The 52,631-nt window shown below is 53.6% G+C and overlaps 2 protein-coding genes across 4 annotated transcripts; one reads left to right on the top strand and one right to left on the bottom strand.

The window, feature by feature from the left end:
- Positions 1 to 614: 614 nt before the first annotated feature.
- MAP3K14 (mitogen-activated protein kinase kinase kinase 14) lies at positions 615 to 26,690 on the top strand. 3 transcript variants are annotated; one of them, XR_014619110.1, is made up of 17 exons: positions 615 to 692; positions 7,288 to 7,560; positions 8,131 to 8,200; positions 10,075 to 10,285; positions 10,408 to 11,016; positions 12,030 to 12,167; positions 14,561 to 14,690; positions 15,397 to 15,528; positions 15,945 to 16,049; positions 16,766 to 16,929; positions 17,318 to 17,468; positions 18,145 to 18,495; positions 19,627 to 19,733; positions 21,100 to 21,244; positions 21,835 to 21,935; positions 22,958 to 23,197; positions 23,416 to 23,540. XR_014619110.1 is itself a non-coding variant. In XM_084301379.1 (16 exons), the coding sequence occupies exons 2-16, from the start codon at positions 7,308 to 7,310 to the stop codon at positions 23,578 to 23,580; spliced, it is 2,832 nt and encodes a 943-aa protein (XP_084157505.1). In that variant the 5' UTR covers positions 615 to 692; positions 7,288 to 7,307; the 3' UTR covers positions 23,581 to 26,690. The 3 variants fall into 3 exon arrangements, 1 of the variants encoding a protein (XP_084157505.1); XR_014619111.1 differs by having other exon boundaries at positions 22,815 to 23,197; XM_084301379.1 differs by lacking the exon at positions 22,958 to 23,197 and having other exon boundaries at positions 23,416 to 26,690.
- Positions 26,691 to 29,648: 2,958 nt separating this feature from the next.
- On the bottom strand, positions 29,649 to 48,741 carry FMNL1 (formin like 1). The gene is made up of 26 exons (XM_084300936.1): positions 48,397 to 48,741; positions 40,540 to 40,623; positions 40,134 to 40,217; positions 39,977 to 40,050; positions 39,474 to 39,557; positions 39,074 to 39,214; positions 37,478 to 37,586; positions 37,114 to 37,190; positions 36,945 to 37,038; positions 36,532 to 36,606; positions 36,083 to 36,193; positions 35,817 to 35,966; positions 35,605 to 35,706; positions 35,264 to 35,483; positions 34,728 to 35,051; positions 34,480 to 34,601; positions 33,693 to 33,895; positions 33,331 to 33,565; positions 33,159 to 33,227; positions 32,907 to 32,987; positions 32,306 to 32,435; positions 32,031 to 32,194; positions 31,666 to 31,767; positions 31,265 to 31,363; positions 30,921 to 31,044; positions 29,649 to 29,869 (listed from the first exon to the last, which is right to left on the bottom strand). The coding sequence occupies exons 1-26, from the start codon at positions 48,565 to 48,567 to the stop codon at positions 29,766 to 29,768; spliced, it is 3,333 nt and encodes a 1,110-aa protein (XP_084157062.1). The 5' UTR covers positions 48,568 to 48,741; the 3' UTR covers positions 29,649 to 29,765.
- Between the last annotated feature and the right edge of the window lie 3,890 nt (positions 48,742 to 52,631).

Below are 52,631 nucleotides of genomic sequence, written 5' to 3'. Positions count from 1 at the left end.
GACAGCCAGCCCACCTTAGGGCAGCCCCGACCTCCGCACCCCACAGCCGCACCCAGAGCTGGGACCGGGGCAAGAGAACACCACTTACTGAGGTCCGTTAAACAAAAATAGCAATAATAAAAAACGACAGCCAGCGGCAACCCCTCTCCAAAGCCAAAGGGCACAAGGAGAAGCCGCTGCCAGCAGCCCCTCCCCGAGCGGCAGAGCGACCCCCTCAGCGCCCACCCGCCCCCTCCGCGGCCCGGGGCCGTTTAACGGTCACTGGGCGCACGCGCACCCTCCTCTCCCTCCCCACCCCCCGCCCCATTCCCATGGCGCATGCGCACCGCGCATCTTCCCCCCCCTCCCCGTGTAGCCCGCCCCCCCCAAGCCCCGCGCACGCGCAGCGCTGCACCGGCCCGAGGAAGCTGTGGGCGGGGCCGCTTTGCAGGAAGCCCCGCCCACTTCTGGGAAACCCGAGCCGCCCCCGGCCTCCCCGCCAAGCCGGGCTGGGGGCGTGGCCGGCGGGAGGCGGCGGGCGGTGGTTGGGCGCGGGAGGGCGGGGGCGGGAGCGGGGGCGCCGTCACGCGGGCGAGGGGAGCGCCGATTGGTTGGCGCCGCGGGGGGGGTGGAGCCGCAAGCCGGCCGCGCCTGTCAGTGTGCGGGAGCCGCCGACGGGGACGGAGGGACTACGGCGGGCCCCGCGCTCCGCGGTAGGTTGCCGGGGGAGGGAGCGGGGTGGCGCTGGGCACTGCTCGGGGCCGGCTGGTGGCGGGGGCAGCGACCCTGGAAGCAGCCCCGGCAGGGCGGGGGGCACCGAGTCCGGAGCTCCCCGGTGCCCCCTGTTCTGCCGGGGCTGCTCCCGGTTCGGCAAAATGAGGCCCGGTCCCTTAAACCCCGGGGCTGGATAAAAAGGGAATTACCCGCCCCTTGGCCCTTCTTTGGGGCAGGAGGTTCTGGTGCTGCTCTGCTGATGAATCGGTCGCCGCTGTGGTTGAGCTCGGTGCTTCCTGTCTGCCTGCTGGGGACGCGCGGGGGGCAGCACCCAGCAGCCCCCGAATTTCTTTCACGAGGTGTTTATTCGTGCTCCTTCACGGGCAAGAGCTTGCACCTTCTGGGCCGTGACAGTAGCGATAAGAGCAACCGGGCCGGACTTTGAAATGCGTGTCTGTAGCGCGCCGCTTTATTGCCTTTTAACCACGTTAAAATCTGTTATTGGCACCGCCACCAGATTCCTCTGCAATGAGTCATTTGCTATTAACTATTAAATTTTAACTGTTAAAAGAGAGACCGAACCTTCGCACAGCATGCTGTGAAGAAGCGATATAACAAGGGAGCCTGTGGCAAACAAAAAACCTGAAGGATTTGCAGGGCCTGACCCGGCATCGCTGGGCTTAGCGAGCTCTGCCGCTGTCCTGAATCTTGTTTCAGCGCTCACAGCGGTAACAGGCAGAGCTGAGCCCTTGCTGTGGCAGTGATGTGGTCCCTAATTATCCCTCTGGCTGCTAACGGGAAGGAGCCAAGCGTGACCATGCTGTCCCTGTAACTCGCCTCCTGCAACTTTTGAGGTCGGTGGCAAGCACCAGGCAAACCTGGGAGAGCGGCAGGCTCCGAGGAAAAGGGACGTCGGTCTGCAGAGGGTCTGGAGGTGCTGGGGAAGAGGGGGTGTGAGGGAACCACGCCGTCAGGAGGGTGTGTGGGGGACCAGACGGAGGCCTCGGCACGTGGGGCTTGGAGCTGTAGGAAGCCGGGCTTTGCTCGTCACGTTTCAGCAGCATCGGAGCACAGGGCACTGAAGAGGACAGAGCACGTCTTGTCGGAAAGGTGCTTCTTGCATGCTGTAGTTAAGATGGAGTTTTGCTCAGGATGGGCAATTAGAATTTGCTGTGGTCAGTTCCTACTTCTACTTTATCATATGATAATAGTTAAATTCACAGGACTGATTGTAAATTAGGATTGCATAGAAATGCTTCTATGCTAAATTTGACAAAGCTTTGGGTTTTTGTTTTTTTGCTTAACATTTCGTCAATGGTGCCTTACATAGCACTACAATTATAGCCTTACATGACGTTTTTATAAATGTGCATTGAAAATTTCAAGCCACAAAACAATTATAATTGTAATAACTAGTAAAAACCTGGACCTGCTGACTCGGGCAGAATTGATTTTAATATATGTCTGTGGTTAGTGCTGGAGGTTGTCCATCTAGGTGCTTCGTATACCTTCTTGCTGTAATTTAGGAAATAGCTTCACTCCACAAGTGGGTCTTCAAAACCAGGCTGTTGTTAAACGGTGTCCTGAGTCTGCCAGGCCAGAGTTCGTTCGGATGCTTTCTGTAAGACTTGTTTGCAAAGCAGCTTGGAAAAATTGGGCACCTTGAATGAATGAGAATGCAGTGATGTTTATAAACTCTGGGTAAATGGTGTTATTCTTATCTTTGTTTAAGAGCATGGAAAGAATTGTTAAGGGGTGAGCTGTTCTCAAGCTTGTACTCGAGGAAATGAAGATAGATGTGTTTAGATACTTACAGAAATTCTGCTGATGGTTAAACCCAGTCAAATATTTTTCCTGCAGACTTTGGAACCAAACTATTGCAATATACTACTGTCTGGCAACTAAAAAGAAGTCGAGGCTCATTATCGTGCTGTTTACAGTAAGCAATATAAATGGCTGAAACGGGATTTTGAAATATTTACTATCCAACCACTTTAAAGAATATGTTGACATATTTATTATCGTTTGTAACATAACTTAAACATAACGCTGATAGTGAAATCCTTCAGACCGAGAGTTCTGCGGTGGTTTGGCTTTACCTGGTGGCCTTCAGGTGCAGGTGTATGCTGCAGCACCTGGCAGCACGTGGGACACCGAGAGGAACCAGGCAGGTTGTCTGGAAGCCTGCTGGACAGGCAAAAAGATAACGCTGTGTAGAGCAGGAGGAGGGAAAGGCTGTGAGCATCCTGGAATAGTAACTGCTGCTCTGACTCACCAGCAGTTTAATCAGCCAGACGCTCTATTTATTTTTACTTTGGAACTCTTAAATACTTGAAGTAAGTCTTTTCCTCTTAAACATATTACCTTACAGTGGCGTTAAGTGTGTTTTAAGATAGGGGTGTGTGTTGATTACTACAACTTTTTTCTTTTAGTCCCTTCTGAGACAAATTGAAACCTCTCCCTTGCTGACAGCACTGAGCTTGTTTAAATAACAACCCCAGGCCCATGCTACAATAATATGCCTTAAACTGACACAGCCAAAAACGGAACTGTCTTAATTTCAGTTCCATCTGAAACGTGGCAGGCAAGGAAGCTCATCTGCAGCATCCGAGAAGAGACAGACAGCAGCAAGGAGGCAAGAACGAATGGAAGTGGTACCTCGGGTGCAAGAGTGTTGTGTGTGTTTCCATTCCTTAGGTCCCAAACCAGATCTTTAGCGTGATTCGTTTTATTAACAAGCGTCATCTATTCTTCTTTTTTCCCCAGTGAAAACTGTTTTTTGGTAAGGCGTGATGTCTTTGACTGATGATTTTGTAGCTAATACTCCAGACGGATCTTTTTGGTTGCAGACTTGGCTCGCTCTTGACTAACCATAGCTCCACCAGCAGGTATTGGGACTTGCAGGTCCCCGTGTGGTGCATGCTTTTTCTTTTCAGTTGCTCTTCCCTGCTCTAGTGATACATGAATTCCTTGCTCTACCTTGCTGTTGCTTTGTGGTAGTGGTCAGCAATGCAACGTGATTTAAAATGCTAGTTGTGTTGTTTTAATAAACCAATAGCAACTGCAAAAGAGAGGATTAGCCTAAGTTAATATATTGTTCATCAAACTCTTCTCAGTAAGGAAGTGGGAAACCTCACTGAGACAACTTGATTTTTTTTTAAAACTAAATGTCAATGTGAAACTGCTGCTGAACGTTCACACTCAGACTAGGAGAAGAAATCTACGTACTTAGAAGCTGACCTATGAGGTCTAATGCATATTTTAAAGCTCTTTCCCAAGTTCTTCTTAAAACTATAACAAAATGTTAACCGAAATTCTCCAAAAAGCTGTTGGCAAGGAAGATTTGACTGATGCAGACCAAGCAGGATTGCATATTAATGGTGTGCTGCAGGGTGCTTTAGAGCTGAAGAGGTATTTGTGTTATTTTTTTTTCACCTGTGAGTCTTTCTATGTAGAGCGTAACTTCATGAAACACAGAAATGTACTTTTAAGGTCCCTGCTACAAACAGCTTCCAGCAGAAAGGCCAGTGTTGAGATGGAGGAGCCAAAGAGGGTGAATGGGGACTTGGTTTTGGACAGGCAGGGGAGGGAGGAGACTTTAAAGGAGCAGAAAATGTATGGTTCTCTCGTGCATTAATATTGCTGAGTGTCTCCTTCGTTCTGAGTCCGTATAGGCCTTGGGTGGCCTTAGCCAGGACACCAGTTTCTCACAGGCAGTGCTGGAGGGAGGAGTTGCCGCTGCCATCGGGCTGGTGCCTCCACAACACAACTGATACCGTGTTTGGCTTTCATTCTGTAAAAATGCACTTTCTTTTTTACAGCAGTGAGAACTGACATTAGTTAATGAGATGCGAGCTTAAATCTTAGTGAAGTTAAGGAGCAAGGGGCCTATCAGACAGCTAGCAAAAGCCCTTTGTGGGCTGGGGGCGTAGCATGCACGTTTATCTGCTGTATCATTACCTGACTTCTCCTTTCTTTTCTCCTTGAAAATAACGAGCCCGTACACATGTCTACATAAGGAAGGAAGTTGGGGATATTGAAAACAAAAGTCACAGTTGAGTCTCAGTGACTTGGATGAGTGAGACGAGGCCTTGAAAACCAGAGAGGCAATTCTGGGGCATGAGGCAGCGGCGACCCCCCAGCCCGGCAGCGAGGCTCCCGGTGCTGCACATCTGTAGCCCGTACAGGAAACCCTGCTCATCCTGGGTGGTGGCGAGTTCACAGGCAGCCGAAACCACAGCTCCAGCGTGTCTCTTGTTGGGCAAATCCCGTTCTTAATGGTCTTGCCGAGGAACCTCGGTACCCGCTCGCTGCATTGAAAGCTCCTGCCTGGAGCTGCACTGCGCAGAGCTACACCTGTGGGGCTGGGCGCGGGGACCGAGTGCCCATGTCCAAATTGTTGGGGCTTATCTCTGCGGCTTGCACAGCGATGAGTCTCGCCTGTTCGGTTCTGAATATGTAGCTCCGAGAGAAGTTATGCTTCAATAATTATTTAAAAGTTCTGGTTTGGTTTTCATCCCAACTTCTGCCAAGCGTGCTGTGCTGTACGTACCATCAGAACAGTTGGGTTTTTGGTCCTTGCAGGGTCCTGCAGACTGTATGGCAATGGTTAAACTGGGCTGGGCGTGCAGCTTCTGTGCCTACACAGGCTTGCAGACCTGAGTCACACATTAAACTGTCTGAGCACCGGCTGTTGCTTACACTAGCTACCTCCTATTTTTTTTTAGTCGTTGGGTGAGCTATGTACTTTGTTGACTTTAATCTCAGTGAAGTTTCCTTGTTATTCTTTTCCATTTCAGAGGGTGGCAAGGACTTACAATTTTGTTTCTCCCCTCCCTCTGCTGTCTTTTAACTAAGCTGAGGAGTGATTTGGAGGATTACAGGTTTTCAGAGATGGGGATGGGTTTGCACTGCGATCTTTGAAGGTCCTTGAAGGTGAGGGGAGGTTAAGGAGGGACAGAGTTAATGCAAATCAGGAGAGAGTGAGTGTAAAAATAGCTCTGAACTTGTCAGTTTGCTCACTGGTGGCTTGGTTAGTCATCTGGCAGGCTGGCTTTCTGCTGCTCCAAGGGATTATTTTACAGCACTGAGATTTGACATAATTTCTGTAGAGAAGAGGGAGAGGGATGGGTGTAATGAGTGGGATACTGTCATCAGCACTTCTTTTGCACAGCAGCTGTTCTCTGTTTAGCCGCTGAATGTGGTCATTGTTGACTTTCCTTGTATACCTGCCAGGTTGTTAGGTGACTCATTTACAAATCACACCAAGGTTTGTGCACTTGGCTCCCAGGCCATTCCCTTCCCCTTCCCTCGGTGGCCCTGTAGGCACTGAGCTCCCGCTGGTGCTGCATTTGTCACCGTCCAGTGACAAAGAGCTTGTCTGGGTGAATGTCTTGTTGCCCCAGGCAGCTATTCAGGGGAAAAAGGGGAAAGAAAAAAAAAAAAAAAAGACAAGAAACTCTGTGGTGTAGATTTAAACTGAGGAGCCTCAAAGACCTGCTCCTGTAATAGTTCTGTGATCTTGTTTTGGTTGGCCTTTGTTCAAAAGTCCCTGCTTCTCATCTCATATTGGGTTTGTGGTAGTTAACACCTGTTAAGGTTTCTGAATTTCCATGGGTTGTTTAATGATGGAAATAGTCATTTTAAGATTTTACACTTGAACCGTGGGAGAACAGAAGAAGGAAGCAACCTGGGTGGTTAAGGGGTGATCAAGCATGCTCTGGTTTCTGGGTTAAACTCTGGTTTCTGGGTTAAAAGAAAGCTGCTATGGCTTAGCTTTTCCAGAATCCAGCTTGGGGGTAGCGGGGGCCAAACCAAAGCTGTGTTTGTGCTCCCTGCTCAGCCCCCTCCCTGCCGTGCTGCTCAGCTATGGAGCTGCTCCCTGCCAGCATCTTCTCCAGCACCGACTCACGTTGGTCCAACAGGCTGCAAGAGCCTTTCTTTTCTCAGACTCGTTTGTGGTTGACCAAGGATTTCAGAAGTTATTGGCAATTAAGGGGAAGGAAGGTGGAGAGGGAGGAGTTGTGTATGGGCAGGCTCGTTGCCTAACCTTTTTCATTGGAAGGAAAAATGGGAAATGGATTCCAGGGCAACTGAGTACAAGGAGGAAAGCAATTAACAGCATTTTATGACCATTTTGTGTGCTGCTAGGGCTTATTGTAATTTCTCCTAGTACACTCTAGGAGAAAATCTCCCATGTCTTTGCTTCTTTTTTTTTTTTTTTTTAATGTATATTCTTCCTGTTTAGTGATACAAGAGTTCCCTCTACTATATGGTTTCATAGTTTGCATTTAAGCTGAGGGAATATACCAAAAAATAAACTTCCCTTTGAAGCTTGTATAGCCTCAAGTACTGAAAATAACATCGACTCTTCAGATCTTCAGTGGTACAAGTCAGGGATGGAGCACTGGCAGTCTTGGGTTCATTTTCGGTTCTGTGCTCAGAGGTTGGACAGGACCTTGGTTTGGTCTGCATTGTGTGTTAATTCGATACCTGCAGCAGGCTCCTGTTTCTCTTGAACCTGAAGCTGCTTCTGCCTGTGAAGTTAATAATTTTGACAAGTGTTTTGCTTTGTTTCTTTTTGTTCTCTACCAGTGACTCTCTGAACCTGTGAAATGGCAGTGATGGGAATTACGTGCCAAGGAGCTCCTGATCCAACTGTCAAGCATAAGAAGGAGCTCACAGCTACAAAGGGACTGAACAAGACAGTGAGTGAAAAGCAAAGTAGTGTTTGCAAAGTAGAAGATTCGAAGAAGGGCATCTTTCATAGTCAGTGGAAAATCCTGAATGATGTAATCACCAAAGGAACAGCAAAAGAAGAAACAGAAGGAGGCTGTGCATCAATTTCTATTATTGCCCAAGCAGAATGTAAGTAGCAGGGAGGTTTGCTGTTCATTGAGAAAAAGGAATGTGTAACGCGGTGTGAGATTTCACTCGCTTTGCACTCCTGGAGAGTTGAGCTGAAATCTATTTGTAATCCCATATGGGGTGGAGTTGATGACACATCCCAGTCTCTATTTAGGAAGCTCATGAAATCTCTTAATAATGTAGCAGCATCCACTGAATAAAGCAGAAAGACCAGCATGTGGCCATTGCACCTAGCTTTGTTGACTAGAAATCTATGTCCTTCATTTGTTCTTGGCTGACTTCTGAAGGGTGTTCTTAAAAAAATAATAATAATAAAATAAATAAATAATTAATAATAAAGGCTTTTGGGTGGGAAATAGCTGGGGGTCAGGAGATCACAATGCTGGGGAGCTATATCATTCCAGGGAAGAAGGGATGTACTGCAGGCAATGTGGCACGCCTGTGTGATGATTTGTCTAGATCACTGTTTGGTTTAGCAAGTTGGGAAAGGTGTTTCTTAGTTCGGTAGTTAACAGAAGAGGGCTTGCGTGATACTGAAGATGTGTGATGATCCTGTTTTCTTTCACACAGGTGAAAACAGTCAGGAATTCAGCCCCACTTTATCAGAGAGATCTTTTATTGCTCATACTAAACGTTACAGGTGAGAGATCTCTTAACGTGAACACCCACCTTCACTGTTGTGTGTGTTACCTTGTCCAAATCACACTGGCTCTGTGTGCTTTCATTTATGTTTCTAAAAGAGACCCTATCTGGATTGGCTTTAGTGTCTGAGGCTTGGGAGGAGCATGTCTTTCCTGAAGCGTCTTCCTCAAAGCCTTTCTTTATATATTTGAAGAAAATATAAGTTTAAGCACAAACTACTCAAAAAGCCTTGCAGTGTCTCATTGTCAATGCCAGCTGGTTTACTGGCCTTTGTAGTTTTCTGCCACTTTATCCAGGTTCTCAAATTTGTTTTGAAATCATGGAGTGTTTTTTGAGGTTCATGGGCTTGAAGTAGAAGGATTCAAGGGACAGTTTTGGTCTTTTTTTAACTGAACAGCACTGATGCTTTTGAAACTTCGTTACACCATCCTCTTTAAAAAGTTGTGGGAAGATTAGACTACTGCTGGGAGTTTTCATAAGAAAAAGGAACTGCTGCTTTTCTGGGGAGGATAAACAAAAGAGGATGAGAGAAGAGCTTTTGCTTAGTAACAGCATCAGCAACGGAGTTTTGAAGAGAAGCTGAAACAGATAAAAGGGGAGTAACCATTGCAAGAGAAAAATGGAGGTCTCTGGGACTTGCTTGTCTGAAGTCATCTGGGCATGAGCTGCCTTTTCTTCCATATGTGCCTATTAGGGCACAAGCTGTAGCTTTATTAAGCCCCAGCGCTCTCTTAAGTGGGTAACTGGGATATAGAATTAGGTTCTGCCTGTTCTCTGGAAGTTTTCAGACGCTGAATCTGACCTTGTGGGTTACATGGTTTGACACAGCACACTGACTTTGACGTTGTCCCACGAACCATCTGAAAAAATGCAGTGTGAACCATTTCTTAGGGGTTTGATGTGGAATGCACATCATGAGTATGTTCAGGTTCAAGGCAATGTGGTAATATCAGCACCCAGGCCTCTGGTTATGGGATCTGTTACCATTCAGTGGTGCGCTGAGACAACAGAAAAGATGGAGAGAGCAATGGCGACTGTGAGCTGCATCGCTGTTTAATAAAAACAAATGAATATACCACATGGATTAAAAGAACAATAATAATTTCTTCATTTGGAGATCAAATATCCTGTTTTCTCTTACAATTCAATTAAAAAAAAATCCAACTACCATGATTGCTATTGAATAACTGTGGGCATATTTTCCTTCTGAGAACTGCATCTGTTTGTATAAGCCCTCAGCTGTTATTCTGACCAGTGCTGTTTTATACACACACGTGCACACACACTGCTAGAAATGTTATTGTAGTATTATAATAATTAAGCTTTACATGCTAGAGTTTTCTAGCTTTTTGTAGCTGTTCCATTTTAGTGCCCTTCATCACCCTTTTTCTCTGCTGCAAAACCTATTTTTCTTTCAAATAGAGAAGATACTTATATTATGAGCACTTTTGTTCATTTTAACAAATATTTAAATATTACGTTTATACTTAATCTCTGTGTTCACTATAAAACATACACATAAACTGTCTCAGAGCAACCTGGAGACATTCGGTGCTTTTTGCTGTCTACTTTGCCCCTTAGTCTTGCTGTTCCTTGCAGAATTTGCAAAAACTGTGAGCCTTAATGCTTTGTTTCTGTCCCCACTCCCCGTATTTCTTCCTTGCAATGCCAGATATACTACAGTGCCTTGATTCTGAAGTTACAATTGCTACATATTAGAAGGCAAGAAGCTATGTTACAGTTCTCTATTCTTGACATCTCAGGAGGCAGAATTGCTATTTCTTGTTCTTGTTCCATCGGTCGTAATTGTTAACTGAGGGTGTGCTTTCACCATCAGATCTAAGAGACTTCATGCATTTTGGTTTCCAATAGCCGCTCAGACAGTCTTGATCAAATCCCCAACAATGTGGCCCACGCAACAGAGGGGAAAATGGCACCTACCTGTTGGAGAGGGAGGCATCGTGGTAAAACAAGAAAGAAACGTCACAAGAAACGATCCAAGCTGAAAATACAAACAGTGGCTGCTGGCAGGCGAGGTCCCAGAACTCCAGAACAAGAGAGCTGCACCCCAATTCCAGTCCAGGTGAGAATCCTTAGACCTTCCTCTTGCAGGGGTGGGACCCCTGCGAGCTCTTAACAATTCTTCTTTGAATTTTGGGTAGCTATAATGAGTTTACTCCTCAGCTGTTCTGGTTTGTTTTCTAGGAGGATGAAACACACCAAAGTACTCTTCTCAGAAACAATTTTTGGTTGTCAGAACTTAACAAGGATTTGATTTATGATCCGCTGCCATTTGAGAAACCTGAGAAAGTTCTGTCCACAGGCAAACTCCATTTACCAAAGAGCCAATACAAAACAGAACTGCACAAGCTGATAAGCCCTGTTCAGTGCCTTAATCACGTGTGGAAACTGCACTATCAAAGGGACAGTGTTCCACAGCCTGAAACTCTCCATCCCCTTCCATACAACATAATACCCCCTCATTTCCCACATCTGGACAGTCCTCTCCATCACATGAAACTGAATGCTCTGGAGACATATTTCCATGGCAATCTCAACTATCAAGACAGTGAGCATCGTTTATCTGGGCTAAACTTGGAATATAGTTTCCCCAACTGCGTCAACCAGTCCATGCAAAACAGTTCGGACAAGATTTCTGTGGAAGAATACTTGGTAGACGCCTTGAAGGGGAGTGTGAGTCTCGGTGAACCACAAAATTTAGCCAGCCTAGCCAAGACGTGGAGAGGAGGCGGTCTGGACCTGAAGGAACAATTTCAAAGAGCAGATGAAAACGAAGGCGTGCTACTTACTGAGGTGATCTTCTGATCCTACATACTAGTGTTGTGGTAGGCAGAGTTTCTCTTGGGCTTCAGAAGAGAGAGAACCTATATCCATGTATTGACTTCTGTAACATGACCGTGTTTTCTGTGTGGGTATTGATACGGTTGAACACTGTCAGTTAGAGGTAGATGCAACCTTGTTATTTGAAGGACATAAAGCCCTGTCTTATATTGGTGTCTCTGATTTGTTTTCTCATTCACAAAATATGCATGCTTATTTATGAGAAGTATTTCTGTGCATAGTCAGTCTTCAAAAACATCTTCTCTGTCTGTGAAAGAATCCAGTCCACTGAGGTGAACAGACAGCAATATTTTATTGGCTATAGTTCACCTGGATTGTGACACAGACAGAAAAATGTACCAGGGACCTATAGATTGCCAAAAGCATGTCTGCTGCCTGTGGTGGTAAACCAGTGAGTTACCCACTATCCCTTGCCAAACGCAGGACATGAGCACTACAAATGCATGAAAATCTTACAGACATGATTTATCTCTTACAAGTTCAGATCTTAGCCAGCTCCTTAAACTCCTATTAGAGCACTCTTCACTGGAATCAGTGATGACCCTATCAGTACAGTCAATGGAGTTCAGGGTGTTACTTACCTACCTGAAAATGTTTACGTTGAGATGTAAAGCACAATCTCAGTCAAGTGAGTATAAAAAAGGTGTAGCTCACACATAGATGCCTCAATTTAGTCAGATTAACCTTGTTTTGTTTGTAGAATTTATCTTCATCTTCACAGTCTTGCAGGTGAAGGGAATAGTTTGGAGCTCCAAAACTATCCAAACACGGGTGGTCTTTCTTTATGACAAAGGTGAATAGTCATTTAGGTGAAGTAGGGCACACACAAAAATCTGTCAGGTCCTCCCATATTGTGTCATCTCAAGCCAGTGGCAGAAGTAATTTTATTCACGGATTTTTAAAGAGTTATGGTATTATGTGCTTCCTTGCTTGCTTCATCTTGTTTTCTGATTTTTATCCCCTAGAAACTAAAGCCAGTGGATTACGAGTACCGAGAAGAAGTTCATTGGACCAAGTGTCATGGTTCCTTGGGCATTGGCTCTTTTGGAGAAGTCTACAAAATAGAGGACAAACAGACAGGATTTCAGTGTGCTGCCAAAAAGGTAATCTATGTGTGAGAAAGGGGAGGTTGTCTGATATAAGGAGACATAGGAGATGTGTACTGGATGTTAGGAAGAGTTTCTTCACAGAAGGGATCGTTAGGCATTGAACAGGCTGCCCAGGCAAGTGGTGGAGTTGCCATCCCTGTAGGTATTTAAGAAACATGTGGATGTAGCGCTTAGGGATGTGGTCTGGCAGGGGACTTGGTAGTGTTACATGGCTTGGAGGATTGTACCTGAAAATATTAAGGGTCTTTTCCAACCTAAATGATTCCATAATTCTGTAAAGAGCCAATGTCTTCTAATTCCACAGACTGTACAGTCACAGTGCAGTGGTTATGTCCAAGGGAAAGCTTCAAGGTGGTGGCATGGAGAGAAGCAGCAGACAGAGGTGTGCATAGTAGGGCAAGCTTAGCAATAAGAAATAGGCTTATTTGGCTTCAAAGTGTGTTAAAGGTATCTTGGTTTTTGCACTAAGACAGGCCAAAAGAGTAGAGATTTCAGGAAGATCTTAAGTGTGTTCTTAGTGTCTGCAGAGGGGAAAAAAAAACAGCTCCGAGTTGCATGCTTGTCTAACTATTCCCATCTTAAAACACACCCAGTATAAATGGAGACATGGCAGGTGTTTCTCTGTTGGCAACAGACTGAAGTAGGAAAAAGATCAGACAGTTGATAGGTACTCAAAAAGGAGAGAGCTTTCTCCTGTTCAGGGACTGTCATACCCAACACTGGCATGTTGTAAGGAGGTGATTCTGTTACAGGTGCAGCAAGGATATGTGTTTTTCCAGGAGTTGGCATAATAATCTATTGTACACCAAGTCATATGTCACTGTCGTGTGATGTGTGTGTAACTTGAATGAGGGTATTGATTTGTAGGCGGCCATGGGGTGCCTCAGAGGTGAAAGCAGAGTTATAATGGAAGTAGCTGATGAGAACGCAAACTACTTAACTTGAACTTAACACTTGAACAGTTTTATCACCTCTGTAGAACTGTTTCTCACATTACTCCAATAGAAAACTTTGAAAAGTGTGTGGGAAGTGAGTACGAAAATGTTATGTGAGAAAAGAATTGGAACTTGTATTTTTCAGTTTTAAAATGTTCGCTTTTTTTTTTTTGTTTACACTGGCATCAACTTGATGTATTGCCTGGTGGAAATACAGAAGTGGCAAGACTTGTCCAGGTTTTTAACCATTTCATTTTTCAGGTGGATAGAAACAAACATATTTAAAGCAAGTAGAAAATTATTTCTTGTTCTTCATCTTTATGCTTTACATGTGGAATTTTGTGGTACCATGACCAGTTTTTTTTCTGACAGTATGTAACTACTGAGTTTTATTATCCATCATGCAATTACGCTGTCTCAAGAGAAATAGCTGTTAGTAGTGGGGTCTGTTTTCAGGAAGGAGAGGTGATAGTGCTGAAAAGAAATGTATGAAGGTAGGAGATTCTTAAGTCTTTCTAAATGGCAATTACTTTTTTAATTCCTAGAGGATTTCAAAGGGTACTTCTGTAGATAAGAAGTGTCTTCTCAGGCCAAACTCCTAACCAGTGAGTTCTAATGTGCAAGTTGAACATTAAACTATGGTGTATTTCATTTCACGTAAGTAATTGTCTGGAATTACTGCTGTCTGCCCTTGTCAGAAGGGGACTACCTGACCTTCTTTCACCATACTTGGTGTTGCAAGCACCTGCTCTCAATTGTTGAGATTAAAGCAAACTGGCTATAGCTGGATTGCTGACAGTGAAGAAACATGATACATCTTTTTCCCACCAAAATCGTAATGACTCATGTTTTCCTTCTGGTCTTTAGCAAATTCTTGGTTTATTTTATTTGGCCAAACTCAGTGAATGTTTTTTCTTTAACCATTTTTCTGTGCAGGCTGAACACCACTAAAAAGGTGGTAGTGTATATCACTGCTTCAGGCATATTTCATATTCTCTCATATTTCACAGGAGCTGTGTCTGCCAAGTACTGCACCATCCTTAGAATTTTTTTTTTCTTCTTTCAGATCTCATGAAAGCAGAATGCTTAAGTTGTCAGTATTATCTTCTTAACTGAGACAGAAATTACCTTCCTCCTGAAGATTGCATGTAGTCTGTAACCAAAAGCCAGAGGAATTGCAAGCTGGCATCTTTTTTTATTATTACTTTATTATTTTATTTTTTTGATAAATCTTCACTTGGACACTGAGGATTTAGGGACTCCCTTTGTCCTTGTTCAGAGTTGATCTGTGTGTTGCCACTTAACTGCTGTACCCACCGATTTCTGAAACCAAAAGCTGTCTGTGAGTTTCCGCTGCTAGGCAGTGCAGGGCTCTCTGACGCAGGCACTGGGGAGGGACAAGTCTGTCAGGATGTGTCATGAAATTTGTTTGGTGTTTCTTTGTCACTCCAGGTACAAGTTGAACACTTCCGTGCAGAGGAGTTGACAACGTGTGCTGCAATAACCAGTCCTAAAGTTGTCCCCTTGTATGGAGCTGTGAAGGAAGGACCTTGGGTGACCATCTTCATGAAGCTGATGGAGGGTGAGAAAGGAACAGCCACAGTGGGAGCATCACTGTAGCTGTCAAATGCAGGGGACATTGATCTTCTCTTCCTCCTGCCCCAATTTTAAATTCTGTTAATTCTCCGGTGTATCTAAGTGTTCCTAGCATTAACTCCTGAGTGGGTTGGGATAGGTTTCTGTTACCCCTGCTGGTGTCTTTTTTTGGGGGGAGTCATTTCTAGTCCAGCCCCTCTTCCTTTCAAGATGCGTATCTCTCAAACACCAGCTGTAAATTCTCACTAAACCACATAGTTGGTGCTGTTTTTTGCTTTCACTTTTATTTGCATGGCACCATGTAAAGCACGTTGGACTAGAACAGGAGATGCTCTATAAGCAAATATAGATGGTTCCATGTTGCCCAAGGCTCCTTTTTCCAGCCAGGCCCATGGAAAGCACAGCCTGTGAAGGATGGCTGATGATCAGGAGCACCTAGAAGTGTCTGATCACAGAGTAGTTGATTTTAACACGAAGCACTACTGTTAAACTGATGCTAAGCAAAAGGATTCATGAAAGAGGCTGGTATCCACAGGCAGTAAGACCTCTGGGTATGAACAAAAGGAATAAACCCATGCGTGTAAGACAAGGGCTGTCAGGCCTGGCAGTTTTCATTTCTCCGTCAGAAACAAGGAATGTTGATGATGCTGAGAAGAACTTAACAGATACGGACTCTATGGATTCCTTTCTAGGTGGCTCACTAGGTCAGCTAATTAAGCAGAATGGCTGCCTGCCAGAGGACAGAGCCCTCAGTTATTTGGGCCAAGCATTAGAAGGCTTGGAGTATCTTCATGCTCAGAACATTCTCCATGGAGATGTAAAAGGTAGGATGCTATTTAAGGTATCTTGTTCTTCCCTTTTTCTTACAAGGTGCAAAGGGCTTGGAAATTGAGTTACTGTGAGTGTCTAAAGTTTATTTACTACATTTTCAGCTCTGCATTTGAGATTGGAGCTTAACTTAGTTCTATACAGCTGGGCTTATTGTGATATTTGTCACCTCTTCCTGTTGTCCAGTTGGTCTGACAGGCTGTTTGCCCAGGCCACTTCATCAGTGGGATAGAGGATAACTGGGATAATTATAGTTGTGTATGTGCTTGAGCCAGTGACACTCCATAGGAATAACAGACCTTGGTTTGGGCTCAAAAAAGTACCTCTGTGGGCTTTAGGCTTTGTATTGTGGCCACTCAGAGGAGGAAAAAAAAAAAAAGGAACTTACCAGTTAAAAACCTCTCGTTGGCAGCGGAAAATGTGCTTTTGTCTGATGATGGAAGCAGGGCTCTTCTGTGTGATTTTGGTCACTCTGCTCACCTTCATCCAGATGGCTTGGGAAAGTGCTTGGTCACAGGTAAGGTTTTTCTGGTGTGATTCTAAAGAATTGCCCTGCTGACTCATTCTTTCTTTTTGAGCATTCATGCTTGGCTAATCTGCAGGCAACCGTATTTTCCAGACTTAACATTTATTGACTCTACTGTGAAGTATGTCACTGACAGCTAAAAGGAATTTAGGTTTGGAATTCAGTTCTTATCTTCAAGTCTAGAAGGTTGTTGTGTTTATGTTGTTGTTAGTATTATATTTTTATCGAAAATTAAGTCAACCTACCCCCATTCAGCATTTTGTCCCTGCTGGACATCACATCCAAACTTACACGACAAGTCAGAGTTAGATTTTTAACTTCATTAAACAGCTGGGGAAGAATCCTGACCTCCACCAAAGGAAAAAATAATTGCTGACTTCTGGCAGTGAAACTTTACTTTGCTTCTTAATGCATCTGTTGGAAGAGATGGATATATTTTCTAACGCTGAGTTCACCAATGGCATTTGCCTCCCAAAAATGCTAGGAAGGGAAGTTTAATACATACATCTGCATATAAGGGATGAGACTAATGGGGGCATGTAGTTCTTGAACAGCTGACAGGAGTGCTTGATGCTGCTTTTTGGGTGAAGCTGACTTGTTTCTCACTTTAACTGAAAAGACAAGGAGGCTGCCTTAGGCTTCCCAGCAGTTGCACTGGAACAATTGTCTAGTTTACGTGCAGTGAATTTTCATTTAAATGGTTTTAGGGAACTATGTGCCTGGCACAGAAACTCACATGGCTCCAGAGGTGGTCATGGGAAAACGCTGCGACTCCAAAGTGGATGTCTGGAGCAGTTGCTGTATGATGCTGCACATGCTTAATGGGTGTCACCCTTGGACCCAATATTACAATCATCCTCTCTGTCTGAAAGTAAGTAATTCAAAATATGTCAAGTAAAAGGTACTTAGGCCTGTAAAATCCCATTATAATTAACTAAACAGCAGTCATTTTAGGAAGTCTCTCTGAGAGACAGTTCTAAGATGATGCTAACCTTGCTATGGCAGTTAATAATTTCTTACTCCATTTAGACTGTTGCATATTATACATTCTAGAGCTCTTTCTTTCCTATTCTGCTCATGACTTCGGTGTGAATTTTGAGTCATTCTACTCTAAAAAAAAATAATAAATAAATATACTGCTCAGGCCTCTCATGCAATGGTAATTTCAGTTGGAAGCTCTCTGAGGATGGGAAGAACCTTTCTGAAATCAAATGAAGCCTCTCCGGTCTAGCCTCTTTCACTTCCTGTTTGTTTCACAGATAGCTAAAGAGCCACCTCCTCTGAGGGAAATTCCACCTTCCTGCAACCCTCTCACTGCTGAAATTATTAAAATGGGTCTGGAGAAAGAGCCTGTTCAGCGAGCATCTGCATCTGAACTGAAAACCAAGACCAGTGTTGCACTTGAAGAAGGTAGAAATGTCCCATATATGAAGCTTCTTTCACATGCTGGTAAAGTGACCGGTTGTGTTAGAGTGGTCCTGTAGGGACATATCAGTGTGTTTTACCGATGTATTCTGGTGCCTGTTCAACATACCACTTGCACAGGCTTCAGCACTGATGTACATTTTGGGGTTGATAGCTTTTGCCCACATCCCTTTCTTTGAAATTACCCTGAAGTGACTTCTTTATGTTTCTCACCCAAATAAATTATTTCCTGTGTGCTGTCACATGCTCCTTCTTCCTTCTCTACTTGAAGCAGATGATGTTGTGCTTTACATGGGCTTGTTAAGGTGTGTGCTGTGGCTTGGCTTGTGCTCAGCTGATGTATCAAATGCATCTAGTGTGCTGGAGCCTGATATGCAGCAAAACTGAAAGCAGAGGTTTATTGCATCCTCAGCTGTAACTTATAGTTGTGATCTGGTCTTCCCTCTAAGACTGTCCATGATTTATTTCAACTTAATCCTCCTGAAAAGCTCTGTGATACAGTAAGAACTTGTGGAGATGATCTGGCTCTGTTTTCTGAAGAAGCTAAATTTCACATTTCACAGCATTTCACGGCAAGATACAGTTCTGAAACTTGTATTGTGAAGGAAAACCTTTACCTCTTTTCTCTGTATGACAATGTTTGTGTTCTCTGTTTTTATAGTGGGAGGTGTGACAAGCCCCTGGAAAGGCGAATACAGAGAGCCTAGACATTTATCTCTGAACAAAGAAAACAATCCACAGACATCCCTGTCCCCCACCGTGAGCCCAGTTTCTGAGACTCATTCTGACCCAAAATTGGCAGACAAAGTTTCTTGTGTAAGCCCAGTCTTACCACCACCACCTCTGGAACAAACAGAGGAGGTTGAGGGAACCCCTTGGAATGTGTGCAAGGAGTTATCTGGGATCTGGGATCCACCACCTCTCTCCTCGACTCCTCTCCCCCTGAAGAGTTGCAGCCATGTGGAGAAAGCAACAACCATTTCAGAACAAGAGCTTCAGCAGCTGGAAATAGGTAAGTGATGAGATACGTAGGGAATTCAGCTTTTTGCTTAAGAACATGATAAAAACACAGCTGCTTTATTTTGGCCTTTTGGCAGTTATTTTATTTCTTTGGGAATGTCATTTTGTTCATAGTGCATCTCTTGTTATATGAATGGTTTGCCCTTCCTTGAAATTATCAAAACTAGTAGCTCTTAAGCAACTAAACATGCCATGAAGGTAGTGGTCAGGATTTCCTTCCACTGTCTGACCAGTGTAGTGAACTTCTGTGGGAGGTGTGGGAACCTCTCAAAAAGCAGCCAGTTTTCAGATGTGTGCTTATGTGCACTATATAAACAGTCTCTGCAGTTCTAGTTTCAGATGAAGGTATGAATACTTCAAAAATAATTCTTTTAATAAAGGGATAAGCCTTTTGAATGGGAGATTTCAAACAAAGCAGTGTAGTTGAGGTCAGTCTATGGCATTGGAAAAGCTATACCCACCAGCCAACAATACAGAATCTGAAAACATGAGATTAAGTTCAGAGTGAAAAATCAGTGAAGTAATAGTCCAGTTCCATTACCTCAACCTTTCAATTCTTTATCCCATATTTTCTTGTCTTCATAACTGAATTGAAAAGTTCAAGCTAGAAAAAAAGTGTCTTGAAATGTAACTTGTCAGAGAACTGAGGAATATCATTGTAGGAGTTGCTGAGGGCTGTCTTTTTTCTCAGATGGCTTTGGACCTCCATCATCCTTGTCAGGTCTGGATATCATCAACACAAGTTAGTGCAAGAGCAGAGTACCTCAGATTGTCCCTTTCCCTGGTATGATGCAGATGGTCTAGAGTGAAGACTGAGAGGTGGCACAGTAGGCAAGAACTGGGAACTCCTGGGTGCAAGCCCTTTCTGACTTTTTGCATGTCACTGCACGATTCCTCTGTCCTTTCTGGCTCAGTTTCCCTATTTTCCTCGTGGTAGCAATACCAGAGGAATTATGTGTCAGGTAGTTTATAGACACCAGTGTCAGTGGTCATTATCTAACACAGAAGATTATTAAGATTATTGAGATTATTAAGAGTATTAATTGTTATAACTGGGATTGGAGCAGGAACTCACAAAAGGAATCACTTTAAATGTTTTCCTTCCCTTTCTTTCTGCTTGCAGAACTGTTTTTGAACAGCCTTTCACAGCCTTACTCGCTGGAAGAGCAAGAACAAATGCTTTCATGTCTCAGCATCGACAGCCCATTTGTGTCAGATGCCAGTGAGAAGGTGAATATACGTGGATGCTAGTTGTGTTACTGGGGGTGTGGAGGGGTCACAGGGTAACCGCCTCTGGAAGCTGTGACCAGTGAACATCTGGAGCTTTTCCCATTTCTTGTTGCTTTTGACATCTGTTTTTCTGCAGCATACTGGAGGGATGAAACTTTGTTCTTAGGCAATGGGGTATTTAGGATTTTAGTTGTTTTTCAGTTTGTTGTCCCATGATGATCCCTCTCTTCCAGTTGCTCTTCTGGGCTGTGTTTTCACAGTAAGCATCAAGTGTGTGGGTCTGGAAAACATCAGTGGCCTTGATCCTATTCATGTAGAATCAAGGAACTGAAGAAGTAGGGGTGAGCGAGCATAGGAACTGTACTGAGTTGGACCCAATGGCTGAGGATCTTCTTCCTGACCACTGGAGGGATGTTTAGGGAAGGAGCAGAAGTATGGGGCAGAACAGTAACCCTTCTCCTGGATATTCACTCCCAGCCTATGGATCTGATCTCCACAAATGTGTTTTAACCTACTCATACTAATGACCTGTATATTATTTAAAGACTAGGTTTAATTAATCGGTTGCTTTTACTCCGTTATTCATAAGGTAGGGAATACCAGTTAAAAACAAACAAACAAAAACAACAACACAGAATAAGCCTTGTTGTACCAGGAAGGATGTAATTTAATTGTAAGCCTTCAATCATTGTTTTCAGACAGAGAGTCCAAAATGGTGTAGCCTGCCATCTGCAGGAGTCATTTTTGAACGTGATCGTCTTTGCTTCCTATTTCTGTTCCTCTTCTCAGTATTGTAGTGCTTTCTGAGGAGAGTTGAGCACAGTTCTTTGCAGTAGTTCAGATGTTGATACAGCATGGGATGTGACTCTGCTTTTTTTTTCTATTTCTTTTGCCTAGCTCATAACCCTAACAACTGATGTGACTTTTGATGGGTCTTTACCCATAAGCTGTTGCTGTCAGATTGACCTCCCATGACTCTAAGATAATAGAGACTTTTCCAACAAGCACAACAATGCAGTTGTTTATGTAGAGTTACTGTTTTTTCTTGTGCATTGTCACTTAACAACATTAGATTTATCTGATGCTTTATTCTTCTGTCAGTATGATGAAACCCTTTTTTTCTTTTCATCCAACTCTTCAGCTGATAACTGATTTGATTATTGAGAATAGCTTTCTGTGTCTGCAAACTGTTGCATTGTTATACATCCCCTTTTCTAGATGGCAGGTAAATGCTGAGTAAGTCAAGGCCCAATCGCACATCCCTGTGGATTATTTTTTTTTCCCTTGAGGTTATTTTCATGTTTGGTGTCTCGTGGAAGCTCATGTTCTTTAGGAGCCTTTGACAGACTTGTGCTTACTTCTGCAGAACTCCATGAAGGCTTCGCATAGCTTGAGGGACACTATGAGCTCAGGGATTCATTCCTGGAACAGCCAGACAGATGGACAGAGCTTCAGCTTTAACAACCTACTGAATCGCAGCCGTCACACGGACACTCCTAGCTATTTCAATGGTGAGTCCATCTTTGTGAAGTCTGGATAAATGATTGGGTACAGCCTTCTCAGTATCTAGCAGATCTGGGGTATGGAGTCTTTGAATTCTTCATACCCTTCAGTTCCTGTGTCAGCACAGACCCTCCTGAAAGCATATGGGCTGTCAAGAGGCCAAGTCTGCTCCAGTCATAGGTGGGTGGAAGTCAAGTCTATATAATCCAATAAAAGCCAAAGAAGCTTCTGAACCCACGGAGTCTGATTCAGCTTTGTGCCTCGCCTTGTGCAGCTGCCATGTGCAAGACTATATGCCTTATAACCATAAATTTCTACGGAGTAATTTTGAGGGCATGTTGTACAAATCAGTATGTCTCTTCAGCTGCTTTCTTGCTAAATCCAGCTCTGCTCTGTGAGTCATTGTTTTCTTCAGCAATCCTGTGTGCCCTGCCAAGACCTACATAAATGAAATACTTGATGACAAAAAAAAAAAAACAACAACAACACAAAACACTGGTCTTTTGATGCCTGTGTATTGATAGTCAATTCTCCAATGTGGGACTGTGAAGTTGTTATCCGTACAGCAGAAGTTAATGACTTCTCTTTCACATTTCAGGAGTGAAAATCCAGGTCCAGTTGCTAAGTGGAGAAAATTTACACATCAGGGATTTCCAGAGAACAAAGGTGGGAGACATTGCCACTGGGATAAGCAGCCAGGTAAGACACAAAGCTAGGAGTTGTTTAAGTATGGCATTTTGTCAAAATGATTTCTTCTATCATGCAGCCTCATCCTGCCTTAAAATCAGTGAACCAGAAGTCTGTTCAGGGACCCTAATGATGTGTTTAGTTACATAACTTGAGTGCTGTTGTTGTAAGTGTGATACCAGAAGATACTTTATGAACTACAAACCACTGGAAATCATCATAGGTATCATAGTTCATAGAATCATAGACTGGTTTGGGTTGGAAGGGACCTTAGAGATCATCTCATTCCAACCCCTGCCATGGGCAGGAACACCTCCCACCAGCCCTGGCTGCCCCCAGCCCCATCCAGTCTGACCTTGAACACCTCCAGGGATGGGGCATCCACACCTTCCCTGGGCAACCTGTTCCAGTGCCTCACCACCCTCTGGGTAAAGTAATTCATCCTAATAACTTACCTAAATCTCCCTTCTTTTGGTTTAAAACAATTCCCCTTTGTCCTATCACTATCTGCCCATGTAAAAAGTCGCTCTAAGGCTGCAATGCAGTCTCCCTGGAGCCTCCTCTTCTCCACGCTGAACAACACCAGATCTCTCAGTATTTCTTCATATCTGAGGTGCTCCAGCCTCTGAGCATCCCTCATGGCCTCCTCTACACCCCCCTCTAACAGTTCCACATCGTTGTTGTGCTGGGGGCCCCAGACCTGGATGCAGCACTCCAAGTGGGGCCCCACAAGGGCAGAGCAGAGGGGGACAGTCCCCTCCATCCCATGCTGGATGTCCAAGATGCAGTTGGCTTATAGTTGTTGAGCTCCATCTTAAAAAGTACCTGTGCTCCAGTTTAAAAATCCTTCTCTTTGACTAGAAAGATAACTTCTTTCCCCTCTGCTTATAGAAGAATCACTCTGACCTTTTCTTCAAGAGCAGTAATACCAGCTAAGGGAAACAGGCTGTGTTTGGCTGTGATGCTTCCTGCTTGTTAATGTGGAGGAGACGCTGGCAGACTCCAGTGAACCCCACTATGGGCCTTTTTGGCAGGACCTGAAAGAGACTATGGGTGTCTGTGGGACCAAGACTCATCCAAGTGTAAAATGTGATCATCTCTAAACAAAGAGGTTGCAGACGTCCAGAATGTGTTTCACTGCTGTTGGTTCTCTTTGGAGTACATCATTCTTGTGGACATCACAAAGCAAAAGGTTACCAGCCCACAGACGAACTGGCAGTGCCCAAATGCAGCCGGTTCAGAAAACACCTGCAATGGCCAACGACCTCAAGGAGGCAAGTTAGCAGCAGGTTGAATGCTATTAGTCCAGTTTCTGAGATACTTTCTAATGAGATAATCTATTTCAGGATCTTTCTGCCAGTCACAAGCTTCTCTCCTGCAGCTTTTCTTGAGTGGTGATGTCATTTGCCAATCAGGCTGGGTTAGTTAATGGGTTATTATGCTCTGAAAGAGGCTTGAAGTGGCATTCAGATTAATTTGTTCTGCTTCACAGGTACGGGTCCCTGCCTTCAGTCTGGTTACCAAAGAAGGCCAGCCAGTGCACTACGACATGGAGGTCCCCGACTCCGGTATTGAGCTGCAGTGCACCCTTGCCCCTGACTGCAGTGTCAGCTGGACGTGGAGAGTCAAACACGGTCAACTGGAGAACAGGCCGTGAGGCTGCTTCTGCAGTGGAGGTTTTTACCTTGTTGAAATACGGAATTGCAAAAGCTTCCAGCCACCCCTGCCATCAAGCACCACGCACAGTTGCTGGTGTTTTGTGCTGAAGTAGGATAGCAGTTCAGCAGTTCACTGCTCTCAGGCCTCACTTCTGTTGTCTGCTCTGATCCAGTTCCAAGACATGTCCTGAAGCTTAAATGTTCCCCAGAACAGTGGGAATTACTTGTTTTGGGTGTGTGAGATTGAGCTTGAGAATGGTACACGAAAATTCCTGCTTTTCAGAGGAATGTGATTGTGCTTTTCAGGAGCATATGGGGATTGGATGAGAGCTCCCGTTGCTCAGCCTCTGAGGTGAAGCTGGTAGTTCCTGGGCTTGCTCAAAGGAGGTGGAGGTTGAGTATCTTCAGTGCAGCTGTGGTTGTTTGTGCTGAGGGGAGCTGGCTAACTTCCTTCTAGCTGGAGGAAAAACTTAATGTTTCTGTAGGCTTTGGGTAGCATCATCTCTACCTCAAGCCTTCTACATGGGGAAAATTGACAGCAGTAACTAGCTGGGTGCTTGGTTTCACCTCCCACCCTTCCCCGCAGACACTTCCTTCTTGAATCAGAAAAGAACTTTGTTCCCAGAAAGAGCTTTGCTTGCAGCTCTCATCTTCTGAATCTCCTCCCTGACATAGGAGCTGGTGCTTCCCACTCTGTTGTTGCTACCAACGAAGGGAGTACACGGTAGGGCAGGAGGAACGTGTTCCGTGGTGGGCAGGGTTGTGCTCCTCAGCCCCGTTTCCACCGCTGCTGCTGCTGACTTGCTGCGACTTCACAGGAGCTGTCCTTGTCCGCACAGCTCCCCCTGGAGGGGGCAGGACAGCAGCTCCATCAGCTCAGGCAAAGTCTGAATTCTGCTGCAGAACTGTTTTCTTAGATCCCACTCCCAGCTACCAGTCCTGCCATCCGCTCAGCCCCTCCGCTGGAGATCAGTGTCCCGGTGCTGCGTGGCGTTAGCTCAGTCCGTCTGCACCAGCACCTAAAGGCTGGTACCAGGCTTCGTATTCCTCCCCTCACGTCAAAACATGTTAATAGAGCGGGACGGGCAGCTGGGCCCACAATGCCTTAATCATTGGTGAACTTTTTTTTGGTGATTATTTTTTTGTAAAGTATACAGAAACTGTATGTGTCAAGTTCAGACGGGCGGGTGTTGCTAGTCCTTCTGTAACCCAGAACAAAACCAGAGGGAGGCGTAAGGTACTTGGGTGCACTCGTTCAGGGCTGCTCAAAGCCCTTGTGTGTCTGCAAACAGCAAACCGATTTGCTGGTGTGCTGTGCCTCTTCCAGAATGCTGGAACCACAGCGGCCGCAGAGCCGGGGCTGCTGACACCCAGGCTGAAGAGAGGAGCAGCTCCCAGGGAGCAAGGTCAGCCGTGCCAGATCCAGGCTGGTGTTGGGAGATGCAACGAGGCAGGAATGTCTGCAGGTTTCTCAAGTGAAGTTCACTTAAAACAGCTGGGAAAAGTTAAGCTCTGGACCTCCCATTCTGAGGACTAGTGACCTGCAATTGATACTCTTTCCCTTTGGTCTCCCAGAATATTGGCTGGTTTTGCTACGCTAGGTGTTGACATCCTTAACCAGGAAACTGAAGTTATCATGCAGTAGAAAAGTGGAACTCTTGAAGAAGTTAAACCTGTCACCACTGTGCGTATAGTCTCTTATAGCACTTTTTTGTTCTAAAGCACTTAATGAATTGTCCAAAATAAGTATATCTGAAATGCAGCCACATTAAGAGTCTTTTTAGTAAACAGTTAAAACATTATGCACACCTTTTCCAGGCAGGAGTGGGGAGGAATAGGGAAGTTGGCACAATTTTTAGCCATAAGCTACTACAAGTTCTAGGCTCTGGAGCAACAGGGATCGAGATGCCTTGCAGCATTCCCAGGAGCTCCCAAGCAGGTGTTGAGTGCAGAAACCAAACTTCCTGCACTTGGCACCCTCCTCGGGCTTCCTCTGAGGGGGAGAGGAGAAAAACCTGTTGGCTGCTTCTAAGAAGAGTCTGTCATAATAACTGTTGGTGACGTGTCAGTGCAAAAGAATAGTCTGTTCCCTTCCTGAAGGCTGCACCTCACGGCTTTCACTGTCGTCCGCAAAGTGCCTCAATGTACAGGTGTGCGTTTTTGTACGTTGGTGTTAGACCCGAGTTCTGCCAAGCAGTAGGACAGGGTACAGCAGTCCTCTGCTTGCGGGACCTGTGAGCTTTACACTTCATCTATAGCATTAACGCTAGTCTTGGGCCACCTGAGTGGGTGGGTGAAAGGCAGGAACCCTTGTGAAGCCAGATCGTCTTTGCTGGGTAGGTGGAGATGTTTACGTTCTCCTGCGCTCTCACACCAGCATTAGCCAGTATCTCCATCCTGTTCATTTTGTCCAAAAACTTCAATCCTATTTTGCTGCCACCTCAAGCAAGAAAGTGAGGCTGCAGCCCTCCATGTAACAACCATTTACAGGGCAGCTGCTCAGAGGAGCAGGCTGGGGCGTCAGCTCTCCCTGCCGCGTGGGAAAGACGCTCCGGCTGATACCACAAACCATTGGTGCTTTTACTGTCCTGAAATGTGGTTCTGCTCTCGGAAGTATCTCCAGGGTTTTAATGTTTTTGCCACCTACCAACTTGGGATCTCAGCTCTCTCCTGCTGCTGGGACAGTTTCCTGTTAATTTGGCTGGTTGTTTTTGCTGTGACAGGCAGAAAAAGCCCAGCTTGCAGAAAGGCTGGCTGTGCAATACCAACAGGCAAGAAAGTCAAGAAAGTTTTTTTGTTATCCCTGTTAACATTTGTCTTAAATTGTGTGTAATAACATAATTAGGCTTTAGGACTGAATCCCAGTACAAGTTAGGGAGGGAGGACAAATAGTAATAAATACAGATGGCTCTTGTCATATAGCACCTTCCTTAAGGTCTTTGGGAGAAAAATCACCTTTGGCAAAGCAATACAAAGCTTTGGGATGGGCAGTACAGGCATGGGTAAAGGTGATGGAATGACTAGCTGGTATTGAATGAATGACACTTTATAAAACTGTGATTTCTTGAAATTAACATTTCAACCTGTATTTTCACAGAAAAAAAATAAAAGCTGGAAAAAAAAGGATTCTTTGTTTTCATGGTCGGGGGTTTGATATGTTGTACCAGAGAACACGAAGACTACCGAGTGTGGCATTTTCTTAAGAGGAGCCTGGTTTGAGTAACCTTCACCCTAGATTTTGGGGGGATGCAGGGAAGAGTCCTTTGTGGGTGTGAAGAGGCAGCAGTACCTTTGGCAGATCTGAGCACAGCATTTGCTGAATGTGTTGATGCTGCTCTGTTTCCCAGTTAAGCACATCGTCCCCTTTCCTCCTCCTGTTCCAGTTCTACGTCCTTGGCTCCATGCCCGAGCTCCCTGGTGGTTACAGGGCTGCCATGAGGCTTCCCAGCATGTTCTCAGCCATCTAGCTAGCTGGCATTCACATAACTTTGGATCGAGGCTTTCCTGTCTGAGAAAACAGGCTGATTTGCAAAAACTGTGGCTATTTGTGTCACATGAATGTGTCCCTGCACCACACTGAAGCTTTGTCAGTGAAATGATGCCCCCTCGATTTCCAGCTATCCTGAGTGCATCTCCTGTGCTGTTTTGACAAGGCCCAGGTTCAACTGATCAAGGGAAAGCAGAGGGCACTGCTCGCTGTTGCTTTATGTTCCAGGCAGGGGCTTTTGCTGTACAGGGGGCTGACACATCTTCCCCTCAAGAGTAAGAGAAATCACTCCAGGATCCTGAGGAATTGAGGTTAAGCAGATGATGCCGGAGGTTTGCCCACACCGTGCAGCATGGGCTTTGGCTCCCTCTTGGTGCAGAAGCTGCCTCCACTTGCACGGTGCCTTTCTGTCAATGCGGTGGACTGGAGGTGTGCTCACGGCCACGTCAGTGAGCGCATGAGATCAGCTACCTGAAATGGAAAACCCAAATTCCAGCCAACGGGTTGGGAGGCTGAGTTTTGCTATCATGTACCTGTTTGTACAGTGAACACAGAAGTCAGATCAGCTGTCCACAAAAAAAAAAAAAAAAAAAAAAAAAAAAGGTGCATTGATTGCATTTGGGATTTCCTAGACTTCCCTGTAAAGACATGGGTCAGCTTTGGGAAGCAGCCCTTGTCTTTGAGGACAGCCCAGCTGAGAAGCCAGGTTGTGCCCTGGTGCAGGACTGAGCCTCGCCCAGAGATGTCTGCAGCTCCGTGCTGGGGTTGGCGGGGGCAGCGGGTGCCTTCCCGAGCATCCTGGTGACAATGCGCACGCGCTCATGTGGGTGCCAGGGCCTGACAGCCGCCGCCTCAAGGACAACGCAGTTAAAGATGGGGGACTGTGCCTATGAAGTGTCGCAAGGCCTGGCTTGCCCTTCCTGTTGTCCCCTGGCACTTACTTTCTCGTGTTTTCATCCACTAAATCGCCCCTGCTGCCAGTCCTGCAGGCATGGACAAGTCAGAAATACATCTTCCACTTGCAGCAGTTCAAAGGAGCGGGGCCGCCACTCCCAGCAGCAGTTCCTTGTGCAGTTCATGTCTTACTGTTAGTAAAGCAGCAAGCGGCAGCTGCTGCACCCAGCCCGCGAAGGCTGGAGGTAGCCTGAGAGGCCTCAAACACTGGGACTTGCTCAGCACCGGCCCACACGCAGAGCTCGCCCCCACTCACAGACACGGGCTTTATCCATAGAGTTGGTTTATTACCAGTTCTGCTTTGGATTAAACAGGCCCTCAGTATATAAAAATAATGTATACAAATTAGCAGTTAATGTTTTACATTTCTGGCTTAAAGGCATTTATAAGTTACACATTCATTTCCCTTCCCTCCCTTTGAGCTTGGCGCGATACTGAGCCGGTGGCGCTTAGCATCGTAATTACAGCAGGAAGCAGTCACTGCTCTGGCTTGTAACGAGGACTGACCCTGGTCTAAAAGCTGGGGCAAGCGAGAATGTACACGGCAACCACGAGTCCTCGCAGCAGGGCAAGTAGGGGGCGTTGGTGACAAAGTCAATGCATTAACAGGTTAACTGCAGCAGTGCACGGCTCTGACTGATCAGCAGCAGGGTGGGGAGGAATAAAGGCCAGTGCTTCAGTCGCTATTTGTAGGCTGATGCAGCTCTCTGGCTACATCCAAGCCCACCCCTTTTCTGTCCTCCTTTTCCTGCACGAGTTCAGCTGTGACCCTGCACTGTTTGGGGATATCGCGGTATTTGCTGCAAGGGCTGGAGGCTGCCTAGCACCTGCTGCGGGTTGCATCGTGCAACTGCTGGCGAACGGGAGCAGCCTCGTGGTCCCCGCGGGCCGATGGGCACCGGTGTCTGAGAGGCTGCAGCCCCAAGAGCAGAGGTGGGTGCTGGGGAGGCAGGAGGGCAAGGCCAGGTACCACCACGTAGCGATTCGGGGATGGTGAATCCTTGATCCTGCTGATTGTCATAGACCAGCACTGCTCACCCCAGCCTTAGGCTCCTGGTGAGACCCTGTGGAACCCATGGGTGTCCCAGCCCCTGCTCCCATAGCACAGAGATTTTTTTTTTTTAAGGAAGACATAGAAAATCACTGTAAAATAGCACCCCTGCCAGCTCCTGGGGTACATGAAGTGCCCAGGGTGGGATCTTTGCAGCAGGCTCTTGCTGGAGAGGAGGCAAAGCCTGTGCCCGCCCCGCTCTGCAGCAGAGGAGAGCACGGCCTCCAAGGGCTCTGCACCGACGGGAGATGTGGGAGAAGCACCAGGAGCACTGTGGCCCCGGCTGCCAACCCTCTGCCCCTCCTGCAGTGGGAGATCGAAGGCACCAGCAAGCTGAGGAGAGGGGCGCACCGGTGTGCAGGGCTGCCCCGGACAGCAGGAGGGCAACGCAGCAGCCCTGGGCAAGGGGCAGGGCAGCCCCTTTCCCTATCAGGACAAGGTGGGGGGCTTCCTGTGCTCCCCCCATCCCTGCCGGCTCAGAGGAGAGGAGCTCAGTGTTATCGCTAAGCAATTGCTGGGGGAGCCCTGCGTCAGACCCATGGGCACGCAGGGCAGGGGCAGCAGGGTGGGCTGGCACACGAAGCAGCTTGAGCAGCGAGGAGTGGGCACCGTCCCCCCACCGTGGGTCGGCCCAGGCTGGCGGGCTGACGCCCTGCAGTCCCATCTGCATGTGCAGGACAGGCCTGCCCTGCTCACAGCGAGATGTCCGGCGTCGCCTGCAGGCTCTGCCCCACAGCCCGTTTCTTGGCACTGCCGCGGCCCTTGTCTGCGCGCCGGTAGGGGTTGTTCCGCAGATCTGAAAGGGGAGAAGGCACCGGCTCAGCAAGCCACCAGCCTGCCCGCCCCAGCAAAGCCTGCACCTGCAGGCAGGACCCTTCCCTCGTCCCCACCACCGCCCAGGGTCAGCCCGTCCATGGGGATGCTTGGGAGGAGCCTGACCAGCAGCACAGAGGCAGGAAGGAGGCAGCTGGGAAAAACTAGCCCGTGGGACCCGATCCTGCAGCAATTCCAGTGCCCAGCCTTGTGCCACGGCGCTGGGGCTGATGCTGGGGCGGCCCTGGGGGTGGCTTTCAGCAGAGAGCTGGGCCCAGCCGATCGGCCATAGAGCCAGAATGGTGCTGGGCAGAGAAATGCAGGAGGAGAGCCGCAGCCCGGCAGCCCCCCTGTGCCCCTCTGCCCACCCAGGCTGTGCCCGTGCCCCCAGCCCGGCTGCCCCCCATTACCTACAGGCAGCCGCTACAGGGGACTCTCCTCGTTGAAGCTCGCATCGCAGAAGAGCCGGGACGAGCGCTTGCCCGTCCGGGCCGTGAAAGGAACAGTTTTCAGAGCTGAGCAAAGTGATCCAGAGAGACAGCGGAGAGGAGGAGAAGGGAGGAAGAAGCAGAAGAGGAGGAAGAGCTATGAGACAGGGCAGAGAGCGTTCGGCGGCTTTGCTGTGCAGACAGGGAGGTGCTGCAGGTGGCTCTGGGCTCCCCAGCAGGGCTCGGTGGCTCCCTGGCTCCGAGCTGTGACAGCTCTCAGGGCCCCCGCCAGGGAGGCTCTCCCAGCTGCACCCACTTGGCTGCAGCGCTGTCTGTGCCGAAGCCCCATGCGTCAAAACCCCGTGCAGGGGCAGCAGAGCTGGGAGCCCAGCCCTGAATGTCCAACTCCCAGCGACCCAGCAGCTGCCCGGCCCTCACTGTCTCTGGATCTCTCCCAGCACTGTGCTCCCTCCCGGCCATCGCAGGGCTGTGTGACAAGCCGTGGCACCCACCCAACGGACCTGCACCCCATGGGGACTCTGTTCTGGCACGGCCTGGCCAGGGACTCTGAGCGCCAAGCACCAGGGGAGACACCCTGCCCCTCACCTGAAATAATATCCTCGATGGCACCGTCTTTTCCTTCATAAATGAGCGGCTCCTTCACCATTTGCTTCTTCTTCAGCTCAGCGATCATATCCATCTGCTGCCGCCTGGCTTTCTGCATGGGTGACTGTGGTGGAGACAGAGTGGGGTGAATGGCACATCCCATCTGGAAAAGCTCCTTTGCCCTTTCCCAAATTCAGCCCGGACAGAGGGCACAGTGATACCGAGCCAGGCTGCTGCCTCCTGGCCTCATCCAGGAGAAGCCGCAGGGCAGCAGGGTGGGATTTGCTGGGGAAGGGATGCTCAAGAGCCTGCACCAGCACAGGGAAGTGTCCCACATCAGGTACCTTCGTGTCGAGCTGGTCCTCGCTGCCGTTGGGGCTGGATTCTGCCTCTTTGGCCGCAGCCTCTTGTTTCTTCCACAGCTCGATGTCCTGCTCTGCTTTCTTGGGAGAGGTGCAGGGAAGGCACGCTGAGCTGTGGGGTTCTGCTGTGGTGCTGCAGGAACGCCCCCCCCCGCTTTCTGCTCCTCGGCAATCCCAAGGGGGCTCTGGCAGCCCCTGCCTCACCCCAACCCAGTGCCTGCACCGGCCCCAAAGGGCAGCTCTGTGTGCCAGGGTCTCTCTGTCCCACAGGTCCCCAGCCTTGTGTGTGGCTGTGGCCAGTTACCCCAAAGTGGGGTCAGACTCCCCCCTAAAAACCAAGTCCCCTCCCAGCCCCCAGAAACAGGGCACCCCCGGCCCCCTACCTTGTAGGCTCTGATGAAGCGCATGAACATGGGGAAGAAGGTCGTGGGGGGACTGTTTTTGGGGTTCTCCCCGAAGTACTCCACGGCTGACTCGTATGCCTCCTGCGGGCAGAGACACCCCAATATGGGGGGCTGGGGCCTGGCAGCAGAGCCCAGCCACCCACTGTCCCCCACCCACCCTCTGTCACCTCGGTGCCCCCATCCACATCCCCCATGGCTCTGGCAGTCCTGCTGGAGCCACATCCCACCCAGAGCCTCTCCCATGGGGCACAGGCATCAGACATCAGATATCATCCCAGGGTGACCCCATGCAGCAATGGGGACCCAGTCCTGCCCCGCCACCCTGCGCTGCCCTCAGCACCCACCTTGGCAGTTTTGCTGTCAGCCTGCAGCTTCTCCATCACCTCCGAGTTGGCCTTGAGGAACTCCTTGAGCACGGGGCTGTCATCCTGCCGCATGAACTCCTTGCGGGTGAGCTCCATGCCCTGCTGCAGGCTCCGCACGTCCTGCAACACGCTGTCCAGGGACACTGCAGAAACGGTGATCAGTGACCAGTGCCAGGGTCAGGGCAGGCTCTGAGAGTCCCCACGTGGGGGCTGCAGCCTGCTGTGGTCCCCAGCCCAGTGCCCACGGGTGCTACCTGAGCCAGCCTTGTCGAGGAAATGCAGCTCGGTGTGGAAGCCAGTGAGCTCGGGGTACTTCTCCGTGATCACCCGCACCAGGTAATGCAGCAGTGTCTGCTTCCTGTCCGTCGACTTCATCTCCAGCAGCTGGGAGAGAGCAGTGTCAGCCCCATCCCGCATCCCACTGCCCCACCAACCCCTGCTCAGGGCAGCCCTCTGTCCCCGTGACTGGTGCCTGCACCCTTCCATTCCCATGGCTTCCCCCATTGCTGCAGCTGAACTCTCTCTGTCCCCTCAGGTACTCCCAGCACTCACCCACGGCCACAGCTGGTTCCTGCACCCGTCCATCCCTGTGCCTGTTTCCCACGTCCCTCTGTGCCCAGGGCTGCTCCCTGCGTTCCTCCATCTCCATGCTTGGTCCCTGTAACCCTCTGCCCCACGGCCAGCCCCCATGTCTCTCCATCCCTACAGCTGCTTCCCACGTCCCTCTGTCCCTATACCCGGTCCCTGTAACGCCCTGTCCCCTCGGCTTGTCCCCGTGCAGTGACAGTGCCTGTGTGCACTACGTCCTTCCCTACAGCACAAGGGACCTGCAGGGCAGCCCCGCACCAAACCTACCGCATCGAGGCTCTGCAGCCGAAAGCCGTAGGCAGCCCCGCGCTTGCTGCTGTTCATGTAGTTCCCGAAGGCCAGCACGATCTGAGGAGGTGCAAGGGCTCAGGTAGGGCCAGGGGCTGAGCCCAGCAGCGGGGGCACGTCCGCACCCCATGCCCCCACGCAGTCAGGATGCATGGGGCAGGTCAGCACTGCCAACGTGCACCCGGCCTGGCCAGACATCCCCCCATGGGGCCACGGCCTCGCACCCCTCACCTCGAGGATGTTGCGCAGTTTGCTGGAGGACTTGAGGGACATGGAGGCGGCGATGATGGCATTGAGTTGCTGAGAACAGCAGGGGAAGTGTGTGAGCCCCGCCGCAGGAGGCTGCCCACCCAGTGCCGCCCACAGCCATGCTGTGTCCCCCCACCCGTGCCCCCACACCCACCGGCATGAGCAGCTGGGCCGTGTCGTTGAAGTTGCCCAGGAAGATCATGACGTTCATGCGCTCGGCCAGGCGCGGGATCTTGCTGAACCTGATCATGAACTGGTCCTCGTCCGAGAGCTCCTCCGGAGGCTGCTGCTCCCGCTCGAACTTCCCGATCAGCGTCCGCTCGTACTCGGTGGGCAGGAAGCGCAGCAGCAGCTCCAGGAAATCGAGGCTCAAGGCTTGCTGGTCGTACCTGCAGGAGCAGCGGGTGGTGGGACGCCCCCAGCACAGGCAGACCCTGCAGCGGGTCCCTCAGCCCCCTGCCGCCTCCCTCCCGGTGCCCTGGCTCGTCCTTGTCCCACTGAGGAGGGGACACTCACGTCTCGATGGCTGTGCAGATGTCCTGGATGCTGCGGCCACCCTTGCGGAGGGTGATGGCCAGGTTCTTGGCCCTGTTGGACTCCATGAGGGTGACCTTGCTGGGGGCCTTCTGCGTGGCCTTCACCTTGAGGGCGCTGATGTCCAGGGCAGGGCCCTGGGCCTTGGTCTTGAACTGCTCCTCGAAGTCACTCATGTCCAGCTCCTGCGGGGGGACAGGGCTGAGGGCACAGCTGGGAGCTGCTGCAGGACGGCTGGGATGAGGATGGGGCCGGAGGGTTGGGACAGGACAAGGGGGAGAGGGGCGAGAGGATGAAGATGGAGGGAGGAGGAGAGGACAAGTTGGGGGCTGAGGATGGGGAAGGGGATGAAGACAAGGCAGGGACAGGGCAAGGAGGGGCTAATGAGGGGACAAGGTGTGGGGAGAGGGAGGGAGGGAGGCAGAGAATGAAGATGGGGAAGAAGACACGGCTGGAACAGGAGAGGCTGAGGGTGGAGCAAGGGGACAGGGATGGGGTGAGAGGAGGAGGGCAGGGCTCCGCGTCCCACAGACCCCGTATTGTCGCTCTGCACGGCGCTGGCCTCCAGCTCCTCCAGGGCTGCAGCCACGTGAGCCAGCGACACCACAGATGGGTGCAGCGTGGGCAGGGGTGCCAAGCCAGCACGGGTGCAATGCGGGTGGGGGTGCAACGAAGGCCGGGGTAACGTCAGCACCGGTGCGGCATGGGCGCAGGCACCGGCCCCACCGAGCCCCCTGTACTCACCCCCCAGGTGCCTGCATGGCCTCACCTGCAGCACCTTCTCATCGTTGAGCTCTGTGAAGACGGTGCCGTCGATCTGGCTCGGCTTCAGCGCCACCCAGTTGAAGACGGGCATGCGGAACTTGGTCTGGATCGGCTTCTTCACCTTCACTGCGGGGTGAGAGGCAGGCAGCGTCACCGGCGGGGGCCCAAACCCACCCCAGTATGCCTCTGGCGCTCGAGACACCCCAAGGACGTCCCCGCTGTCCCCGGACCCCATCCCCTGGCCACACTCACCTGAACCACCGGCAGCAGGGGGCCCGGCGGGGGACTCCCCGCCAAGCGGTGGGGGCGGTGGGGGGGGTGGCACAGGGCCCTCCAGCCCCCCAGGGAGCGGTGGGGGAGGTGGGGGCACTGCAGCACCTGGGAGCGGAGGGGCTGGGGGGGGCGCGGCACCCGTGGGCAGGGGGGGCGGGGGGGGCACGGGGGGCTCAGGCTCAGCCCCAGGCAGGGGTGGAGGGGGGGGCGGTGGGGGAGGTGGTGGGGGGGCAGCAGGTTCAGGGGGAGGAGGTGGGGATGGAGCCGGAGCCGGAGCTGGAGCCGGAGCTGGAGCAGGAGCATCTGCAAACGGAAATGAGAAGTGGGTGAGTTGATGCAGCAGCAGGACACGGTGCCGCTGCCAGGACCACTCTGCCACCGAGCGACTCCACGTCCCTGGGCACATCCCTGCGCCCCCTGCCTCGGTTTCCCTGGCTGTGCTCAGAGAACATACTGCCACCCCTCCCCGGCGCCAGCTGTCCCCAGCAGGAAGCGGACCCCCGCACCCACGGTACCTGTGCTGGCGGCGGTGGCCTCTGTGGTAACCACGGGGGCTGCTGCGGTCTCTATGACGACGGGGACAATTTCGATGGCGACGTCTCCATCGGGCCCACGCAGGATCTGCACTAACCCCTTCTCCTCCAGCTCCGCCAGCCGCCGCTCCAGTGCCAGCCGGTAGCACTCCTGGGGCTGTGGGGCTGGCGGGCTGGGTGGCCGCGGCGGGCTGAGCTGCTCCTGCGGCGTGACAAACCCCGGTGTGTCACTGGTGTCCCCCAGCACCCCCTGACCGAGGTTCCCCACGCATCCGCTTCCCCCCCTCAGCCCCGGCAGCATCGCAGCACCCGTCGGTGCTCACCCGCAGCGCCTCCAGCTCCCGCCGCGCCTGGCTCAGCTGCTTCTCCAGCTCCGCTATCTTGGCCATGGAGTCGTTCTCCGCATCCTGCAGCTTCTCCGTCAGCTGTGGGGACGAGGCACCGGCGCTCAGCCGCAGCCGCCGTGGCCCAGCCCTGCCTCCCGCCCCACTTGGGGCTTGCGTCAGCAGCCCCTGCCCACGCGCCCACGTCCCACCTGGCTGACGTGCTCCTGCAGCTCCTCCATGTGCTCCAGCACAGCCGTCTTGGTCTCCGAGTCCTCCAGCATGGCCCCCACGTCAAAAACGTTGTCCAGGTAGGCTTGGATCTGCACCTGCAGCTTGTCGCTCTCGGTGAGCCGCAGGTTCTGCCACGGGACAACCGGCGGCACCGTCACGGGTGGTGGCAGCCACAGTGCCCACCCACCACCGAGACGGGAGCCGCGGCCGCAGCGGGGGCTCGGGGCGGCGCAGGACCACCCACCTCCAGGTACTGGTCAAGCCCCAGGTGGGTGAACTCGTACTGCAGGAAGACACGGAAGTTCATGTTCTCCACCGAGTGCACCACGATGTTGATGAACTGCATGCAGGCGACCTGCGGGGACAGGAGCAGGCTCAGCACGGCGGTTCAGCAGCCCTGGGGACGCAAGTCCCTGGGGACAGCACGGAGGTTTCACGGCCCTGTGGACACGGGGATCTGGGAAACAGCCAGCTGCTCAGCAGCCCTTGGGACACAACGCCCTGGGGAGGGACCAGCAGCTTTTGGGGGCACGGCATTTTGGGGACTTGGCAGCCCTTGGGACATAGCCAAGGACAGGCCTGGGGGGACCACAGGAGCTGCCACCAGGGCAGGAGGCTGTGGGTCCCCAGGTGTCTCCAGCCCAGCGTGGGGCAGGGGGCACAGCGGGGGCCCCAGCCTCCCCCACCGCTCACCATGAAGTCGATGTTGCTGTCCTCATTTCGGAAATACTCCATCAGCTTCTCAAAGCGGTTCTTCTCGCCACAGACCTGGGGTGGGAGCAGGGGCTGAGGGCTGGGAGGGGCACGGCCAAGGTGGGCACCCGTGGGGATGGCAGGGCAGGAGGCACCCACTGCCGATGCCATCCCAGCCCTGCCGGGTGCAGGACATCCCTGCTGAGACGTCCCCGTGCCATCCCAGCCCTGGGGACATGTGCTGGCATGGGGACATCAAGCCCAACAACTGGAGCAACCCCAGATAAGTTATGTGACAGGCATTTTTAGGATCAAGGGTGTCTCAGTGGAGCAGGACTCTGCTGCACAAAGAGAAACTGAGGCACGTGCACAGGGGTCAGCATGGGGACCGTGTGTCCCTCCCAGAGACTCACCTCCTTGAAGTTGTCAAAGGCAGCAAGGATAATGTCATGGCCACCTCGGACCAGGCAGACGGCAGCCAGCAGCTCCAGCACGAGCGCCTTGGTCCTGCGGAGGCACAGGCCATGAGGGGTCGTGGCCGTGGCGCAGCTGAGGGGACAAGTGAGAGGGGACAGCCCCTACCTGGCGTTCTTGTTGTTGAGGCTCAGGGTGATCTCGTTGACACAGGCTGGGTGGTTCATCACCAGGCTGAAGCCAGACTGAGGGAAAAAGGAGCATTAATGGGGTCGCTCATACCCCTGCCCTCCCCAGGGATGCCCAGGGACCTAGTGCTATGGCCCATGCCATGTTCCTGCTGAGCAGGTGGCTGAGCAAGGACATCTGAGAGCAAAGTCTGGGTGTCCCCAAGCCATCAGAGCTGGGGGGCAGCAGATGTGTGCTCCTCACCATACCCCAAAGCCAGACTCTGACCCTGATGGGGGCAGCGCAGGGACTGGAGGCTTTTGGGGGTCTCCCAGGGATCCCGGAGGATGCTGCCTGCTCCCACCTGGTAGTTCATGATGGCACGGAGACACATGATGCAGACGTGGACGTCGTCCTTCTGGCTGACAATGCGGGAATTCCTCAGCGCCTTCCTGCTGTGCGAGGGGTTGAGCCTGCACGGGCAAGAGGGCAGCTGAGCAGGGGGCTCGGGGGCAGCCGCGGGGCGCAGCGCAAGCAGGGGGTGGGCAGCGTGAGGGCGGGGGGGGGACAGGCGGTGGCCTCGGTGGCCCTGGGCTCACCAGCCAGCAGCAGGAAAACCGGGGCACCCAGCAAGCTGCATTCCCATGGGAGGGAGCCCCGATGTCCAGCCTGGTGGTCATCCCCATCTGTAAGCCCAAGGGACGCCAGGCGTGGGGGGTGGCCGCGGTGGGGCTGGGGTGGCAGGGGGGGGCCGCGTGCCCCTCGCGCATGGGCGGTCTCGGAGGCTCACCGGGGCGAATAGGAGCTGCCAGGTGACCTGGGGCAACTGTCCCCATCGCTGCCCGGGGCGCTGCAGGGGACGCTGGGGTGGACGTGGTGGAGGAGGGTGTGGATGTGCTGGTTCGAGAGGCAGCAGCTGGAGGCGCGTTAGAGCCTGCAGGACAGGAGGGAGAAACGGGGCTCCCGCGCGGCCCGCGGGACGGCCGGGGTGTGGAGCCAGGGGCTGGGGGAACGTGGGCAGGGGGCAAGCAGGGCGGCTGCTGCCGCTTGCAGGGGCTGGTGCTGAGCACCGGGCGGTGCTGAGCCCTCCTAAGCCTGCGACCAGGCTGGGGCTGGGATCCCGCGGGTGCCACATCCGAGCCATCGCTCCCGACCTGTCCCTGGGGCACGGGGGACGCCGGCTCCTCTGGAGGTGCTGGCAGGGAACGAGGGGCCCCGCGGTCCCAAGGGAGCCCCCAGCCACGCTACGGCAGCCGTCTCCCTTCCCAGGGTGGACACAGCCGGGTGTCCCCTCGGACCGCCCTGCCCGTCGGGGACGACCACAGGGGCCATCCCCACGCTGGGGCCAGCAGCGAGTCAGCGGGGGCTGCATGGCCCCTCCGGGGCATCTCCACCACGCCGGCACCCCAGCCCCGTCACCTACCGTAAGCACATCCCCCGGCAGCGTGCAAGAGAAGAGCGGGGTTAGAAGAGGGCTGCAGGGTTAGCAAGCGAGAGCCGCCGGCTGCTGGGACCGGCTCAGAGGGCGCAGGCCCGGTCATCTTCAAACCCTCGCTGCTTTTAAACCCTCGCCGGCAGCAGCCCCTATGTCTGATGCAGCAGCAGGGTGGGGATTTGCTCCCAAAAATCTCAAGCAGCTCTGATTTGTGCTCATTTCCCTGATCCTCCCACCCCAGTTTTGGCCAGGGCATCCCACAGCAGAGAGCTGCAGGGACTGCAGAGCTGGGCGGTGGGAACTGCCCCAACCTTGCTCTTTACCCTGGCTTCCAGCACTGCTGAGAGCACACGCGGCTTTGTCTCCCCCTTGGTCCCCAGAACAGCACCAGGGACCCATATCTAGGACCAGGCTTGCATCTCCCTGCCGAGCCCCTCTCTGAGCCGGCACAGCACGGCATGGCACGGCGGGGCCGGGGTGCAGCGAGGCGGAGAGCGGGGAGCGGCGCCGGGGTCCGCGTGTTACCTAACGGTGAGGTGCCGCACTTTGGAGACGCCCTGCGTGGGGGACGAGGAGTTGCTTTTGCTCAGATCCTCCAGCGACCGCTCCAGGGGCTTGCCCTTGTCGGAGCCCGGGCTGCCGTTCTCGGTGCTCTCCATGTCGTACCTGGTGGGGTCGGGGAGAGGTGAGCAAGCAGCACCCCCGATGCCAGCAGGCACGTGGGGACCTCTGCGGTCCCCGGGGCTGGGGACAAATGGGGCGCTGGTTTCCCCCAGACACGGAGCTCTGCAGCTCTGGACCCCCCCAGCTCCCCCAGCCCCTCTGAGCTTGGGGGGAGGCTGATCCCAGCCCAGCGACCGGAGAGCCAGGGTAGGGTCTCAGGGGAAAAGGGGCACCCGGGATGCCAGTGGCAGCGGGGACGTACGCGACGGAGCACTGGGCGAAGGCGAGGTACTCCAGCAGCACGTCCAGCCCTTTGTTCTCCTCGTTGAGAAACTCCTGGACCCAGCTGGGGAGCACAGGGGTTAGTGGGTTCCACAAGCCCTCCTCTTTCTCCCCTCTTCCCCTCCAGCCCAGAGGTCCCCAGTAAGGTGGGGACACACGGGGGACACGGCACCGCTGTGTGGTGCCACCTCTCTGAGGGACGCGGGTGCCACACTGACCCCAGGCCCTGACACCCAGAGGGGACAGCCCCTGGGGTCTGCTGCCACTGCAGGGGTTCAGGTCCTGCAGCACCCAGGGCACAGCTGGCCGCCGCCTCGGCCCCTCCACCCTCCCATCAAAGCCACCCCAGGGATGAAGCCACCAGCCTCCACCCCCTGCCTCCACACCCCGCTGTCACCCCCACAGCCAGCAGCCACCGGCACACGAGTCTCTGTCCCAGCAGCAGCCGGATGACACCAAGGACCCCCTGCTCACCCTCCTTACCCGATGTAGTTGGTCCTTAAGGAAATCTCCAGCTCCCGGAGCACCTGTGTCGACTCCTGCACTCGTCGCTTGAACTGCGGGGACAGGGAGAGCCGTTGGCACCGGGCCTGGGCCCGAGGGACAAGGGTGGACCCATGGGGTGCAAGGAAGCCCTCACCTTCCTGCTCACGCCGCCCGTGTCCAAGTAGCTCTTCAGCTTCTGGATGTAGGCAGACGGTGGGTTTTTCACCTGGAAGCGCTCCTACAAGCCACAGAGAGAGGCTGAAGCCACCTGCCTGTGGCATGGGGAAACACCACCCTGCTCTGCACCTTGTCCCTGCTCCACACACTGCCTGGGCACACTGCAGCCACCCGCACCCCGTGCTGCAGATGGTCGCACTTCAATGTTTAATCAGGCTAATAAGCTGCTGTCTCGCTAATGGAGATGGATGCCAGCACCCAGATCCGCTGCTTCAGCCACATGTGCTGGGCTGATCTGAGGCCAGCGGCCACCAGCCCTGAGTAGCATTTGGGGACAGGGCCAGCAGTGAGGCCAGCAAGGCGTCACTGCACTTGGACCTCACCTGGTCGCAGACGAGCTCCCATTTCTTCTCGTTGTCATACTGGCTGAGCAGCTGCATCTTGTCGGGGGGCAGGTTCATGGAGTTCTGCGGGGAGACAGGGGTCAGGGGTGTCCCCAAAACCCCTCTGTGGGCTGGGGTACCCCCCATTCACGCGGCACCCGGTGTCCCTGCTCACCAATGGGACCACAGGGACATTGCTTTCCCCAGGAACTATCACACCACCACCCGGCATCAAGGACCCGTCAGCAATGTCCCTGTCTGGAGGTGTCTGGGGTCTCCATGGCAGAGGGCTCTGGGTGTTAGTGGGGGGCAGGGCAGGACATGGGGTGCTGGAGGGAAAAACGGAGCCACGCACCCATGTCACCAGCACACCGTGCTCCCAGCCTCAGCCAGCCCAGGTGCCATCCCCAGCTGAGCCTTTTGGTCACTGCTCAGCCACCCCACACGGGGACAGGGGCTGGAGACACAGCCGAGTCCCCACGGTGTGATGGTGACGGATGGCTCCAAGCCGTCCCTGTGGGCACGCAACGAGCCCAGGTGGTGAAATCAGTGCTTCTTTGGAGACCCGACCTGGGGGCAGGGTGTTGCGTGTCACCCCCCTCCTTTCGTGCCAGCATTACACAACCTGGCCGCCACCTCCCCACCCCACATCGGCCTCTCCGCAGCCGCCGCCAGCCCCTGGGGCCGCCTGAGCAGGACGTGACGTGGTTTCCGCTCCCCGAGCAGCACGAGGCAGCCACTGAAACTGCTCCTCGCTGAGGCTGGGGGCTCCGGGGCACCCTGGGCTCAGCTCCTGCCTGCAGGGTGCTGCAGTGCACGGGGTGGGTCCCGGAGGGACACCACGGGTGGACCTGCAGAGCCTCGGACATGCCGCCTGCTGTGCCAGGTGCGTTGCACGCACGCCTCAGCCGTTCAGGGAGCTCAGCTTGGGTCATGGATGATTTAATTTCCCAAAAGACCGATTTCTTGGCGATCCAGCCCTAAGGAAAGCAGGAGCTGAGGCTGCTACTCACACGGAGAGCCTGCAGCCTGGCCACATGGAGCCATGTGGAGACAGTGCACAGCCCCAGCCCTGCTCCGAGTCACCTTAACCTCCAGTTTTGGCTTCCCCGGCACAGGGATGCGGGGTGCAGGCACCACTGGGGACTGCCCTGGGACACCCACGTCCCTGGGGAAAAGGCATCCTGTGGGGTTTGGGGCGGGATCAGAGCTGAGCAGGGAGGGACGCGGGTAGCCACGGAGGAGCCCGTCAAGAGGAAAGGTGCCAACATGCCGGGCAGGAGCGGAAACCTCAGCACCCACCTCCACCAAGTACCCGCCAGGCTGCTTTTGCAATCAGCCAAAACAGGGCGATACGGGTGGAAAGGAGCCCGCACGGAGGCTGAAGCCATGGTCCCCAAGCTGCCTGGGGCCCCACACCACCACGCCGAGCCGGTATTCGGCTGGCTCTGGCCGGGCTGCCTGGAGCCTGGCTGCTTCCTCCCAGCTGCCCGCAGCAGGCAGCTCGCACAGCAGCACGCAGGACAAAGGCGATGAGGCTAAAATTAGGCTGCGAGGCCAGAAATAGCCTCGCTGCGAGGCTGCATCAGAGTGGCCGGACAGGTCCTGAGGCAGCCGAGGTGGTGGCAGAGCCAGGAAACCCAGAGTTGTTGCTGCAATAACACTTCCTGGGCTACTGCACGCAGGATCCACCACGGGCAACTGGCACAGCCTGGTGCCATCCCCGGTGCCACTTCTGCTGGGGGAAGCCCTGTCCTCGCGGTCCCCATCCCTCCATGGGGATGGATAAAACCCTCCAGAAGGGTCAGACCGATGCCTGGTGGCTCTCCCAGCCCCAAGAGAGTGCCAGGTGGGACCACGCACCCAAGCAGCCTTCACAAAACACACTTTGGCCATCAGTGCCATCTGCAGAAAAGGGACGGTGGCACCTGCTGCACAGCCCAAACCTCTCCCACAGGGACCCCCAGCCCGTGGAGCAACAATGAGCTTTGTGCTGGGTTATCCCAAAGGCTGTGCACGTCACAGGGACTCAAATTATCACGTGTAGGACCCTGAAAACCCAGGAACAAGCATCACTGGTGGGACAGGGCCTCCCACGGGCCGAGGATGCTGACAGAGCGCGGGGTGCCAGCGATGCCCCCACGGAGGTGGCTGTGCTGTGACAGTTGAGTCCATCTATCCCCGATGAGGCTGGCACGACCCCGTCCTTGCAGGCAGGGCCGGGCCCGGTGGCAGGATGTGGCATCGTTTGGGTTTGAAACTGGGTGGTGGCTGCCTTCCCCCGCGGGGCACGTGGTGCAGGCGGAGGAAGTGGCCTCCCACCCCGGGCGCCCCGCTGTGGTCCGTGGCGTCAGTCGGGAGCACAAAGAAACCGGTTCTCGCTTCCTGCTGGGGGCCCTGGTGCCACCGGGGATGTGGGGCAGGGTGGCCTCACAGGCGGTAAACAAAGGACTTGGTCCTTCCCCTCCTCCTCAGGGGACTGGGATGGCAGGAACGAGATGGAGAGGAAAAGGGGACTTACCCCAGCAATCACAACCCACCTCCAAGGCCAGCACCCTCATCACACCCAGGACCTGGCGTCGAGCCCGTCCCCGTCCTGCCGTGCCATGGGCTGCGTCAGGACCAGACTGCACAGCCTGCGAGGGCGGGCGCAGACACCAAGCAGCATCACGGCCCGCCACGCTCCTGTCAGCCCAAACAGATGGCACCAAGGGTCTCCCACACAGCCCACCGGGACGGGAGGTCCCCAGCGCCTGCGGTGACATCTCAGTGACGCCCTGGGACGGGAGGTGGCTGGCCGGGACCCTGAGCTCAGGCAAAGCCAGCACGGGGAGGGCTTGCTGGAGGTTGTGCCGGGATTTACCCTGCACCTAAAACCAGACGGGGGGAGGTGAGGCAGCACCTACATCATTTCCCGCTACGAAAAGGCCTTTTCTTGTTGCACCAACCGCAACACTGAGGCTGCGCAGAGGGCTCCTGCCTGGCAGAGTTATTCTGAGTGTCAGGCACCCCGAATTTTCATTCCACACACAAGCAGGGGCTGCGCACACCGCGAGTGGCCTCCGAGCAGGCGGAGATGAGCAGGGCCAGTCTCTGCACCCAGCCAGACAGAAAATTAAAAGCATCCGCCACGGAAGCGTTTGCTCTGCAAAACACACGCGGCAGCGCCGTCATCACTGGTTGGCTGCTCGATGGGCTCGAGTGAAAACCAGACCGAAACGAGACGGCCGTTGCTTAGGGATCGTGGCCGAGCTGCTCAAGCATCTTCTGCGGTTTCTTGGCCTGCGCAGGGCCGGGAGGGAGCCACACGCAGCAGCTGGGAGCGGTGGCACTGGGGTGGGAGAAAGCAGGGAGGAGAGGGGCAGCGTGCGGGGCCGCGGTGCTCCACTGCGCTTGGCAGGGAGCTCCTGTGGAGATTTGGGTGAGTGCACATGGATGCAGGACCACGTAACGGACGAGAAGCTCTGGTCCCAGTGTAAAGCCTCAAATGCCAGCCAGCACGTGGAACAGGGCAGCCCAGCCCGAGCATCCCACGGCCTGGGAGAGGCTGGGGACACCCTGCTGGGAGCTGGGGGAGCCCCATGGCTGAATCTGTCGTGTGTGGTTCCTCACAGTACACAGGGGGAAGGTGGCAGCCGCTGGCGCGAAGCAGCAGCCCCTGTCTGCCACAAGAAAGGAGCTGGAGCGGACCCAAGGTGGCGGCTTGGAGGCTTTCACCGACCGCTTGGCCGCAGAAAGACTGACGGCACCGGGTGGCTGGGCTGGCAGCCCATGGGACACGCCGGCCCCGGGCTGCACCGTCCCTGGTGGCTACGGGGCGCGATGCTCCTGCCTGGCGTTCCCGTGCTGTCCCCTTCAGCAAGCGTCACCAGAGCCATCCCCGCTGCAGGGAGCACATCTCTCCTTCCTACCCTCTACCCTTCCTACCCTGGCACGGAGGGAGGCCACAGCCTCTCCCTGTGGCTCAGCGCCAGGCACCCAGCAGGACGGGGACTGCCCGGGCTCTCCCCGAGCCCAGCACGCCGCAATCAGGGCTGGGCAACGCTCCCGGGACCGGCTCACCCTGTAAGGGAGTCCCCGGAGCCAGCCGTGGCGGCGTCCCAAACCCACCACGTGCCAGAGGGAAAAGCTGGCAGGGGGAGCGGGCAGGACCCCTCCGGAGGCCGGAGCCCACCCCGGGGGAGGCGAGGAGTTGCTAAGGGACAGGCGCCTGCTAGCGCACGGCTGTGGCCAAGGCCTCCCCACCGCCTGCTGCTCCCGGCTCTATTTTAAGAACAAGCAGAAGCTGCTCTCAGCGCACGGTGGGGAAATGAGACTGAGCAGCCACGCTCGCCTCGCCGCCGAGCGTTTGCCCGTCCTGCGATGGCGGGGTGGGGGGATCCCCACATTGGGGACACCCTCCCAGCTCAGCCAGGGCCTGATCCAGCCACACGCAGCAACCTCGGCGCAGGGGCTGCCTGCCTTCCCATCTCCGTGTGGCACAGGCACATGTCCTGCAGGGACACCGGGGACACCAGGGACACCAGCAGAGCTGCAGAGGGTTCCCCGCTCCTCGCAGGAGCCCATCACAGAGCCGGCTGTGCCTCCTCGCATCCCGCCGAGCTGTGCCAGCCCCGTACGCCGTGTGGGGACGGGTCCAGCACAAAGCCGGGCATCGTTCTTCTGTCCTGCCTGTGATTCCCCCAGCTCGCGGTGTGGCCGCAGCCAGGGCTCGCTGGTGACCGGCCTCACCGCTGCGCTCTGGCCAGCAGCACATCTGCAAACATCTGCAGCGGTGCCGGCTGCCAGCTCACCCGGACAACTGCAAACACAAAGCTGCGCCTCGTGGCCACCCGGGGCCCTGCGGCACACAAGGAGCTTTCACCAACGTGAAGTTTTGAGGTCTCCCAGTTTTAATCCCTGTCCCGCAGCCTGCCCCGCTTTCGCAGAGCACTTGCTGCTTTTAAGTGACACCAAGGACCTAAGCAAGGGCTCGGGGGGAATTTTCCACCCGGCTCCTCAAAGGCTCAGAGTTTTTAGGTCTCTGCCCTTTCAGCTGCAGCTGATCTCTCTTCCAGGTCCCGAGAGAGGCCAAAGCAAAGCTCTCGCCGCCCCGTGGACCAGCAGAGCGAGGAGTTGCCATGGTTTAGCAGCAAAACCTCACAGCAGGGCCACCACGGTCCTGTCTGCTGAGTGCCACCACCCCAGAGCCCTCCCAGCTGTCTGCGGATGCTTGGGCAGCCCAGCTGCTGCTCACCTCCACCACGCCCTTGGTGCACGGTTTCATTTTGCCATTCCTGAACCTTTTCTTTTCCTCCTTTGTAACAAGAGGTAACCAGGCTGCCCTGAGCAGAAGCACATCCCCAGCCCAGCAGCCAGAGGCCGTCTCCTTCCTCTGCTTCTCCCCACATCCCCAAACTCCAGAGCCGCACCAGCACGTCCCAGGTCACTTGGCACAGGGACAGCCCTGCTGTCCCTCTGCCAAAGCGGCATCTGCCATGGTGCCCTAGCTGGGAATAAGCCAGAATGCCTGGAATAAAACCAGATTCCCCATATCTGAGCACACAGTGAGGTTTGTTCCTCACCTCCCCACCAGCAGTTTGAACCCCCAGGGCTCTGCTACTGACCCGACAATCCCTCGGGCTGCCTTTCAGCCTGGATTTTTCCCATTATTTCTGCCAGTTTAGGATGTCTGGCCAGGAATTGGTTTGCACTGACATGGCCTCGTGGCACTGGGGTGCAGCAACCCTCCTGTGGTATCACTGTACCAAGACCATGTGCTGGACCCAAACCACGTCCCAGCAATAGAACAGGAAGGTTTCCAGCCCACCAGCTCACACCCCAGTGCTAAACTCATGCCCTTTGCAGGTGAGAAATGAATCCATGAACACTGCGGGTCCCTAGAGATGATTAAAAATACAATTAGGGTGGCTGGAGGCAGAGCAGCCCTCCATCCCCCCGTAGTGGGGATCCTGCTGCTCCCCCCACCAACGCTGCCATGAGTAGGGATGGTGAAAGGAGGGGGAAGGGAGCCCATGAAAGGAGGAAGAGAGATTGGGACATCCAATTTCACAAGACAGCCAGTTCCCGTGTCGCCAAAACCAGCACACTTGTCCCAGTAGCTCCCTGCCAGGGCTTTTCCTTGGGATCAAGGAGGCTGGGGTCACAGGGAGAGTTTGAATCACCACTTGGCCCTTTTTGATCACTTTTCAGTTTAGGATTTAGACCCCTCCGGAGCACACCTAGGCCTCATCTCACCAGCGGAAAGTGACACTTCCTGAGGCCTCACAATCGCAGCCACAGCACCCCAAAATCCCCAGCTGCCAGCCCCCTTCTGCAACCATGGCATGTGTGCACCCCAGAGCCATTACAGGCACAATCTCAACCTCGTACTGCCATCCGCACCCAAAGCACCACACCAGGAGTCACACAGCCACCCCCGGGGGACAGCAAAGCCCCATCCCGGGGCTCTCGGCAGCACCACGCAGCCCCGGCATTGCAGAGCCCTTTGCAACGACACCCCTGCAGTCCCAGCGAGCCGAAGCAGATGCTCTCCACGGCAGAGAAGTCACAGCCTGTGGCTGCAGGCAAAGCAGGCACTTCAGCTGTGCTGCCTGTCCCCAATAATCCTCCCGTAATCGCAACGCGACGGGAAAGCTTGTAAATCATCCTGGGCTGGGGCCGGGCGGGCCGGGGCGGCGGGTCCTGCCTGCTGCGGGGCCGCAGGAGCTGCGGAGCGACTCGGGTCACGGCACCGGCACTGCTCCCGACCTCGTTGTGTAACGGCAGCCGCAGGAGCCGGGAGCCTTTGTCCACAGCTGGAGCCCCTGCCCAGGCTCAGGTTAGCGTGGGCTCTTATTTTGTGCAGGGGATGAGGGGATTAAAGCAGCAAGCATTTCCCTGCTCCCAGTGGGCTCCCAGTCTGCCCCGGAGCTTTTCTGGGGAGCGTGGGGACACAGGACGGCGACCTTCAGAGCGTGCCCCAGCTCCGTGGTGCACAGGGCGGCTGTGGAAAGGGCAGCCGAGCTGCTCTCGCCTCCGCGCTCCGGGGCTGCGGGGGGAAAGGACACGTCGCTGAGCGCGGGGGAAGGCACATGTGTGGGGACTGCATCCAGCACAGCTGGACAGTGAAGGTCACGGCCATCCGCCACCTCCCAAGGACGGAGAGGAGCTTCCAGCAGCTCAGCACGGTGCTGCTGGTGACCAGCACTCAGCTCACCTCCTGCTCTGCCTACCTGAGCTTTTCCCAGAGCTGCACAGACACCCGTGAAGGGCTGGCGGGGAGCTCAGCCCCACGGCACAGGGAAAGCAAGCAGTTTGCCCAAGGCCACGCAGAGATGCTAGGGCAGAAGCGCCCCATCCTCACGCCAGGGCTCAGATGCGGAGAGCAGGAGGGAGGGAAGGGAGAGAGGGAGAGATCCCGGAAAGCAGCAGCCGCTGGGACGTGCGGGAGAGGAGCTCCAGGCGGACGGGAGGAGGTGAGCGAGGCAGGTTGACATTTGCAGCACCGGCTCGCTGCAGCGTGTGCGGCTGGCACTGCTCGCTGGCTACACGCCGCCAGCTCCGGGCCTGCTGCCGGCTCCTCAGCCCCATCCCAGGGGGTTTGGAGCTTCCTGGGGGGGGGGCCAGGAGCCCGAGCTCAGCCTCACCCAAGCCCTTTGGGACCACTGCCCCCCAGCAGAGCGCAGCCGGGGGCGAGCAGCCCCGAGCTCGGGCATCCCCGGGGCATTCCCCGGGAGCAACGGGAGGAGACGGCCCACGCCGCGGGGCCGGGAGAGGGAGGAAAAAAAAAAAGAAAAGAAATGATGCGATTCGATAAAATAAAGCCGGCAAAGCTCGGGCAGGATGGCTGCTTCTCCCGGCAGGGCCAGGACTCACCAGGACGCGGCTGAAGCGCTCCTCCAGCTCGGCGGCGGCGGGCATGGGCTGCCGGGCGGGCGGCGGCGGCCGCGGCGGGGTGGCGGCGGCGGCGGCGGCGGGGCCCGGGGCTCGGCTGTCGCGGTTCTCCCGGCCCGCAGCCCCCTCCATGCCCCCGGCCGCGTTGCCCATGGCGCTGCCGCCGGGGGTACCGGGGGTACCCGGGGTACCCGCGGTGCCGGGGGTGCCGGGGGTGCCGGAGCGGGCGCGCTGCAGCTGGGCTGGGCAGGAAGCGGAGCTGCAAGAGGGATGGGGCGGGTGGCTCGGTGTCGGGGTGTTTTTCCCCTTCTCTGTCTTTTCGCCGTTTGCAACTTCTCCTGGGCGTTATTGAGCCGCAAACGCCACCCCCCCGCCTCCACCCCCGCCCCGGCGGGCAGGGCTCCGCCGCGCCCCCGGTCCCGGCCGGCCCCGGTGCCCCAGAGGCGGCCCCGGGCTCGGCGCTGCATCCCCGGCACCTGCCGCCCCTCCGCCGGGCTCCAGGGTCCCAAAGCCCACGGCTGCGCGGGGCTGGGTTGCTTTTTTATTATTTTTTTTTTTAATGGTTTGGTTTGGTTTTCTTCTTCTTCTCAGGAGGGGAGGGAGGCGGGTGGGGCTGCGGAGGTTTGGGGGCCCTCCCCTCTTCCTCTTTTCCCCTCGGCTGCCAAGGGAGGGCGAGCTGAGGCTGAGCAAACTCAGTGCACCCCCCGGACTCTCTCGTCCCCACCCTGAGCATCACCAGCAACAGCGGATGGAGCCCTTGGCAGGGGGACACGGGCACGCCGCCGGGCCGGGGGATGGATGGCAGCAGTGCCTGCGGGTCGGGGACGAGCGTGTGGCACTGCCCAGGGCTCCATGCGGGGTCTGGGGCACCGTGGCTGGACCTGGGAGCTGCCTCCCTGGGAGCTGCCAGCAAGGACAGGGGGTCCTGGAGGGGACATGTGCCAAGCGAGGGTGGCTGCCCGTGGCAGACACCTCTGCTGACAGCGGTACCCATCGCCTTCGGTACAGGATCCCGGCCTCCTCAGAGCAGGAGAGGATGAGGCAGCTGTTCTCGCCCTGTTAGCATGCAGCTCCTGCCTCCTGACGGCCCTGGTGGAGCAAGGACCAATTCATCTCCTGGCTCCTGCTGCACTGGCATAAATAAGCACAGCTCCAAATCACTGCCATTACATGCGCATATCATTCCCCAGTGCCAGATAAGAGAGGTGGAGATAAAGATCTGATGAGGGCCATGCGAGGACAGAGCCAGATCCTGGGACCCCCAGCCTGTGCACATGTTGCTGAGGTCCAGAAGCCCTGCGCAGCCCTGCTCACCCGCCTGGGGCAGATGCTGGCACCACCGTGTCAGTCCGGCTCTCGCAGCACCTCCTGTTCTGCAAGGTGTGCTGCTCCTGGTCACCCGCCGCGGTGTCGGGGTAAGCCACTTGTCACTCCAGAGGCCTCGCGTGCTGGGGGAACGCGCCAGACCTGTTCTGCCAACCTCTGCAGCAAAAACAAGGCAAAGACCATTAACAGGCACCCTCATCACGCGGCCCCAAACCATTCCCACCCTCTGCAAACCTCAGCTCCCACATGGGGATGCACGACGTGTCCAGTGGGACCCTGGCAGGAGGCAGCTGCCACAGATTCCTGATCCGACCTTGTCGTGTTGCTGTGTCCCCCCCGCACTGAGTGCCGAGCTCTGTGCCTGGGGAGGCCTGAGAGGAGCCGCGGGCAGCTCATGGGCACAGAAATTGGGGTCACCCACATTATGGTATGTTCTGACTTTCCAGGGCTTGACTTTGCAGTTTAAATACCTTCATTTCATTAAATATTTCATTATTTAATTAAATATTTTGCATTTAATTCCCTAAGTTCCTTTTTTTTTTTTTTTTTTTTTTTTTTTTTTTTTTGGTAAGGGAAAGCGTTAAAGCGTTGCAACAAGCGTAGCTACAGCCAAACCACCCCCATGAGTCAGACACTGATGGAGCTGTGGGGACGGGAGAGGGGACTGGCCACCCTAACGCCTGCCCCAGGGCAGGGCTGTCACAGGGGTGTGCCTCGCTCTACCTGGTGACAGCTGTCCCCAGCTTGGATGTCATCTACCCCATCTCCCAGCAGTGTGGAGCAAGGTCCAGGAGGGCAGATGTCACCAGGACCATGTTCAGGGACCTTCTGGACCAAGGCTTTGAGGACAGGCTCTACTGAGGGACAGGGGCTCTGTGGGGGCGCTGGGTCTGTCAGCACCCAGTCGAGCATCCTGCCTGCATGCCAGGGGAAACCTGGGTGCTGTCAGAGCACACATGTTCAGGTGCCCCCTTTCACTCGGGGTGTTGTTTCACAGGCCATCTGAGGGGATCTCGGTCCTGCAGCACTGCCATCAGTGAGCATGGTGCAGAGCTTACATGGCAGCCCCTGTTTGGGGTGCCAGGGGGGGCTTGTGGAAAGTTGTGGGGAGCTGGGGGTCGGCCTCTTCTCACAGGTAACTAGTGATAGGGCTAGAGGGAACAGCCTCAAGATGTGCCGGGGAGGTTTAGGTTGGAAATTAGGAGAAATTTCTTCTCAGAAATAGTAGTCAGGCACTGGAACGGGTTCCCCAGGGACGTGATGCTATCACTGTGCATGGGCGTGTTTAAGGAAAGGTTGGACGTGGTGCTTAGGGACATGGTTATTGGGTGACATTGGTAGTAGGGTGATGGTTGGAGGGCTCTTCAAAGCTTAATGATTCTGTGATTCTAGCTTGGACATGGCTGCTCCGGCTGTGGAGCCAGAGACAACAGGAGGCCGAGTGGGGTGCGCTGCCCACCCCGACCCTCAGCCCCCCGCCCCGGCTCCAGCCGGCTCCCTCGGAGAAAGGCAGGCGCCTGCTGCCCCCGCTCGGCCCCTCATGCACAGTGCAGCTGCCACCCGGGCGGGCTGCCTAGGGAAATTGTGTGGAAAAGGCTGGGAAAATGTGTGGAAAAGGCTGGGAAATTGGGTGGAAAACTGACAGGTTCTGGACCAAGATGGCGGCGGGGCCGGGTGGCGGCACCACCTCGGCTCGAGCCCGCTGCCTCAGGCAGCCGCCATGGCGGCGCTCGGTGCCTGTAGCACCCTGGGCACCCATGGGGGCGAGGAGCACAGTGGTGGGGAGAGGCTGAGGAGGCCATGGCAGGACTGGGGGCTGCTGGAGCTGTCCCCCTGCGTGCTCCTTTGTAGGTGGGCACCAGGGTCTCTGTGGAGCTGATGCTCAGAGGCTGCTGGAAGGGTCAGGGCTCGCTCCTGACAGATCTTCCCTGTCGAAGGGAGGGACAGATCTCTTGTTTGACTTGAGCTTAACTTAATAAAGAATTTCAACAACACAATTTTCTCGTGTGTAATTTGTCTTAAGGATGAGGCCTGTTACAATAGTAAAACCGATCTGGAGAGCTGTGTGTCTAACATCTTGGAAAAAGATGGCAAGTTACAGCTGTGCTGTGCTGAGAGATGAGTGTGTTGTGATTCAGGTATTACTGATGTTCTTATCTTTTTCATAAACACCTCCTTTATTACTTACATTTTCCGTCTTCATTTAAGTGTCTTTGCATCTGTTGCTACCAAGCCCTCATGCTCCACATGTCTTCTCTCACCAGTCTTCTGGTGTTTTATTTGTGATGCATGAAGGCTTTTATCTGACAATCCAAATTACTTGGTAGCTGTTCACTTCCTGGTGTAATAGTCCTTTAAAAAAAGCATTCTAGAAATGACACATTCAAATAATCTTCTTCAATACTTGCCTGATGCTAATTTTTTGCATTCAGGTTGACTTTAGGCTCAGGTTTGTTTTCTTGATTGATTTCAATTCACAGAAAAATACATAAGCAGGAAATCATACTCCTATTCTCTTTTGTTCCCCCACCTCCCCCAAATTTGCAGGAGGGAGGGATTCCACAGAGAAATTTCTCTTGATGTTTTTCTTGATGTATTTCTTGATGTTAGTGCTACCCAGGGAATATTTGCTTGTCCAAATAATCACGCCTAGATTCTGCAGCCCAAAATAAACATGAGATATTTGTGATAACTTGTCACAGAAGGATCCAGATCCAGAACTCTGAGGGTATTCAGACAGCTAACTGTACCTCACATACCTCTGGGGAGCAGGACACAAGAGTATTTGTGATACAGAACAGAACCATTTCTCGAGGTTCTCCAGCTGCATCGCTTTTCCTTTCTACCTTACTAGAAGATATCTAATACTTTGTGTAGGTACACAAATCTGT

The sequence above is a fragment of the Netta rufina genome (assembly GCF_964035555.1).
Source record: "Netta rufina genome assembly, chromosome: 24".
NCBI classification, from domain to species: Eukaryota; Metazoa; Chordata; class Aves; order Anseriformes; family Anatidae; genus Netta; species Netta rufina.
Note: the sequence above shows the minus strand (reverse complement) of the source record. Positions and strands in the feature narration are given on the sequence as shown.

Excerpts from the sequence above, each read along its gene's own strand:
- FMNL1 (XM_084300936.1), bottom strand. The coding sequence starts at position 48,567 with ATGGGCAACGCGGCCGGGGGCATGGAGGGGGCTGCGGGCCGGGAGAAC. Across the intron at positions 40,624-48,396 it reads AGCGCTTCAGCCGCGTCCTG|AACTCCATGAACCTGCCCCC; the intron begins GTGAGTCCTGGC and ends GTCTCCCCGCAG. Across the intron at positions 40,051-40,133 it reads CGGGCGGCGTGAGCAGGAAG|TTCAAGCGACGAGTGCAGGA; the intron begins GTGAGGGCTTCC and ends CTGTCCCCGCAG.
- MAP3K14 (XM_084301379.1), top strand. The coding sequence starts at position 7,308 with ATGGCAGTGATGGGAATTACGTGCCAAGGAGCTCCTGATCCAACTGTC. Across the intron at positions 15,529-15,944 it reads TCTCCATGGAGATGTAAAAG|CGGAAAATGTGCTTTTGTCT; the intron begins GTAGGATGCTAT and ends TCTCGTTGGCAG. Across the intron at positions 21,936-23,415 it reads CCACTGGGATAAGCAGCCAG|GTACGGGTCCCTGCCTTCAG; the intron begins GTAAGACACAAA and ends TCTGCTTCACAG.